This window comes from Xyrauchen texanus, chromosome 49, assembly GCF_025860055.1.
Source record: "Xyrauchen texanus isolate HMW12.3.18 chromosome 49, RBS_HiC_50CHRs, whole genome shotgun sequence".
NCBI classification, from domain to species: Eukaryota; Metazoa; Chordata; class Actinopteri; order Cypriniformes; family Catostomidae; genus Xyrauchen; species Xyrauchen texanus.
Window position 1 is genome coordinate 9,384,926 of NC_068324.1, and position 72,089 is coordinate 9,457,014.

General features: G+C 37.3%; 1 protein-coding gene across 11 annotated transcripts; it reads right to left on the bottom strand.

The window, feature by feature from the left end:
- Window positions 1-4,877: 4,877 nt before the first annotated feature.
- On the bottom strand, window positions 4,878-25,083 carry LOC127640417 (paired box protein Pax-6-like). Of its 11 annotated transcripts, XM_052122973.1 has the most exons (15): window positions 24,749-25,083; window positions 21,260-21,409; window positions 18,937-19,008; window positions 18,672-18,725; window positions 17,728-17,751; window positions 12,194-12,324; window positions 11,710-11,751; window positions 11,407-11,622; window positions 10,906-11,071; window positions 7,138-7,296; window positions 6,852-6,934; window positions 6,594-6,744; window positions 6,313-6,425; window positions 5,900-6,098; window positions 4,878-5,714 (listed from the first exon to the last, which is right to left on the bottom strand). In XM_052122973.1, exons 4-15 carry the CDS (start codon window positions 18,682-18,684, stop codon window positions 5,629-5,631), a joined length of 1,383 nt encoding a protein of 460 aa, XP_051978933.1. In that variant the 5' UTR covers window positions 18,685-18,725; window positions 18,937-19,008; window positions 21,260-21,409; window positions 24,749-25,083; the 3' UTR covers window positions 4,878-5,628. The 11 variants fall into 11 exon arrangements, with proteins under 11 accessions (XP_051978933.1, XP_051978929.1, XP_051978934.1 ...); XM_052122969.1 differs by lacking the exon at window positions 18,937-19,008 and having other exon boundaries at window positions 6,313-6,410; XM_052122974.1 differs by lacking the exon at window positions 18,937-19,008 and having other exon boundaries at window positions 5,900-6,041.
- Window positions 25,084-72,089: the final 47,006 nt, after the last annotated feature.

Below are 72,089 nucleotides of genomic sequence, written 5' to 3' on the forward strand. Positions count from 1 at the left end.
AAATATTAACATGAGTTTCTTAGTATTTAGTCTGTTTTTTTTTTTGTTTTTTTTGCTTTAAAGACAGCATGTACTCAAGCTGACATAAGCTCCACAAGTTTATACAAAACCAAAAGATCCATGTTATCTAGTATGATTTGGGATTGTTAACATCAAATATGCTTCAATGGAAGTAAGGAAATCTGACCTTTAGTTCAACAGATTAACATGGTCAATGTCACAAATATGTTTATTTGATTTGTGACCAACAAATAATGCAGAATCTTATTTTATTTTGTCTTTGTTTTAAAATGTCAAAATGCTACAACTTTCTGTTCACACACACACACACACACACACACACACACACACACACACACACACACACACACACACACACATGTTGGTCTACCTATCATTATGAGGACTTTCCATAGACATAATGACTTTTATACTGTACAAACTATAGATTCTATCCTCTAAACCTAACACAACCCCTAAACCTAACCCTCACAGAAAACCTTCTGCATTTTTACATTTTCAATAAAACATTGTTTAGTATGATTTTTAAGCGATCTGAATTATGGGGACACTAGAAATGTCCTCATAAATCACATTTATAGCATAATACCCTTGTAATTACTAATTTGTAACTTACAAAATTGTCCTCGTAAATCACAAAAACATGCACACACACACACACACACACACACACACACACACACACACACACACACACACACACGTTGGTGTGGCTATCCTTATGAGGATTCTCCATAGACATAATGGTTTTTATACTGTACGAACTATAGATTCTATCCCCCAACACTACCCCTACATCTAAACCTAACCCTCACAAAAAACTATCTGCATTTTTGCATTTTCAATAAAACATTGTTTAGTATATTTAAGGTATTTGAATTATGGGGACACACACATACACACACACACACACACATCCAAATAAATAATAACAATAATAATCCTTAACAGTTTACAATTTGTTCACTGAGTGGTTTTCTGCATTCTGGCTTTCAGTCTTTTCACCTCGTTTCCTTTGTTTTTCATTTCAAACACAGCTGCATTAACTCTATTGTAGGAGTCTACTGTGCAGAGACATAATTGTGTCCTGTCATATTAAATGCTCCTCGACTGCGGAAAAGGAACAACATATCTCCCTCTCTTCCTCCCTTCATTGGTCTTTTTTTGCCTCTTTATTTCTCGTCCTCTCTCTCTTTCTGCAGAGAGACAGCTTTAGTCTCTTGACTTGTCAGAAACAGCCTGGCACTTGCTTTGGCAGAATCCAGTAAGTGCTGGGGCTGAAGTGGGGGTAGCACTGCCATGGGCTTGAAGCACCTGGCTTTTCTCTGCTCCTCTTTAACCATTTCATGCAAACAAGGCCTTTGCTGTAAACTATCTGTCTGTCTGTCCATCCATATGTCTGTCTGTCCATCGTCCATCTGTCAGTCTCTCCGTCCATCTTTCATTGTATTATTGTATCGTGTCTATATGTATCTATCTGTATCTATTGATCTGTCTCTCTGTCTGTTGTTCAATCATTCATTAAATATGTTTTATCTATTTTGTGTTCTTTCTGTCATCCCATCTATCTTTTGTTTATCCATCTGGTTTTTGTGAAATTCATCTCAAAATGTTTTATTATTATTATTTTATTTTAGACACTTTTTGATACATCAGGAGAGAGAGGACAGGAAGAGATGGGGAGAAATGGGGAAATAGGATTGTGAAAAGGCACGAGCTAGATTTAAACTTGCATAGCACTCATAAGCACCACAGCTCAGTTTGTCAGAGTGTGTGTGCTAACCAACAGGCCACGTCCCTGACATGAATATGCTTTTGAACCAACTGTACTTTTAAGTCCTTTGCAGATGAACTGATATTAAAGGTCCAGTGTTGTTTGTTCCTCACTGAAAAATCTGTCTGGAAAGTATTCAAGTCTTGGCTCACTTTCGATCAGAGGTTTCTTTCACCTCTGAAGTCCTCTTGTGACTTCACTTACAACCAGATCAACTCAAATGGTCACAGGAATGTACACAGAACAGACATATCTGGAGTTTCCATTTCCAAATGATTTAAATGTGATTTCTGTAGGCTGAACGCAAGTCCCATCATGACTGTCCTTGGCATTGTGCTGCGTGGTGTGAAAATATACCCCGACAAGTCTGCTTCTGACCAGCTTTCATGCATGGGTTGGTTGTGTGTACTTTGGTTAACTTTTGGCTGTAAAAATGGATAAAGTAAAATTTGTCCTGTTTTTTGCACAACAAAAACAAGCTTTTTTGTTTTTCAAATACTATTTTAGGTTGTACAGCACCATTAGGTTTAGTATATTCTGACACTGGCATTCTCGGCTTTCAGAAATACAATCTGGACATATCAGAATCTCTAACTGGAAGTATTCAATTAAAATCCTCAATGGAAATGAAACAGACAACAATCTATGTTAAGGGAAGATGTACTGTTAGGCTTCTCTTGAGTCTGGTCTCTCTACATTCTATCACATAAAGAGTGTGACTGAAGAAAGAAACAGACCATTGGAGAATATGTTTGAACACTGAGTTTTTACCAAACTCAACTTATGATGTAACATGGCATAAAAGATAATGTTTTAGTGAATAAATGAAAAGTTTGAATATTATTTTTGATAAGTCTTTCAATTACCTTTACTTGAGGTTTAACGTTAAGATTATATTTCCAATTTAGTGTGAAACATTAGTGCAATTTCCTTTGTTTGATTTTTAGGCCACGTCCGCAATGCGTTTTTGTCAGAGACCGCATTGATTTTGCAATGCTTTGGCCTCTCATCCAGTGATTCCTTCACCAAAAATAGAGACCTTCGAAATAGCTCTCCATAACCCTATACTTTGAAACACAGAATTTAAAAATCTGAAAACAAACTAAAGGAAAACACATTAGACTGGTCGTGTCCTTAATTTTTTAATTCCAACTTAAGCTGTCCTGTTGTTAGTCCTGTTCCACATACTGTATTGGTAATCAAATAATTTAAAAACAGTCAAATCTCCTGATTTTTGTTCATATCAATATCTATCAAATCGACTGGTTGAATGTTACAGATGCTCACACTAGTAACAGATCTTCAGTATTGCACGACTGGATGGAGCCCACAGGGAAATACAAATCATAGATCCACTCCCCTTATTTTTTCATTCGTAATCCTCCTTCCAAATTACTTACAGTTTTATTTGATACATTTTATTCAAAGGTTAACACAGCTGACTCTGTCTATTCTAATCTAACAGTCATTTAAACCATCTGAAATTGAGCTATCTGTTCCTTTTTGTTGCTTTTAACATAAAAGAACATTATGCTCAAATCTCTCCAATTACATCAGTATTGTCATTCTTTAAACGACAATTGGCCTAGATGATTTTTATTTCAAGTTAGGCCAAGTGGGGGCAGTTATATGCTAATTATATAACTGTGTGAGTTTTCGAGGCTATGTATGTAATTTTTTCTTTCTGTGTACCTAATTTTCTTTTCTTTATGTGCAAAGATGAACCTGCTAGTTACATCCATACATACCCGACCTTCCTCTTGGAAGGAATTTCCCTTCCTGCTGGGTCTCCCAATGGGGCAAAATAACATATTTTACACTGCAATCATTCCTTGCACATACTGGTCGTCTAAAACCATTGTTTAGTGCATTGTACTTCAAATTTAAAATGTTGCTTATTTTGAGTTATTTTGGCTTACTTTGCTTTAGATTTCATGTGATGCTTAATAGATAGCCATGAGCCATTATCTGCCAAACATATTTTTTAAATGCACCCTGATAGCAGCTCCAGCAGAACTTTTCTTTTGAAAAATCCCTTTATGAAACAAATTCAATTTAAATAGCACAACATTATTAACATACAAATTATTTTAAGAAGAACAGGCTTGCTGACGTTTCCCATGAATCACATTAAGTACATTAGAGTTTAAAGTTTCAATTTGAATGGAAATGTAATACTTCACAAATGCAGACTTGGATAATCATGTTGTGTGTATTGAATATTGTTTCTATTTCAGTAAGTTTAGACTTCATATAATACATTCTGGTCTTCAGAATTCATTTAGACACTTCTATTTAGATAAATAGGTTCTGCCTATAAAATATTTTGTTAAATTCAGACTGAAACCTAAGTTACTAGTAATAATAATAATAATTATTCCTTACATTTATATAGTGCTTTTCTAGGCAATCAAAGCGCTTTACATAGCATATGGATGATGAGACGGCAGCCATAGTGCGCCAGAACGCCCACCACACACCAGCTATTGGTGGGGAGGAGAGAGTAGAGTGATGTAGCCAATTCAGGGATGGAGATTAATACAAGGCCATGATAGATAGGGGCCAATGGGGGGAATTTGGCCAGGACACCGGGGTTACACCCCTACTCTTTACGAGAAGTGTCCTGGGATTTTTAATGACCACAGAGTGTCAGGACCTCGGTTTAACATCTCATCCGAAGGATGGTGCCTTTTTTACAGTAGTGTCCCGGTCACTATACTGGGGCATTAGGACCCACACATACCGTAGGGTGAGCACCCCCTGCTGGCCTCCCTAATACCACTACAACTTCCACTAGTGATTAGTGCTGTTAGTCTGCCTCAAGTTAAATATCCAAAATAATTAAACTAATTGCTAAAAAGATTGGATAGGTCTATTATGATTGGTTGAAATTAGGCAGTAAGTTAATTGATCACTGAAATTGATTGTGAATTTTCTCATGAAAGATAAAAGTGGCTAAAATGTAATGACTGGTATGCAAAGGCTTTGGTCCATTAATGTCATTGAATTCAAATATTGTAATTTGTATGAAATATTCATAGAATTATAAAATGAAATTAATTTTATTAAAGAAATTGTTCTGCAAGACTTCTAGGGAAGACAAATACTTACATTTTGACATAGACAAAACTGAATTATATTGAAGACACAATCTACCATTTTTAGCTACCACACATTTTCTCCTCCGGTTCAGTAGTCACCTTGTTCAACATACCCCTCGTTTTGTCTGCAAGTTTTGGAAACAAAACAAACTGTAGATTGGCTTCTTTTGAACTCTGTTGCTATTTTTGCCTTGAAATGATACAGAGATATTTTGTTTCAACAGGTCCACACTGGAAACAGAAGTGGGCAGAAGTTCTTGATATCAGCTGATAATGGGAAAGGTTTGATGAATGGCAAACAAGTTTGCACAAATGTTCTTCTGCTCACTGATGCAGCTTGGTTTGACAGTCCATCCATAGTTGTTCAATATTTTTTTTTCCATCTTTGTCATAACATATGATTGGCCATTACATGTACAAATACATCAAAATGACTTAGGTTGGAAACTGAAAAACAGATTTTTTTTTTTTTTCCATTTTACGATATAATACCGGGCACTTTACAGAAGTCTGTACTTCTTTAAGTCTTTGTGTCCAAAGAATGATAGACAAGTGGCACTATCCCAGTTCACAAAAAGGTCATTTAGAGTTTCCTCTTTTCCTTTTGAAGTTAAATACTGCTGAACAGCCCTGCCTTGCAGCCGAGAGACATCAGGAGTTGAAGGAGCTCCTTTCTTTTTTTTCCTCTCCTCTGTTTTCTTTCTCTTTATTTCTTCTCATGTGCCTTTTTTCTCACTGTAGCCTGGGCCAGTATTGGGACATGTCTGCTTCACTGCCTGGCACTTGGACTGGTACAGACACTCCAGGCGAGATTAGACCTGTAACATGAGAAACAATCGTGGAAATTAAGGGAACTCATTATATTTAGAGCTTATCATATTTCACATATTATGTGATTGAAATGTCCTGTAAAAATTTTTTTTTGGGTATGACATAACATGCTTTATAGCTTTATTTTACTTTAATTATTTCAATTGATCATTTTGGTTGAGTAAACACTTACCTGTTGATGTTGTGCCTGAGGTGGCCATTGATTGGCTGTTCATATGTGCCTGCATGTGCTGTGATGTGTAGGTGTCATAGCTCCGCCCATTTACCGAAGGACTAGTTGGCAACATGCAGGAATAGGATGAGGTCTGGCTTGGCTGGGGTGGTAAGAAGGGGAGAAGGGCAAACCTGTCAGCAACACTCACATCTCTATCCTGTATATATAAACACAGTCATGCAGACCTGAATATGCTGTAGTTGTAATTGCATAAGATTTTAAAATGCTATCAAATATTGTATTACTAATCCTCTGAAACATTGAGGTAGGCACTGCATAGTGTTGGTAACAATACAGTACAGTGCAAATTCAATAACCTAATACTTAATACAGAATGAAGGGCTTATAAACTGACATTTATATGGACTTACTTGTAAAGGAAGGTTGTTGGCCATGGTGAAGTTTGGCATTGGTGGCAGGGTGCTGTATGTGTTTGTAAGGGCTGTGTCCGATCTTCCCAACATGGACCCTGATGTGAAGGATACTGTTTAAAAATAAATAAAATAATAATAAAAAAAACAATCAGAAATTTTAAAAAATTACAAACTTAAGGTTCTACATGTTCATTAATGATACTAAAGGCTTTCAGTAATGTTTTCTTATGGCCTATATATGCTGACAATATCCAACCACACTATTTTAGTGTCTTTACCTGGCGTTGTGGGCTGAGGGATTGGCTGATATACAGTAGTGCTAAAGCTGCTACTGATGGGTATATGACTCGAAGAGTTACTGGCTTGTCTTCTTTGATTTCTTAACTTTTCCTCCCTCCTCCATTTTGCTCTTCTGTTCGAGAACCACACCTAAGAGGACAAGTTTTGGTTAGTTATCACATAATTTAAAAAAATAAAATAAATAACAAGCAAAAAGAGAATGTTTTCATTGATTTTTTTATAGTGTCTTCGCTCACCTGTATTCTTGCTTCGGGTAAATCTATTTTGGCGGCAAGTCTCTCTCGTGCGAACACGTCAGGATAATGGGTTCTCTCGAACTCTGGTGAAAAAGGTCAACGAAATAAACAGTTATTCTCTTTGTTTTTTTCAAAATGCGAAATGTGCAAAAGTACCATGTGAAGTAGGCCTATAGCTTATGAACGGGCGTTTGACTCCAATTAACGCATATGGCTACCGTAATGCGCAGCCGTTAGCTTAAGTAGCCTATTAGCCATTACGCTGTAAAATTATATCAGTGTTTACCCTTTTCAAGTGCTTCTATTTGTTCTTGTGTGAAAGATGTGCGGTTTCTTTGCAGTTTTCTTTTTAGCTGAAGTCTCATTTGGGTCTCATCCGAATCCTCCCCATTCGAGCTTATTGAGTTCGTGTTCTCACCGCCTCCGTCTGATTGCTGACAGCCATCTGGAAAAGAAATATAAAATCTAGTCTTATTTTGTATAAACACGCGCTTTTCATTTTCTGTTTGGATTATATGCTTTAATTAGGGTATGATACTTTCGTTTGCTCGGCATGTAAGTGTGAAATTTGTGATATAAAATCACTGGTCCGTTATGTTGTATGCTGTATCACAATTTGCAATATTGTGGGAAAACATTTTGCGCACGCTCGCTTAGATCTTTCAGCGTCAAGTCACAATGGCTGACAAGCTTGAGGGCTTTACATAAATGCGATAAAAAAAAAATCCTAGAAACCTTTCAGGTCCTCTGAAATGTTTTTTAAAAACCAAACACCGGCCCTCTCCCCCTTTTCATCCCTGAGTCCTTCAATTAGTCTACGGCCACCATATGGGCATTTCCAGAGCTATTGAGGTGACCGCCAATACTTGAATAGGAGAGGGATGCTTTCACAGCCACACAAAGCGCGGGAGTAAGGGTAACTATTACATACTCGCTGTGAGGAGGGATGGCAAACTTTCGTGGGTTGAATTTTGAGGACACAATTGGACGAGGCGACAAAAGGATTCTCTCGAGCAGTCATTGTAGCAGGAGGATTCCAGTCAACAGACTTTTCAGCTCGACGTGTTAACCTTTATGCTCTACTGTCATTAATCACTGTCTCTGCTGGCCTGTTCAACCTCGGGTAGGATTTATACCTTCTTATAGGCAAAAAAGAAAAACAGCCAGGCCACCGTGAATTAAACATCTAAATACGAAGGCTCTTGTTTGTCTCAGACAAGGGGATAGGAGTGCCAACTGTGGGTTGTTGGACACCAGTGCCTGATTTAAACCATTGTGTTATGGAATTTAGTTAACGTTTCTTAAAGGGATAGTTCGCCCAAAAATCTCATCATTTTCTCACCCTCATGCCATGCCAGATATGTAGGCTACAACTTTCTTTCTATTGCTGAACACAAAGGTTTAAAAACAAAATCAGCTCTGTATGTCCTTACAATGCAAGTGAAAGGGTATTGAAATTATGAAGCTCCAAAAATCTCATAAAGGCAGCATAAAAGTAATCCATGAGACTCCTTTTTTACCTTAAATTCTTCTCCCTACTCAGTAGGTGGCGATATGCATGTATAATGCGAATCTCCAAAAACAAAAGAAGAAGCATGTTAAAGTGGAGATTTATATTAAAAAAATAAAAATACTTAAATATGAATCTATTTCTCACCTACACTTATATTGCTTCTGAAGATATGGATTTAAAGACTAGTGTTGTATGGATTACTTTTATGCTGCCTTTACATGCTTTTTGGAGTGTCACAATTTTGGTCACCATTCACTTGCATTGTGTGACCAACAGAGCTGAGATATTCTTCTAAAAATCTTTGTTTGTGTTCAGCAGAAGAAAGAAGGTCATACTCATCTGGGATGGCGAGGGTGAGTAAATGATGAGAGAATTCTAATTTTTGGGTGAACTATTACATTAAGGTGGTTGAGTTTGCCTGATGAGCAAATTATTTTAGATTTCACTGTTTCCAGAGGTGGCTTCTGAGTAAAAATCTCTATAATTGAATTGGGGCTTAATGTCAATGAAACTTAAAGCAAGGGCATAGGTCAGACAATGGAATAACTAACTATAACCTATAGAGAACAGTAAAAGGAAAAATAATACTTTTAACAATTTACTATACTTATTCTTAGTGGAATATAGTTATACTGACAGGCATTCAACAAGGAATATTAGCTACACTAAATATTTATTTTATTCTTCAAGTTATTCTTTATCATGTTCTATGCGTTTAAAACGTCTTTGTACACATCCTATACACTTTTCAAGAGCTAATCCGAATAAAAGAAGCGAATGTGTGGCTTGTTCTCAAAAGCCTGACCAACTGTCGCCAGATTTAGGATTTGTTTTCTCTAAGAAAGGCGGTGGGAAATAAAATAATTCCTTATTGGGGCGTTGACGTAACCAGTGAGGCGGAAGGCAAGCAAACGATGGTAAAACAACTGCGGCATCTTTCAGCTGTGGAGGCCTTGATAAAAACATGCGAGCACTCTTGGACAAGGGAAAGTGTCCAAATCCTTTGGACGGCTTTAGCACCCCAAGCCTATGGCGAGGGAGGGGTTCCTGAGTGCTCTGAATGCGACAGACTTGTCTCTTTTAGCGTCTGTCAGTCCAGATGAATTCGTTATTTTATTCAGTGTTGCGTGACATTCATCAGATTGCGATCATATTTGTCTCCCTCACAAAATGACTAATAGGCTTACCCTTGGAATGGACCAATGGGCAATCTCTAAATGATAGAGATAAAATAAATAGGTTTATATTAAAAGTGTTACTCTAAAAATACACTATGTTTGTACAACCAAAAAGTAACAGAAAATACGAAGTGATTTGTGATTTTAAGCAGAAAACATTTTGTAGCCTAGTTTACTTTTTCGTCACAAAACAGAAATTAGGTGCTTAAGAATGATGTCAAAGCAGTTGCCAGTTTTTTTTTTAATTAATTCAAAGTTAATTCTATTAACATCAAGATAAAGCACAAATAAAATCACTTTTGTGCTTTATTCTCGAATACGAGGCCACACTACAACAAACAATATTAAATATATACAGTATTTCTAAAGCATAACACATAAGCAATATAGAAAACATCAAGGATAGGCTAATTTTATGTAACGTGTTTTACACATATAAAAGACAAGAGCGATTTGTTACCTTTTGTTGTAAAGTAGATAAAGCCTTAACATGGCAATATGATATAGACATTATATAGGCAACATTCCCTCTATTATATCTTTATATATGTCGATCTGTCGTTCCATGGTGCCCTTAAAAGTGACAAGTCTAATTCATAAACGTTGTCAGCGTGTCCAATGTGTCTCCCGTGGAACATTTCCACAGCTGTCTCCTCAAACTAAACGCTTATTTATGTCTCCTTAATGAGAAACAAAATGTTCATTAATGAGCTATTATATAGCGACAAAGCAGTTGCCATTACAATTTTTTCCGTGTGATACAAGCATCCTTTGTACAGGGATACCACACCAATGTCTTTCTTTCTTTCTTTGTGACGTTTTCACTTTACAGGTGTAATTTCAGAATAAATTCAAAATAATAATATAATTTGACAAAGGTAAAGAGTAAGCATTGCATGTGTAACAATACCAATTTCATCTGACAAGATGCATTTTAGAAAGTTAAAGAAAAAAGAATACAACCACCACAACAACAGTAATAATAATAATAATAATAATAATAATAATAATAATAATAATAATGAAAATAATGATAGTTCTAAAAAAGTATGTTACCTGATTTTTTTTTAATCGTTGTTAAAAATAATAATAATATTTTTGTTTGTTAATTAAAAGTGTTACCTGATTTGTTTTATTGTTGTTAATAATAATAATAATAATAAGAAGAAGAAGAAGAAGAAGAAGAAGAAGAAGAAGAAGAAGAAGAAGAAGAAGAAGAAGAAGAAGAAATTGGACATATAACATGATTAATTAAACGAATATTATTTGAATAATTTTGTGCTTTTATAAACTCCTGAAAGCAAAACATCCTCAACACCACTTTAGACAAGCTCTTTCTAAATGGCAAGTAAAATTGCCATACCTTGATTGGGCTGTCCTGGTACCGAAGTTCCGGGGTACCAGCCCGGCCGGGTCCCCCACGTGCCGGTCTGACCGTTCAGCATCCTCAGCTTTTCATACATGCCATCTGCGCCCATCTGTTGCTTATCGCTAGCCAGGTTGCGCAGTACTCTGTTTATCGATGACACCTGAAAGACGAACCCCAATGATGCGGCACATTAATTAAAGAGCACATTGTTGATAAGGCATCTTGGCTTTTGGAACGATTGGCCCGATTTCTGCACGGGCCTACATGCCAGAGCATTACATCGCATTGCGTTGTCCTCTTTAGGTTAGATGAAATTACAGCAGTGACTGGGACACACCAATTTTGGAGTAAATTAAAGTCCAATGTCATAAGTTGGTGCATTTTAAAACATCAAATTATTATTAATCAACAACAGTTTTAGTTATACGATTATGCTTATAGATAGCTCATAACTTAAGTTATCAAGTTCATGGCAACTTCCCTAAATTAACTTACGCTGGGTATATTATCGTTTGTGCAGACCCCCTCGGATAGCAGTCTGTCTCGGATTTCCCAGGCGAAGATGGACGGACACTCCCTCTTGTAATGGGCAATTTTGTTGACCACCTCGGGAGTTGCTACTCGTGGTTTACTTCCTCCAATCGCCCTTGGTCTGATGGAGCCTGTTTCATAGTATCTTCCCAAGATTTTACTCACGCACCCGTTGGACACCTAGATGGAAAACAAAAGAAACAATTCACATACATTTAAGACTAGTGTTAAATTTTAAGTGTATGCTGCAAGCAATAATAAGCTTACGTTTTCATTGTCCAGCACTTGGACTTTTGCATCAGCATGGGTCTATAACACAAGAAATACCTTTAACACAAAAAAAAAATTCTTCAGTGGTACGAGATATTATGCACTTTTTAAAATGCATTAAACCGCTTTTGATTCAATGTACTATTTTTTGGTTGCCAAATTTAAAAATTGCCAAATGGAAAAAAGGATAGAAGTGCAACAGGAACTGTTGTTATTAATCGTCGAACCATTCCACAAGACCACTGTTTATAAATTCCAGTCTAAAATTTGAAATTAATCCCCGTTGCTCATAATGTCATAAATAATTGACGGATTATAAAAATCTAACATAGGCTACTGTTGATAAAACGCAATGCCCCAATGATGGGGATTTCGGAACAATAATCACAAATGTGAGACTTAGCTACTGTAAAATTGTTAAGATATCTGAATATGCATTAGACTTTTTAGGTGTACACTTGAAAACATGCATTCTCATCACCTGCAGAATCCTGGATATGTCGCACGGCCGCGCGCCACTGTGCGCGAGTTCAACTATTTTCTGCCTCGTGGAGTCGGGCAGCGGTCTACCGTTGACGAATACACCACCGAGCTGGTTCACTCCACTGTGACCTAAAAAGAAAGGGTAAGATCCCAGCATTTCAGCGAACCAGACTCAAAATACAGGCTCAATTGAAATAGATCACATCTGTTTGAATAGAAGCGTTCAGGTTGCAGTTGTCTAAAAAATTAGTCAAGCATTACAAGAGCATTGTCAACAAAACCCAAGATTGAGCAAAGAGCAAGATAAACCGCTTTTAAATCAGCAGCCGGTAATTGTTGTTGTTGTTGTTCAGCTGTCATATGTTTGCGACTGTTCTCCAGATGTGCTCATGATATCATAATCTCCTAATACACAATTGTAATATAATTACACATTATTTTGTCAGCGTCAGGGCTCTGGTATGATCTGGAGCAAAACATATCCAACCCACTGAGCCGAGATTTGCGCATCTTTGTAAAGACTTAAACGGATCAGATGGCGTAATGCTATTTGCGGCATTACATTAAAACTTCTTAAACGTTGCCTTGATTTAAACTGTAGCCTCACACATTGTCGAAGTATAGAAACTTCAAAACATCAACCAAAGCACAGCATTTTCTAAGTAACCAATTGGCTTATGCTACTTTTAACAATGTATGTTTACCTATGTCAGCGAAAAAGCCTCAAAAAGATGGCCAAAGGCACCAAACCTGAAGCCAAAGCGGAAAAGCAGCCTTCCTGTAGTGTATTTGCTTTAATTCTCAGCTCCCTTCCCTCCGAAGCTTCCCGTTAAATTGAGTCCAAGAGCACAAGCTCCTTGGCAATAAATAAGCTCCAAATATAGAAGAGGGGGAAAATATGATGAGCCTGCCTGACATTTGTCTTTAAAATAAAGCTAGCTGCACGTCAAGTTTGAGCTTAATTTCTGGAAATAGGCGGAAGTCGCCCTGGATCATGCATGGAAGGCTAATTGAAAAGATCAGTTGGAGCACTTGTGGCAGGCATGTCACTTTATGGCATCGCTCTGCTTTTGAAAATCGCATCGTCACGACAAATAGTAGCATGATAAAACGACCCTTTCTGTCTGCATTTGGATATCACTCAGACTTAATTGGACTCTACTCATTTTCCCTTTAAGGGAAGCTTAATTTTAAGGTAGCCAGGGGCTGTGCGCGCGTACGTTCACGGGGGCGCGCCTCGCCCTTAATGTATTAAAAGTGACATTTCTTCTTAACCCCTGTTTCGTCCTGTAGGTTTATGCATAATAATAATAAATGTGCAGAGCGAAATACAAATTCAGAATTAAACGTGCATAGAGTAGCCTACATTTTTAAATATTGCGCAAAATATCCATAACATTAATTTGCTGTGCACGATTTAGTTTATTTTACCTGAGACCATATTGCGCTTGAGATTCTAATTGTACACCTGCTGTAAAATTGTAACACGTTTATGGTGCTTTTTTCTTTCTTTCTTTTTTTTTTTTTTTAAAGGCACGGAATAAAATATATTGCCATGTCCATTTTGGGTGAGATCTTTAGAATTAGAGTGTAACCATTGTCTCATTCTGTTCGCTAATATGCGCATTGAAGATTTGTTGTCTTTGAAATCACATGCTATATGGTTTTAAAATGCAGCCACTTGATTTGAGCGGGCCAACACGCAGAAATCAAACGTTCGTTTAAAAGGTTTAGTCTTAATCGTTCTATAATTCCCCAAGGTGAATGGTGTCGGTCTAGCCCAGTGGCAATCATTGCGCTCGCGGTGCTCTGTTTCTAATCAATTAATAAGAAGACATATGGTGTCAATTTGAACGTTTCACTCTATATACATAAGAGTTATTAGCGCAAAGCTTGTATTGCCGCCTGTGACCTTTAAACAAAATGAAGGCATCACCCGAATGATATCGTCTCAGTATGCGCATGAGACATCACACGACAACATTTGGCTAATTGCAGTCAGTCGGAAAAGGTGAAGGAATGTCAGTGTAATAACACTGATTATCTTTTTTTCTTTCTTTTTTCGACGCGCTATACACATATACCCCACATCTTCAATTTTCCTGAGTTTGTCCCATGTATGGATTATTATAAAATGTTTAAAAACAAATGAATGAGGGAATATTGAATTTGTATTTATTGATAAATTGTTTCATATGCTCTACTTCAGCTGGATTAGATTCAAATATGGGTTAGCCTACACTTTTAACACTTACAGTCATTTTTTAGGGTATTTAACTGTAAAATGAAAAGCAGTAAATTACTATAAAATAATCACACAGTATTTAACTGTAATATGCATTGCATCATGGGTAATTTCTCTGACATTAAATTACTTTAAATTACTTTTCTATCTAATTAATACAGTAGCAAACTGTTTTTAAATACAGCAAATTACTGCAGATGTATATCGGTGCGAAACCCACAACGTGTTTTACTGAGGGTTTATGTCTTTCTGTGTTCATAATTTTTTTTTCAATTAATAAATCCCGGTAATTATTTGCATTAACACGCACATAAGCAGTGTTGGCAGACTCTATAAGAAAAATGCGCCGTCAGCGCCTCCGCCGTTATTGTTTATTATGGACGGCATTCAGAGACAAATGCAAGTACGTTTAACCATGAAACTTGCCTCTATACTATTCGAAATTCTAACGTTTTGTATTGGTAGTAAGATAAACTATATATACACTCACCTAAAGGATTATTAGGAACACCTGTTAAATTTCTCATTAATGCAATTATCTAATCAACCAATCACACGGCACTTGCTTCAATGCATTTAGGGGTGTGGTCCTGGTCAAGACAATCTCCTGAACTCCAAACTGAATGTCAGAATAGGAAAGAAAGGTGATTTAAGCAATTTTGAGCGTGGCATGGTTGTTGGTGCCAGACGGGCCGGTCTGAGTATTTCACAATCTGCTCAGTTACTGGGATTTTCACGCACAACCATTTCTAGGGTTTACAAAGAATGGTGTGAAAAGGGAAAAACATCCAGTATGCGGCAGTCCTGTGGGCGAAAATGCCTTGTTGATGCTAGAGGTCAGAGGAGAATGGGCCGACTGATTCAAGCTGATAGAAGAGCAACTTTGCCTGAAATAACCACTCGTTACAACCGAGGTATGCAGCAAAGCATTTGTGAAGCCACAACACGCACAACCTTGAGGCGGATGGGCTACAACAGCAGAAGACCCCACCGGGTACCACTCATCTCCACTACAAATAGGAAAAAGAGGCTACAATTTGCAAGAGCTCACCAAAATTGGACAGTTGAAGACTGGAAAAATGTTGCCTGGTCTGATGAGTCTCGATTTCTGTTGAGACATTCAGATGGTAGAGTCAGAATTTGGCATAAACAGAATGAGAACATGGATCCATCATGCCTTGTTACCACTGTGCAGGCTGGTGGTGGTGGTGGTGGTGTAATGGTGTGGGGGATGTTTTCTTGGCACACTTTAGGCCCCTTAGTGCCAATTGGGCATCGTTTAAATGCCACGGCCTTCCTGAGCATTGTTTCTGACCATGTCCATCCCTTTATGGCCACCATGTACCTATCCTCTGATGGCTACTTCCAGCAGGATAATGCACCATGTCACAAAGCTCGAATAATTTCAAATTGGTTTCTTGAACATGACAATGAGTTCACTGTACTAAAATGGCCCCCACAGTCACCAGATCTCAACCCAATAGAGCATCTTTGGGATGTGGTGGAACGGGAGCTTCGTGCCGTGGATGTGCATCCCACAAATCTCCATCAACTGCTAGATGCTATCCTATCAATATGGGCCAACATTTCTAAAGAATGCTTTCAGCACCTTGTTGAATCAATGCCACATAGAATTAAGGCAGATCTGAAGGCGAAAGGGGGTCAAACACAGTATTAGTATGGTGTTCCTAATAATCCTTTAGGTGAGTGTATTTGTGACGATAATGAACTGTAATCTTGGCTTTCTCTCTATCTCTCTCTCGGTGTCCCTCCAGCCCCGACGGGGGGAGGAGAAGGTACAACCCCATGACTCCTTGCACACCTGTTTGAAGGAAAGCTGCATTTGAGCAGAGAAGAATCCCACGCAATTCGAGTGGAAAACGTCACATTAAGTAAGTACAAGCAGTAATAAGACGATCATTCAAGATAAATGTTTATAGAGTAAGAAGAATAGGCTATTCTAATGTTATTGACAGGATAAAGTTTACTTTTGGGCTGTTCGCAGAGGACACGTTCTTGCTTTCCATCTGTCCTATTTTTAAGTGTTGGTACGTCTTCAGTCATTGCGTCTCGCTGTTTTTCTTTTTTTTTCTTAACACATTATTTTCATTCAGTGTTCCCTTGATCCTGGTGGCCTTGCACTGACTAACGACGACTTCTCCTTCAATCTGTATACAATTGTATCCTTGTTATCTTTTTAATGGCTGTTTATGTTGCGTAGTCTTTAACGTAAAGGGATAGTTCGCCCAAAACATTTACTCGCCCTCATGCCATCCCAGATGTGTATGACTTTCTTTCTTTAGCAGAACACAAACAAAGAGTTTTAGAAGAATATTTCAGCTCTGTAGGTCCATACAATGCTATACATGGTGACCAGAACATTAAAGCTCCAAAAAGCATATAAATGCAGCATAAAAGTAACCCGTAAGACTCCAGTGGTTAAATCTCCACTTTCACTTCCAGATTAATCTTCTTCTGTTTTTGGCGATTCACATTCTTTGTGCATATAACCACCTACTGGTTGGGGCTGGTCAAGATTTATAGAAAAAAAAGGACTTTAATATCCCACACCTATCATATCGCTTCTGAAGACATGGATTAAACCACTGGAGTTTTATGGATTACTTTTATGATGCCTTTATTTGATTTTTGGGCTACAAGGTTCTAGTTACCATTCACTTGCATTATATGGACCTACAGAGCTGTAATATTCTTCTAAAAATATGTGTTTGTGTTCTGCAGAAGAAAGTCTTACACATCTGGGATGGCATTTGGAGTTTGAGGAAATAATGAGATAACTATACCTTTAATGTTTTACATAGAATTAGTGCATGTCATGATCTAGTTCCCTATTCTTGTCATGCTCCAATAATAAAAATATTTGTAATATAAATAATGTGTTTTCTTTATTATTAATAAATTGTATATAATAATAGCAATAAAATATATTTAAAAAATATATATAAAGGGATATTTACAGCTAGTTACTGTACAATTTATATTTTTACAGTAATATACCTCAGCTACAAATTACAGTAATCAGTAAATTACTGTGCACAACAATTGCAGTTGCTTACCATTATCAGGTTACAGTAGAAAAAACATGGTAAGGTCTAACAGTGTATTATTAGCACAGAAACCTCCCAAGTGTTGCAACAAAATAATTTTCCTATAGACTTTTTTTTAAATAAGTGACTGAAAATGGGATACCAGGCATTAGTATAAGGACAAAGCAAACAACTGACACTTCGAATAATAAAAGTAGTAACAATGACATGACAACACACCTTCGTTACAGATGTCATACACCTCTTGTCCAGCATTAAGAGAGAAAATATGTCTCATTTATTGTAATCATAACTTCCTTACTTTCCACAGAGGAATTAAACAAATGACTCAGTATGATACTTTCACACATCTCAAAACACATACATATTACAACTAGCAAATGTAAATTATTCATGCTCTACAACATTCAATGTTTCATCAAAGCTCTGTCTATTATTTCACTCTCACTGTGTTTCATAAACATGGTAGATGTTTCATCAGAATCATGCAATGTCAATTTCTCCTCTGCTAATGGACTAGGTGGATTGGCTGCCAATGCTAACATTAATTCAGCAATTATTTAAAAGCAAGTCAAGCAGAAACATCCTCTCCCTCTCTAACACCCCCTAACACACACACACACACACACACACACACACACACACACACACACACACACACACACACACACACACACACACACACACACACACACACACACACACACAATTATGCTAAGAGCATATGGGTTAGACACTCTAAGCAGGTTGTGTGTGTGTTCAGGCTTCCATGTGAGTTTTGCAAATCAGGGAATCTCTTACTGGGAATTAAATTTTTGCTTTCACAAATGTAGCCTTAACAATTTAAATAATAGACTGCAATCCCATAAAACCATAAAATAGTTCAAGTCAGGCTGAGCAATTAGATAAATAGTTTACTATGCAGTGCTCAGCTACTTTGAGCTAAATGAATAACAGGCAGCATTATTTGGCAGGACGCACACGCCCAACACCCCTGATGTACACTGTGAACTGCCTTCACTAATATACCAAAACAAATGCCCTTCTGGCTAGACGCTTCTCACTTTTTTTTATCGTCACATACAACTTCATTTCTCATGTCAAAAACGCATTGAAGAAAAAGAAAAGAAAAAAAAAACAGAAAGAAAAATAACTCCACTTACTGTTTTGCATCATTGACGCTACGCCAGACTCCCACGTGGCCCGGTTATAGTATTCTATTTGTCATAAAGAAAAAATAACAATTATTAATTTTCCAATTTTTTTAGTCAGATGTATTGAAGTGCAGTGTTTATATTTGCAATCGTTTGTGCAAGAAAGTTACGGACAATTGTGGGCTGAAGCTTCAGCAATTTTGCATTCATGCTGCAAAAGTGAGAACAAAGTACTGTCTCCACAAAAACACTTATGTCCAGGGTTTAAACTTGCCTGGAAACAGAGTTGACTGTCCGCTTAAAACAATTTATAGACTCTCATCTGCTTCACTCTATTAAAATATCCCTAGGACAAAGCAAAACAATTTATTAGTACACCTTTTCTATCCTTAGTATTACGCTTGCATAACACCTCAGTGTTTTATGATCCATGTTTGTGTTTTGTTTGTCTAGCTAGTTTTCTTAATGTAGGTTGAATCCTCAGTCAGTGAGAAAAGCATGTTCCTTGTAATCTTATAATCATAAAAAATAATATCAACAAAATAGTAACAACATCGTTCGCCCACTTTTGTGCGACCTACTACATATCTGACACTCCCTAACATTCAGGATTATAAAACTTCAAATGTTGTGGGCAAGGCCTACTTTGTTCTTCCTCTTCAGATACGCTGCTCTGGTGACACACGCTGTCTACATCTCCTGGCTGCGCTAGGGGTCCCCGACAAAGCCCAGCTGAATTTTAACAATAGCTTTCTTTCTCTCTCTACACCAAAACCCAGAGAGTAAAACCGGGCTCGCTTACTAGCTACACCACTTCCAACTTAAAGTACCAACATATCTGTAAAAATACAAAGAGCTGAAGGGAGCGGGGCCCCCTCCTCCTACACCCGGTTCAGCACACCCCCTTCACCCGCAACAGCGGTGCAGCTCACCATGACCCGGTGCCCGTTCCCTCAATGCCTTTTTGTTTGTCTCCTTGCGCGAAATAGAAAAGTAATTTCTTGTTATAGGTATCTTGAGGTAATTGTGCCTACTGGTATGTGTCGTTAAGAGCTGTACAATATGTACAACAGCGCAGTGGGGCGCTCAGTTAGTAAAAGACAATTGCAATAAAGAACCCATTCAATTCATTTACCGAAAAGGAGGCCACTGAAGAAATTTTCCCTGCTTTGATTTTTTAATTTTTTTTAAGTAGAATAATTGTGCACGAGCTTTACAGTGGACAGCAACAAATAAATATAGGCTTTAGCCTACCCGAATCGCCAGCCAGCGAGGAGGTGCACGTGTTTCACAAAATCTAAACTTGTCTATGTTCTAGCAAGAGATAGCAGGACATTTATATGTTACGATATGCATACTATGGCTTTGGAATTTTTAAACTATTTAGATATATTAACTACATTACACATTTCCTCACATTTCTCCAGAATTTACAATAATACTATAAGAATCAGGAAATTATTTGTTTGCAATTGAATATTATTACAAATGCACTTTTTATGATAGTAAGGCATTCGATTTCATAAGAAGTAAGAAGGCTTAGCTATTAAGGTATTTGCCTGCACTCATCTTTTAGTTAATGGTCTGTATTAACAGTGCTGTCTGTAATTGACAGGGCCTAATCTGCATTTTGTTCGTACTAATGTGCAACATGAAGGCTCTTAATTAAGCACAGTTATTCAAGTATTTGATATTCAAAGTACATTTATGTGAGAAAATTAATAATAAAAAAATGCCGTTAAAAATCTACTTATTTAATGATATATTATTTTATTACATATATGGAGGATGTAGTGTATTATTTATTTGTCTTACCTTGTAAATAAAACATGGTAGCGTCGTTAATAATTATATTGGTTTGTAGGCTTTTTCTTTTTCTTTTGTTTACAAACTACACAATCAAATAAAATAAGAATAACTTTATATATATATATATATATATATATATATATATATATATATATATATATATATATATATATATATATATATATATATATATATATATATTTAAAGAATGAATTTTTAGACATTCATGTAATTTAATTCATTTTTAAAAAGTCTTAGACAAAGACAGCAGCATTTCCTTAACTAAAACGCAGAACACCACCAAGTTCACGGAACGATTTGGTATTGGCACCCGGCTGAACGTGACGGTGTGTGTGATTCAACCTGACAGTCCAACTCATCGGGTCATTGCGCTCCCATTTTCAGGACTGATCGCGGTCTTGGCCTACTGTGGCTTTTTTGCTTTCCTCATAAATAAAAACTTTGCTTGGCCCACAACTCGAGATTGCTTCAGCATAAAATAGCAACGACCATCAAATCCATATGATATAGTATGACACCATATGAGGCTATGCAGCTTTAAGTTTACACTGTTTTTAACGTGCTTGTCACTGAAAGTTTTGGTTTTGGTTAATTTTAAAGAACATAATTTAAATGTGTAATTATTTAAAAATCACAAGATTTCCCAATTTTTTTAAGGCTGGCGTATGCATTAAGATTAATTTGACTCGAAAGCGGTGCATGTAAAAAATAAATTACAAAAAAGTGGTTGCTTATGTGTGTAAGTAGCTCGAAGGAGAAGGTCTAACCTTTTTGAGGCATAGTTCCAACAGCTTTCGAATCCTCCTTGATATACTTCTTTTACAATATAGAGAAGGTCCTGAAGTTCTTCAAATCGTCCTCAAGCAGGTTGTCTTTTATAGTGTCCAACTGATCTCGTGTGGAAAAAATGTAATTCCCTGCGAAGAAAACAGAGATTGACAATAAAATGGGACATCAAGACTGCGCGAGACTGAAAAATGTGCGCTCGTGGGAGTGAGAAAGAGAGAGAGAGCGGGAGGGCGGGCGCGCACCTATGCTGATTGGTGATAGCACTCGTGTATTAATGTATGTGTTTCTGGTCTGTGCCTCGCCTCCTCTCCTCTTCAGTGGCCCATTAGCTGAGCCTGACCTCTGTCATCATCTCCCGGCAAAACACTTCCTCCTGTCCCGGTGACAGAGCGGGAAACAGGGCCGAGCAAAAGCTAGTTTTTCAACCCCACTTCACTCCTCATAAGCATACGATTTTCTCCCCACGTGAAGTTTTTCTAATGAAATGCTTTTGGGCTATTGAACGCCAGAAGAATATTTTACTATAGGATTGTGAACATGCTTTAACCAACGCAATCTGAAGTTACACGTGGCCAGGCTGCGCAGATGGACAATTACCATTAGTTTAAATATAACTTGCCGCTTCTTAAATGATTGCCTGCTAGCGTGGTACTTGAATGTTTATTTACTACGTTAATATTGTGTCAATTTCTTGTGCTAACCCTGGGTATCTTTCCCTTCCATCTTATTATGTCCATTGAAACGGGCGCAAACTTTCTCCACGTGTCAATGTTGACTTTGTGTCTGAGAATGTCGTCAGCCTTAACGGCAACATTTACATTAATAGCGTGATTTGTTTTCGTTTTTCAGAGGGAGAAAAAGAAACTCCGTCTCGTGGGTTGCCAAGGGGGAAATGAAAATATCATTACGTCCATGGCCGGACACTTAAACTACATTTGTTGATTGCTTGGACATTAGCGCACACCTCGGTACACCCCAAAGCAACCCCCCCGAGCCTGTGTTCGAGGTGCATTGCACTCTCTGCTCGCCACTCTCAGCTTGGGGTGTTCCACCCGTTCACTGGAGTGGAATTGATTCCGGGTTGGAGTACAAGAAATTGAGAGGGGAGGGGGACGTATAGCATGGTGGGACAGCTTTAAAGATAGACCAAATGTGTTGGGACGCACGGAGCATACAGTTAAGCTGCGGTTGCATACACTTGACTTCGCCTTGACGTGTGAAAAGTGCTAAAAGTCGGAGCTTATCATCGCCAAAGTGAATAAGGCCGCTGACAACCATTGCATTCCTCACTATAGCACAATGAGGAAACAAACGACACTGCCAAAGAGTCTGCATCGCAATGAAAGGCCGCTTGAATGGGAGTCGGATAATGAGCTGGCGCGACCGTCATGCACCGTCATCTCGGGTCCTGCGGTGCGACCCCGCCATGCTGTTTGATATGTTCAAATATCTTCTCCCTGCAAAGTTTTTGCTGGTTCCTCAGATGGTGGAGATTAACAGCTCGGAGTGCAACACGTTGTGCAACTGCAATGAGATTCGCAGGCCTCGATCTTAGTTCTTTATTATTTTTTTTAACTAATCTATTTTGTCTTCCTGAAATTATTAGTATTAAACTGGTTATACTTATTTAAAAAAATAGGAGCTGTTTTACCGTTGTTAACGTTATCCAAATATTCAGTTGTAGCCTATCCAAACTTATTGATAAACTTGATAAAGAAAACAGTCGATGAACATGAAATGGGCTTGTTATAAGAGTGGTCGACATCAAATATGTGTATAGTTTGAAACTTTTCACACGGATGGACTTTTGTAGTCCTCCCATCAATTAGCACAGTTCGGATTAGCAGCCAGTGGTGTTTGGTCATGAAAAAGACCCTAATCTTGCCGCTATTTCCCTCAAGCAAAATAGACTGACGGTGCCTCACCTCTCTAACAAGTTTTAATAAGGGGAGGGAACATGACTGAATGCAGCTGACGTCAGAGAGATAGAGAGAGATAGAGAGAGAGACTGCCTCTTATAACGGCAATGTGGGAAAGGTTTATCGTTATGACCATGCAGTCACCATGTTCTGGGGGAGGGGTCTTACCAAAGTTTTTTTCTTCTTTTTTTTAATATCCGCATTGGCGAAAGGCCCTTGCGTGTAACTTTAGGCGCCATGATCCGAAAGAAGCAAATTGCATATTATTCCATTTCATTAGACTATAATAGATAAGGTGTCGCGGGATGACAATTATAATTGTTATTTCCGTCCTTGCTTAAGCAGGTTATTTGAGTGGAGAGAAATGTTATTTTAGTTTAGAAGTGACTGAGTGTGTTCTGGCTGTGTGAAGATGTAAATAATTCCGATCACCTGACGTGTTTGAGTTGTGACAAGAGTTTATGGACCGTGTAAACTGCATTCAGGGCCAAGTTTATGCATTGCAGGTCAAATATAAACCTTAATTGTAAAATTAATCTTAGTCTTCTATATCAGCAAACTACTAAATAGTGCAGTTTACATTGATGCCATTTTACAAATAGGTCTACTTCGTCTCCGGCAAAACATTATTATAGGCAAAAAATTCTAACAATATTGCTTTATGGGAAATTATTAATGAAATTAATGTATAAAATACTAATTTACAGCAAACCCCAGTTTATTTGTTTTTAGGATATATGGTCATCCATTTATTTATTTTTAACATTATTATTATTATTATTAGTCTTTTTTTATAGCATTTATTGCTAACTTTAATATTGTAATTTATAATTGCATTAAGATATTCACTGTTTTTATTTTTTATTTTAATTACTACACAAGTTTAATTAGTAGGCTACTAGTAGCAAAGATGAAGCGCTCACTTATTTGTTTGAAAATTAATCAATTGTGTGTAAACAGATAAGTGTCCTACATTCTTAATCAATTCTCATGAGTAAGGGTCTCCTATTTAAAAATGTCATTCAAGTTTAGTGCCGGTGTCCTAAAAATATATGCTACATATCTTATGCGTTACCAACGCTATATTCGCATAGATAGGGTTGAGGTAGGGTTTGGGTTAGGGTTAGGGCTTAGTACAACCTCACACCATATCACACTATCTGATATTTATGCCAGTGGCACATCCTGATAGGTATTACCAATAGGTTTTGAACACATTTCATGCTATTGTAGTGAATACCGACAGGTTCTCCCGTGCCTCCCGACATGTAGGAACACCGGCACAAGACTTTATAGGATTGCGTTGCATATAAAGCATAATTTAACGATTCAACAATAAAACGAATGTTGAGTATTGGAGGAGAATAAATTAATTCTACAGTATAGTTTTGAAAAATGTGCTAAATGCCAGTCATATTTAAGGTGCTGCCTGAGATTAACAGAGCCCGGCTGTCAAAATAATACCAGCGCACTAACCTGATGGCATTACATTTGTAAATGTACTTTTGCAGTAGGCTAAAGCAGACGCTTAGAACCTTGTAAACTTACCTCAAATTACCAAGTTCCTCTGGCAGTTTATTTGTGCGTGATTCGTTATGAGAGGCACTTTTCCAAATGAGTCTGGAGACACGAGTAAGTGGATCTAGAGAAAGCCCCTCCGGATCCGTTTGAAAGAACTATAGTCCCAAATAAATATCCAGTCCAACAAGCCGAAAATGGAACCACGGTTCAAGTTTTAGAGGTTTTAAACCCCTCTTTGTGGTGATGAAAACACTAGCCTATTTTACAGATGAAAGCAGGTCCAACTTTGGACCCTCCTTCGTATTTTCTTCTCACGGTAAACGCCAACGTCGCACGTTAAGAGTGTTTTCCAGTTGGGTACAAAATACCTCTTACTTTAAACGTGGTTGAGAATAAAAAGACGTCCCCTACTCACCATCAACTTTCTCTTAATATTAACCTCAACTTGGCAGTGATTGGCTAGAGTGACGGCACACGTCACAATGGACGCCATTTGTCATTCCACAAACAGGGAAGTTGGAGGAATGGCTAGACATAAGAACGCATAAACCATTCATTTAAAGTTCCTTTCCGATTTATTTATTATTTATTATTTATTTCAAACTTTAATTATTAAAAGGCATCACGAGAATCCGCAGATTGTTGTTATTAGTGAGTTAAAATGAAGCTGAAAATCAGAAAACATTAAATGATTATTGCATAGCATTTCTACTATTTGCACTCTGTCCGTAAATATATACGGGGGATATATATATACATAGATATATATATATATATATCTATATATATACTACTATACAACTTTTGCTATTTATGCCAAATGACAACACAAAACACCTACCACTGCATGGTCTTACATGGGATCCGTGTAAAATGTAATTTGTGTCATATGTGCATATATAAAATATTTACATGACAACATTTCGAGGTTGTTGTGTATTGTTGTGTCAAGAAGCAATGTCATCAACAATGTTAATAATAGCCTAATTAAAAATGTCACATTGAACAAAATAAGTCTAAAAATGAGAACACATAGAAATGAAAATCAGTGAGAGACACTGAGAATGAGGAGGTGGACTTTGTTGAGCGTTGCCTCCATTTAGACCCCGTGAAACCGTGCAACCCAGCAGAGTTCTTGAGATCTCCACTGGAAACCGCACGGCGTGGCCCCGCTTATCAGGCTGTCAATAAAGCGAGATGGCGATGCTAAAGCCGGGCCAGGTGCTGTCTCTCCCTCTCTCCGCTGGCCTGCACTCCAGAGCGCGATCAGGCGTAAACTTAAATCTGTCCAGCCAGCTTTCCCTTACGCCTACCCTCTGCTTCCAAGCATGTGTGTGTGTGTGTGTTTGGGAGAGAGGGAGAGAAAGAGAGAGAGAGCGACGAAAACGAAGGGGAGCCCCCTGGCACACATATATTGCTTATCAAGAAATACCAACTCATCAGTTGCACCTGCTTTATATGGGCGAACACCAGCAAATATTACATTTAGCAGTGAAATATTAAAATAAAACCTTTATTAGTAGTAGTAGTACTATTATTATTATTATTATTATTAAAGATTGTGCCACTGCACTAAACATACACTATATGTTTGCCTACACCTATACCGAAATATTTACCATCGCAACTTTTTATGATCATTGAATCTAAAGGAAACACATGCTCTAAAGGAACACATATATAATTTTGCTGGCTGACAATTATTGTGAGTTATATTAATTATTAATCAAAGCAAAAGCTACTTCGATTTTACAAAATACATAAATCAATTAACAATCAATCACTTATAAATCAATTAACTTATTCGTCTTTCTATTGACATTACAATTATGCTTATCAAAAAAGGCTAATATTATGTGTCTTGTAAATTTAGACCAATCAAGACGCATGCGCAGACTGCGGAGGCTGCCTATTGTTTTGATAGCTATTTTTCCTCTGAAATAGAATACAATGGTTTGTCAATGATCAAAATATATTATTACAATTTATTAAATGTCCCATTGTCTTTGATAAACTGTAAAGATGCCAGAAAGATATGTTTAAATTGCACTTAATGGATTAACAATGCTTTTGGGAAACGCGCCTGAGAGATTAAGTAGTCTACTACTTAAGTGCTGCAAACATTATAAGTGTTTCAGAGAAACCCAGCCAAGAGCATTTTCTACGAGCGATTTTACGAACGTTCGTAATGTTTTTACGTGCGTATCCCAAAACTGCCCTTTACATGAACGTGGAGGACGCGCTTTTAGTTCTACTTAATAGAGACGCTGTCCATAAACGTGAAGTGCTGAAATGTGACCGTACAGTGCCACTCGTAATTGCAACTTCATTATATTTGTGTGTAACTTTAAAAAAGTTTTTAATTTAGCTCGCTGGAAATGTAAAAATAATTTCTTAAATGTACATCTTAATCCACCACCGTATAAGTTACGATGCTTTTGGCAAACGGGCCGCAAAACTAAGATGGATTCTACGATCTACTTGTAGGCTTACGATGCTTTTGGGAAACTGTGTGTTTTGAAAAGGAAAGACATTTCATTATTTACGAACTGTTTGCCAAAAATGCTCTGTTTGCGTCGAAAAACTTACATTTCGCAATTTTTTATGAAAAGTCACAAAAACATGCAAAGTCACTGAAAAGATATATCAGGATAAAAGCAAGACGGCTGGTAATCCTTTAATCTCTAAGGCAAGAGAAAGCGAAGAATGACAAATGCCAACGAGTCGACGCATCCTGAATGAATCGAGAATATTTGTCATTTTCTTGTCAAGAAAAAAGCTCTGATCAAGAACAGGACTAACATGTAATAATAAAGATGACTATTTTAGGTATTGCATTATGCATTGCACATGACTGATATTGGCTTTAAAAAGAGTAATTTATTATTTATTTATATTTATTTATCTATTTACCTATCTATGTATTTATTTTTTTGTGCACAGAAAATTATTTGTCTGCAAGGTGACAAATAACAAAACGGTTTTTAGATTTAGTAAGCATGAAGGTGAAACTATACTGTGAAATGACATATTGCAAGAACATGCGGGCAATATTGAGAGATCACAAATGCTTTCAGACCCTGTTCTTGAGCTTAACTCTATTACCTGAAATGACTAACTGATGAAGGCAAACTATTAATTCCAGAAGTCCACTCCATAAATGGACATATCCAGAGTTCTTTGTGATCAGTTGGGTCAGACATATGCCACATGCCTTGGAAAAACTGCTTTTCTCCTGAGATCATCTTCCTCATCATCAGGAGAGCTGCCAAAAATATTAATGACTCTTCACCGGTGATTTTAAACCCAAGTATGTGCATTTATTTCTTAGCTTTTGCTAAAATATTCTTGATTGACTCAACCCAAAACACATATTCTGTAAAGCTTTTCATTAGCGGCTTCCAAATAATTGAGTATGACCACCCAAACTTACTAAACAATGGGGATCTGCCAAATAAAGAAACACCTAACAGCAAAGGATCCATATGTCATGAAAAAAGGGCTTGCAGATGTGTTTTTCTCATCAAAACATTGTAAATGTTTGCTGTGTGATGATGTGTCTAGATTCCTAAATGTGTTATCATGTAATTACTTCTGATGGGCAGCTGTGCATTGCATCTAATAAGAGTTATGTTAGTCAGACATTATGAAAGACATGATTGAGAACGTGAGCATGAAGGCCTCTGTCCCTGGACTTGGAAGTTGCCCAAGTTCCCAAGCCACGGAGAGTGGAGAAATAAAGTAATTTAATTTTATTGTTTTTATCTTACTTGCAAGTATAATTAAAAGGAAATGTATGTCTGGCTCATGGAAACGTCTCACAGTTGTGCACAGTTTCAAATTTAACAGTGTGCCAAGAAGAAATAGTCCACATGATGTTATGGCAGAGTACTCTTGCTCTGGTTTTGTTAACAGTGTTAGTGTCAGTGTTGAAAGTTCAATTAATTTTAACAAGTTCCTGGATTTTCTTTTTCTACAAGCAGTCCTAAGGTTACTGAAACTTAAGCATCCCCTGTCCTATTGAAGTTTGTCTAGTGAGTTGTTAAACTTACCTTACCTGCTACCATTCAGTGTCATGACTGCAACAGTATCACCTAATTTAGTAAAGCAAGAGAAATGTAAAGCAAGACACCAATTGGTGAATTAGGTTTCTCTTTTGCTTTCTCTCCCTGGTGACTCTGTCCATTTGCATGATAATTTCAAATGCCACATTGCTGTGTGTCTTACTATTGTTGGGGCTTCCGCGTGTGCAGGGTCCACAGAGAACATGACCCATGGCAAATAATGGAAAGGATTCCATTACATCCCAATCTTAATCCATGCTAATTTGGCTCTGCAACACCAGGTGTTGTTTCCCAGCTTAAGCATTGGAATAAAGCTGCATGCTGGCTGGGTTCCTCAGTGAGTGGTAGTACGATCAATATGAAATGAAATTTTAGCCAGTTCGCTTGCTGGGAAATCAAGTTTATACACATCCTCATTAATTAAAGAGGCCATAGATCAGATTTAAATAAAAATGATTTTCTCTGTCCTTTTTCTCTTTGTCTCTCTCTGACCAACCATCAACTTCCCAGTGACTGCAAGCCTGCAAACTGGTCATCTTAGAAGACATGGAGTATCAAAGAGGCTTACTCCAATACATATTGGAGAAGGTAGTGCAGTTTCCTTGCAAATTGATCTGAGATCATTAGAGTGTTTTGGCATGTATACTTTAAAAAAAGAAATTCATTTTGCATTTACATGCTGTGTTGTGTGTGTGTGTTTGTTCATTAACCTTCACATTCAAAGACACATTTATGTCCATTTATCCACATTGTCTGAGTTAAAATCTCCTTAAACATGAGATATGAGGAAAGACAGAGGAATGTGTATTTTTTGTTGTATTTTTTTGTCCAGGAAACCTGCATAACAGGAAGGAGGAGATAATGAATAAAACTAAGGTTATTAAATATTGCTGCATAGCTCCCAGCCAAGCGAAAACGAAATGTAAAAACACCTCAAGTGACAAACTCAACACAAATCCGGCTGATACATTTAAATAGATGCAGTCGCAGCAGCGCCGCTGTGTTTGAATAACAAGGATACTAACGCTAAATCAGGCAAGAACAACGACAAACCGCTTGGAAAATAGATTCATGGAGTAATGAGATTTCTCTGTTTTATCTAACTGACAAATTGTGTCCTAAAGTAAATATTTTGAAGATAATTGAACTGATTAGCCTACTGCTTTGAATACGTAAAAACCATTGTAAAACAGAATGCGCTTCTACAATGTATTATTTAAATCGTGATTCATTCCATTATTACAGTGTTGTGATATAAATACGTCAAGAGCTATTAATGCAAATTCTTACACCATCCATTTCATTTACATTCAAGTAAAAATAATTTTTAAAAATGAGCTTCGGTTATAAATATTGAAAACAATGCAAATCGTATGTTCTTTATCTTTTTATTATTGACTCAAACAGTAGCCTATCTAATGACAAATACTGGCCTGAAAGAATCTTAAAGATGTCACCTTTTACCGAAAAAGCATAAAGGTTTTTATCGTCTGAACATTAGTTTAACAGAAGAAATTAAAATAATCAAATCCAAACATAATTATAATCTGTCCCATTACAAGCAGATTTATAGGCTGGTCTCAGTATAAGTACATTTCTGAGATGACATCAATGTTGATCAGCCTCCATCGAATGATTTTCTCAGAGCTCATACTGCTGAGAGAAAACCATCTGTTTACATTCCTGCTTCTGACAGAACCTTAAATATGTTTTTAATTAAAGCTGTAGACCTCATGATGGGTAATAATTGCAAATTATACTACAAATCCGACAGATGTGACAAGGGTCTGTGGGGAGAAAATAAAAGACAACGAAGAGTAATTTGATAGAAGTTGAGCTGAATTCATCTGGTGTTTTGAGAAGGGCCACCGTCTTTGATTATCAATACAAGTTTTTTTTTTTTTTTCCTGTCTGCGTCATGATTGTTTTCATATTTCTTTAATTGATTTGGATGCAGCTGTAAGACTTTGTCACAAGAGAGAGGAGCAGTCACAACGCATTAGTCTGATGGCATAACTCGAACGTTGGGGCACTACAGAGCGCATGTCGAGAGATCATGTGATGGCTTGGCTCCTAAACTGATAAAAGGTTTAATTAGTGCATTTTAGTCCGTTACAAGACTTAAAATATTATAAATTCAATTAAAAACTGAGACACTTTACCATATCTGATTAAAACAGCTCTCATGCTTGATGTTTACAAAAACACATATGGGTGATTTATTTTAGTGTTCTGGTTTCACTAAGATCATATAAAACGTTTTGAATTTAGCTTTACATTTTGGCCGTTTTTTTTTTTGTTGTTGTTTTTTTTTTCGTGCACAGGCATGTGTTTGTTTTTGCAAGTTGAGTTTGCATAAAATGCACCCCCATCTCTTACTAATATTGTGCGGTGGCAGAGAAAGACGATCTTTCGTAAGCATGTTATTCAGACGTTCCACGAAAATAGTTTAGATATATTTTCAATTTCACTCGAGGAAAATCGAATAGAGAATGCACAGGCAGTCTTATAATTTTACTCAACAGCTGTTTTGGGCTAAAATGTATTTTCATTATCATTTTGGACAGTGTACCTAATGCTGAAACCAACTCAAGTTATAAATCATTTAATGTCTAGAAATTAACGCCAAATATGGTTAGAATAATTTCATGTAAAATATTTTAATTTTGTATAAATGCAAACACATGGACCGAGTCCTTTCTGCAACGTTCTGGGGAGGTTAGTTTATAGTTATAAAAATTAAAACCTTAACAGAACGTTCATAGAACCGTACATTAACGTTAAGGGAACGTTTCTTGTTTGCTGGTGAGTGGGGACAAAGAAATTTCCACGTATGGTTCCAACTTAAGTGTACCGTAATTAGCCTATACCTGCCATGCCAGTTATCTCTGCTAAATACTTCTCACGCTTTCATATATACATTTATCTCCCAGTTTGGTTAAGTCTTTACTTGCAGACGTAGGCCTGTAAAGTTTACAATATCTCACGTACTGTAAATCTGCATTTAACTGTTTACATTAGATTGGCCTTTTAAAGATCCAGCTTTTCATTTCCCACGTCCTTAGTGAATAACGAGAAAGAGATGATGCATATTCGTGGATCTATGCCTGTAGCTTGTGGCTGCAGACGTTCGATGCTTCAGCTTTGGGTTTATCGCCTTCAACAATGCTCGATCGCCCTCTAGCGGGACATCTTCAATAGAAGACCAGAAAAAAGAGCTTGCTAACAGTTCATTGTATTCTTTATTAATGAGAACGTAATTCACACAAAGTAACGTGTCGGCCTCACAAAGAAACATAAGTTACCGTGCACGGCAGTCAAAGGTATGTTCCAGCTGCCTATAACAAATGTTCTCAAGAAATGCAATGCGGTAGGTACTTTTTGAGTTTTAAGATATTCCTATATTTTATAGCATGCACAATCGAATCAATCAATGACGTAAAAAAAAAAAAAATCATTATGATTCTTCCACCAATGCTGACCTCATACTCAAGTCAAAGATATCTAGTACCACCTCGTATTTCAAGACGGGGGAAAGTACACAGAGTATAGCCTATAAATTTACAGCCGTCAGTTTTATATCTCTGTGACATAATGCACGATCAGTTTTAGAAATATCAGAAATCTACAGTTAATTGGTGACAGGATGACTACACTCGTATGATTTCTCTGATAGTAGAAGCGCTTGTGGTGCTGAATGGACAGCGCCTAAATCAACACCACCAGCGCTGCAGAATTGAAAAATGTACCAAATCGGCCTCCAGTGGTCACTGAGTCTGTTTTTAAACCTGTTAACACTTTTGTGTCCCAGAGTTTCACAACTATTCCATGAAGTTTGCAGGCTTATTTTGTGAACATGGAGAGTTTCGGGACCTTTTTGGAAGGTACTGCCCAGCCAATTACATTTCTTTTTAGAGCAACAGAAATCTGCCTTGTTTTTTTACAAGACAGTCCCGTGTAAGGGGTAAGGGTAAGGGAATAAGTTGGTTTAAATGGATGAGTTTTTTCTTCTTTTCTCCCCTTTAGCATCACTGGAAAGCTTGACCGTATTTTATGCGTCTAAATTTGTTTATAATGGCTACGTTATACATATGCTTTCTTCATTAATGCCGGGTTTCCCATTGGGCTATAGGTAGAACGATAGGTGAACGTAAGTACCACTCGTAAGTCCATTACGCAACTAAACATATCTTTCTCCTTGCTTTCACAGTTAGAGACAAAGAGGCACAAATCTGACATTCACATAGATATAGATACAATTTGATTATTACATAGCCTACTTCACTATATTCGAGAAATTAAAAAGTGTTTGTTAAGAATTGCCTTTAAAAACATTGGCTTCATAGACTTTATGTAGGCCAGCTTTGATAAGTATATGCAATTGAGAGTTACTTAATAATTATATTAATTTCATAGGAAATATCTGCTAAATAAATAATTATATTATTAGATTTTGTTTTTAAATAATATGTGAGTATGTGCTCAATGAGCTTCTTTCACTCTCTTTTCCTTCACACCCTCCTCATTCCTTTCCTTCTCCAATGGCAGGTCAACTCCAGAAGTCTGTAGCATGGCAGTCACATATTGCATGTTGCATAATGACATAGTGACAAGCCATTGCACAGTGCTTAGAATTCAAACTAGTTGATCTACAAATGCACCAAGTGTCTCACTAAACTATAAAGAAAATCCTGTTCAAATTATGGTAAAAAAAAAAATTATGGCAGCTGTGGTTGCCAGAAATTCACCAACACACTCTAATGGCAATATCGTCTGGATTCGTACGACTGTTCTAAATTTGGCTAATTCGAAAGATATTCTGCGACTTCACTTTCAGTACAGCCAATGACGTTGTTGGATATCGTTTCCATCTAATGCGCGACAATTACTTGCTTCTGTCACACACAACAGCTTCCAATCATGTTTACACACTCTACTGATTGGTTAAATGTAGATAAGGTGTTTGGGTAAGGGCATAATATTAATAAGTATGTCCTTAATGCCTCATGTGCAGAACTCATGCTTAGTTCTGCATTAGACATCCGGAAATGTTCACGTACGATGAAGTCGTATCGTCACATTGTTTGAGACCATATGAAATAGCCAACAAATTTCATGAGATTGTATTAAATTCACTATTAAAAAAAAAAAATACGATAACCACGCTTCAAGTTTTACGGGATGTAATTTTGATGCCTGTATATTTTACGGTGCATTACTGTTTATATTATTAAATTATATAAACTTAATATTTTAACCTTCTGAAACTGTAAAAATCTGCTTTTCACTTTATAGTGTATTGTTACTCACCGTCAGGGGGCGAACTGGCCATCGGGAGAACCGGGACATTTCCCGGTGGGCCGGGCATGAAACGGAGCCGGATGGGCCGCGATAAGCTGAAATGGGCCGCCGTTATGCAGAACGGCCACAAAACAGCGCCGAAGGGGCCAGCGATATGCAGAAAAGGACAGCGACACCCTCCGCTCAACAAATTTGGGCAGATTGGGCCAGCACCTTTGGATCTGACTGATCTCGTGAAGCTGCACTTAAATTGTACTTCATAAAGAATGATCTACGTGCTAGTTTGAAAAACAGGTTTTAGGGGCCATACACACAGGACACACAGAGTTTTAACATTTGTCCGTGCTGTTTTTTTATTTGTTTTCCTATATTGAATATAAATTGAACATGAACGGGAAGTCGGCATGTTTTTACCGAGAGATCCGGTACCCTAGGATAGGCCACATTATGCAGACTCATCAAAAAGGGCCATGTGCTATCAGGCATTTTTGCATCAACTCCAGTTTGTTTGCCTTTCCCTGTGGTGCAACCAGAAGTGCATTGTGTCAGCAGTGTGGGAGACCACTTGCATTTTAACCAGGAAGTAATCACATTGACTAGCACGATTTGAGGTTGCATTTTCCCTTCTAAAATTACATGTTTACTACACTGATGCTTAGACTTAGGTTTGTGATGGGTGGGTGGGGGGACACAGTTTCTAAAATATGCATTCCTTCACTGCATATACAGCTGAAAACAACTCGCTTTTGGCGCCCCTTCTTGGGCATTACACCTGGAAAATGAAGTTCACACTCTCATGCCCAACAACACTTACCTCTTTGGTGGTCTGGGGGCAGTTTTTCAAATTTCCATAAGCACAGACTGATTTTACCTAAAGCATCCTAATATTTCCAATTTTACTGAGATCAGACTTTTTGTGGCATAATGTTGATTACCAGAAAACATAAATTGAATTATATCTCCTTTTATTTAAAAAGTTAGTAAATACCTTAATTGTAACCTACATTTTTGCTTATTTTATTTTATTTTTTTAAGGAGGTACAGGTCAACAAATTATTATTATTATTATTATATATTTTGTATTCAACAATATGAAACATATGCAATCGATTGAACTCCACTTGTATTGAGCCTGGAATATTTCTTGTGTTGATTTTAATGAGTGTGATCTGCAAATTAGCTACAGTATCAGGAATCCCTGCCGCAAAATCATGATATAGCCTACACGTATAGACGCAGACAAACATTGCACAATAGACACTTAATACACAAAATACACAGAGGTAAGTTTTGCAACCGTGTGGTATCATCTTTTTTTATCCACTTCACATTTGAAATTTTCATATTGAACTTGTGGGTGAAATACCATTCTGTCAAGGATGATCAATAGTCATTGACTGTCATGTAAGAGGATTGTCTTCTCCATTCCAACATGGGAACCATTTACTACACTGAGCAAAATAATTGCATCGTTTAAGTCATGTTTCAGTGTTTAAGTCCCAGTAAATGACAAAGAAAGGAGCAATTAATTTCTTGATTCATTTCATGATTCATTGTGTTACATTAATTCAGTTGGATGACATGCATGAAACATGTTGTTGTCGCAACACACATGAGGAACAGCGCTCAAAATGTTACCAGATCTGATGACTTTAAGATGAACTTTTAAGAGTAATTAGTCAGATAAAAGGTTCAAGATGAAATCATTTGACACATTTGTCTTGTTGAATTTGACTTCTTACTGTACATGCATGGCAAAATACATATCTTTATCTGTCATTTACTGCAAAGGTATAGCCTACAATTTCCTCTGTTCTTTGTTTCCATTTAAACCATGGTAGCTGTTGTCCATTTAATTGAGTCCATTCCACAGTATTGAAGCTGGTGGTTTGATCATAGATTAAACATTTTCAGCACTGATATAAAAAGAAAAAGAAAAAAACTTGGTGTGTTAAGCTAGCACAAGTCAGAGATCTTTTCTGCTTCTAAATGAGTGCTCCACGCTTGGCTAATGATGCTTAATGAAGTATTCCGAAAAGCGAAATTATCATTCAAAGACGTGGCAGCAAGAGGCAAACAATTTGAAGGGTTGTAACACTCAGCCACTCAACAGCCCAAAGAACAAAAGTATCATGCTGAAAATTAAACTAATGATGAAACAATGTGCATTAATTTTGCATTTGAGAGGACAAGGAAAATGCCAGACATATTTAAAAGGTTAATCTTTAATTCAACCACTAATAAACAAAGTGGGGGAAAAGGAGAAATTAATCAAGTGTTCTTTCACTGGACATATTAAAAAGGCTTATAAATTAATAACTGTCCATCCTGCAATATTTTTTTCCCCTCTAAATTAAGTAATTATCATTAATGTCAGTTGTGGTATATGTATTGCGGGCAGTACAGAGAGAGTCCCCAGAACAAATGTAAAAGTAACTTAGACATCTTCTCACACTGTTCCATATATGCTTTGTTTGGGACATGAGGGTGAGTAAATTATGACAGAATATTATTGTTTATTTTTTTTTAGGTGAACTATCACTTTAAGAGGTGGCATGATTGGTGGCATATTTCTTTAAAGAGATTGTTCACCCAAAAATGAAATTCCTCTCATCATTTACTCACCCTCATGCCATTTCTTCTGCAGAACACAAACAAAGATTTTTAGAAGAAAATCTCAGCTCTGTTTGTCACAATGCAAGTGAATGGTGACCAGAACTCAGAAGGTCTATAAAGGACAAATAATCCATACAACTCCAGTGGTTAAATCCATAACTTCTGAAGCGATATGATAGGTGTGGGTAAAAAAACAGACAAATGTTTAATACTTTTTTACTGTAAATACACTTTCACTTCCAGATTCTGGTGTAAAAGTGGCTTTCACGTGTTATGTTCATCATACCACTATCTCCAGTGTCCATCAGCCAGTTCCTCTCTTGGACATTGATTATTGGTTAAAAACACACTTTGCTATTTCTGATTATAAGGAGTCTTTCTGGGAACAACAACCTTACGAATGTCCTCCACTGTCTAAGGAATCAGAATTTTTCCACTCGGGCTGAGTCTCGTTTGATGTATGATTGGGAAAGTTTGCTCTAGGTTATGGGATAAGGTCATGCTTATGTTATTGAACTCAGTGCCAAGCATGTATGCAGGGAGCAAAAGAAGGACTTGGAACAAAAGCGAATTCACCCGCTAGGCAGCATATGCCTCCAAACTGCCATTCCCTACAGGCCTACAACAGACATCCATTCAGATCTGCCGCTTTGTGCCCAATAATTAGCTCAATGCTCTTTTTATCAGATACTGTAGACATCTCAGTATAAAGAGAAGACACTTCAATGTTTGGGATAAGGACAGAAAGTTATCTAGCTATCATCTGCCGCTTTCTAAGATTGGGGTATGAAATTTGTTTGTAGGTTTGCAAGTTATTACATCATAACTTGCATTATAGGGAATACAGAAAGAATGAACTGTGTACTATATATGGTATATTCTGTACATAGTTTACATATAAGTCACTCTTGCCAGTCAGAGTTTCCATGAAAGATATTCTGTCCACGGCTCTCTGAGGAGTGACCTAGAGGACAATGGGGGTCCCATGCTGCCGCTAGCACCTATTAATAACACAGCAATGTGATTATTCATGGTAGATGTCTTATCTTGTGTAATCACTGATGCATTGTATTGAGTTTGATGAAGATATCTGTCAGATAGAATAGCTCTCAAATGAACTGATATTTTAAGGGGAGTCCTAACCTTTTTGTTTCAGTTGCTCATCCACCAGGGGATTTTCAGCTGCACCTGAAATCCATAAATCCATCCATTGGGAACCTCAAAAGAAAGTCAGGGCTATACTATTAACTTTTTTAAAGAATCTCAAACAGTATATTACTGGGAATCCAGACATAATTTCACAAATTATTAATACAATAGTTCATACATACATGCTCATGCTTGTACAAATCAGGTTATCTTGTATTTTGTTAAAGCACTGGCACTGAAAAAGCATCATTATGACCCTTCACCCATTGCAAAAATAAACTAGAGTTGGAGGTGTGTAAAGCCAGAGTGTACTCATGCTGAAAGCTTATGAGCTGTAGAAGGCCTTCTGGTTAGAGCATTATCAGCATATGGGACTTCTGATCCTATCACTCACATTTACCTCCAACACCAACTGTGCATCTGTTCCCGCCATAATGCATATCCAGCACGCTGCTCAGCCCTGCAAAGCCAGATGTGCCGGGGCTTAGTGGCACACACATCTTACGAGAGTGGGTATAGATTGTAGGCTGATTGAACTATGGTAGAACGTGCATGATGTTGTGCTCAGAGAGTGGTGGCATGAAACCAATTGGGTCCGCAAAAAAATATGTTGATTGTGTGTGAGGGAATCGTTCTTTTGAATAAGTTCCTTTCAATGAATTGGCCCAATTGGTCTGATTTGTCTGTCGTTTATCTGAGCTTGAATGACTTTTAAAAATCCTTACCTAGAAATCACAAACGGCTGGAAAGCTCATGGAAATGAATTGGTTGAAATGTGTGAGCACCCTTTCAACACAGTAAAAAATGGCAACCTGTTACCTCAGGGAGCTGTTTCTATTTGATCTAACCCTCAAAATGGACTATTTTCACATTTCCAGCTTTGGAACATCCGAGTAAAGTATTGCAGGGTAAACTGGGAGGTGACAGCAAAAAAAAAATGTTCTCACACGTTTGCTCAAAAAGCAAATGAAAAGAAAATCCACTATTACATTTCCATAACTATCCACAATAAGTAAATAATAGAGTGCGATGGTTTACGGCAGTCAGAAGAGAGAAAGATTTCCAAATTTGCTGTAACTCACTCAGCAGCTGTGTTAGAAACCCCATCGCAGCAGTTGTTATGAGTTTATTTATTTTTATTCCAGGGTAATATCACACAAAGAATATAAATGTACAATTAATAATTTGCAAACTGAAAATGTAAAAACGTTTTCTAGATTTATGCTGCTTACATTACTCCGGTTTTAATTAAATTACATTGGTTACCCATACGATACAGAATCCAATACAAAGCTTTGTTGTATGTTTTTAAGTCTCTGCATGGCCTAGCACCTGAGTATGTTAGTGATTTAATCAGCCGTTGTCAATCAAGTAGATCTCTGCGCTCTAACGATCAATTGCTTCTCATGGTTCCGAGATCATGTTTAAGATGTAAAGGTGATCGGGCATTCTCTGTTGCAGCTCCTAGGCTCTGGAATGACCTTCCTCTGTCTGTAAAAACTTGTCCTTCATTGGGTGCTTTTCAGAGTGCGCTTAAAACTTACTTGTTCACTTTAGCTTTTGACAATGCTTTGTAAGTTTTTATGTAATATGTTTGCATTGTTTTTATGTCTTTGTTTTTACTTTTATACCTTCTGTACAGCACTTTGGTTCCACTTGTGGTTTTGAAAGTGCTCTATAAATAAAGTTGAGTTGAGTTGAGTTGAGTAAATAAAGCAGAAACGTTTCAACACAATCTATAAAAAGGTCTATAATTTTGTTGGTGTAAATTAATATATCCAGGTTGATTCAGTGATGTTAAATAATATTTATGACTTGAATCTAATTTATATGTTTACAGTTAAAGGACATTTTGTAGGTTAACATTTTTAAAGTGTGGGGTGGAATTTTTGTAAATTTGAAATGATCTGTTTGACCAAAAAGAAACAAAAATAAAAAAATTTGAACAGCGGTACACTGAAAAAAATCAATTGTTAACCTAAAAAACATGCTCCATGTGGTTACATAAATTCACAGTTTTTATTCAATTAAAAAAAAAATATTTAGCAGGAAGGCCGTAGGTTTCACCAACAAAACAAGGTGAGATCAGGTAACAGCTTGTTAAGTATCAGTTGCAGGTTACCATTTTTTTTTATAGTGCATGGCTGTTTTTCTTTTAACAGTTTTCACATATTTGTATACACACATCCATTAACAAAATTTCTATCCATATCTTTGTGAGGACTTTCTCATCATTGTTTAATTAACACACACAGTATACATGTGCCTGTTCTCTTAGCACTGTAACGCTCCATTGATCAGTGATCATGGGAGGTGAACAGCTGAGAGAGGACATGATGGGTTTGGGGTAGCGCATATGTTGCCTGCACCCTGTCTGCCAGCTGTAGCCCTTTGTTTCACTGCAAGCCAGACAACTCTGCGCAGGTTCCTCTGTCAGGTAATAACCGCCAGCTTCTGACTCTGCCTACAACCGGCTGTGCAGCAAGATAGATTACCCTTTGATTTCCCCAACAAGGAGATGAATTCGTTTGTTGATATAGATGCTTTTAAGCACACTAAGTCTAATGTTTTCTCTTTTTCAATGGAATTCATGAGATTTGTTCCTGAAAGACTTTATTGCAGAGCCAGATTCATTATGGGTGGTAAACAGACAGGAGAGCATGCACACCTACACACACATGTTCTCATCAGCACAAGATTCTGCTGAGTGTATTGTAAGCCTTTGATGTCGTTGCAAGCAGGTGTTCAAGGTTGCATGCAAATGTTCATACATAGCTATGCTTTGAATCTCTAGAATACAAGTCTGTGCAGTCTGAATTAATAATTCATTTTATTTGTTCACCTTGAATTCACTGTATTAATACTTTTTATCCCAAACACCCCATATGTGTATATAAATGTTCACATTTGGGCTGTCGGTGAAACGCTTTAATTTAATGAGATTAATTATATAAAAATAATGTGTTAAAAAATATATATTAATCATGCTCCCTGACCGTTCCTAATTCTGTAATAATAGTACATATTTTCCTGCCATTGGACTCATTCAAGCTGGAATTACATGTAACTTCATGTTTTTATGAGTCGTGTCAGCAGGGGGTAGTCAACGCCTCAACAAACCTCGCAAGCGGTCAAACAGGAGACTTTCATGACAGCTGGATGAAGCACAACAGAATGCAGAGATAGCGAGTTAACATTTTACTTGTTAAAGCATCCTAAAAACATGTCATTGTGATGCTGAATACTAGTGAGGCTGTCTATTAGTATCCATCTGACACGTAAGTACAAAGGCCAACAATTAAAAATATTGCAGACAGAATACAAGAATGCATCTTGTGAGAAAAGGTCAGATCTACTAACTCGTTTGCAAAAATGGATTGCTGTCGACTGTAGGCTTGTTCAATGTATGGGAGTAAAACTAACAAGACATTGACCTCTTAAGCCACTTTTTAAATTGTCCAATCAAAGCTTTACTTGTCTGCAACAATAAGGCAATATTTTTCCTTTTGAATTCTATTAATTATTATTTATATATTAAGTTGAATTATGATGTAATATTTGTATTGAATTGTCTTGATTTGTAGCCGAAAATATTGGTATCTGTGATTAAATGGTCTGCACTTATATAGCACCTTTTTAAGCCTTAATGGTATTTAAAGTGCTTTACACTGCGTCTCATTCACCCATACACACACATCATCATACATACATGTAAGGTGCTAGCCTGCCATTGGGAGCCATTGGCAGTGTCTTGTCCTCAGACACTTCAGCATGTGGAGTCGTGTGGGCCAGGATTCGAACCACCAACCCTGCGATTAGTGGCCACAGCCACCCCTGTAAAAAATATAAACTGTTTTATTGATTGACAGCCTTAATTCACATACTACATACAGTATGGTATAGGTCGGAGATGCCATAAATAAAACTGACATTGTAAGAATAAAGTAAGAGAAGGAATAGAAAAAAAAATCAAACAGAAATAAAAGAATAAAGAAATAGAAGTAAAAGAATATGATGCAAAACTAAGTAGAGAAAGGAAAAGCCACAGTAAACAAGTTTGCGTTGAGATACTTTTGAAAATGCTAATTGAATCAAGTGCTCATAAGTTCTCTGCATTATATTGTCCAGTAACTACCTATGTTTGTTACAACTATCATTGTTGATGAGCCTTATTTTTGTGTCCATATGAGTGAATGTAATCTTAATGAAGTCATACCCTTAACAAGTTCTATAATACTTATTTTTCTGTCATTTTCTCTGCACTTAAGTGTATTAGAATAAGGCACCTTGATTTTATTGCCCCTTAAATGTAATTTAACCATCTTGACATGTCACAAGGAGCGATATACGTGGATTACACAGTCTATCGTCACACATGACAGCTACAGTATGAACTGCATCTAACACTTCCTTAATCTTGCATCAATCCATCAAACGATGTATCTGACTTCTACCAGTCTGTATTAAACCAATTTGTGTTTTATTTTATGTCACCTTAAGAGTCTCATATTCCCAGAGGGTATCACAATATTGAATTAACACACCTAAATAATGAAGCTACAACTGGATAATCAATGTTTTGTAGGAGTTGAGAGAGGTTAGTCAAATAAATCAGAAGGGCAGTACAAATGAAGCACCTGACACTGCACACAACTGTTTAATCTCTTTTTCATGAGCTACATAACTCACTGAAATGGAAAGAATTATAGATGAATCGCTATCATATGTTTATAAATACTCCAGCATTAGGATTTTACTTTCCCATTAATCTGCAGCCAACCACAGAATAAAGCCCTAGTAGTACAATGATATATTCTCCTGATACACGCACACGCAGATGCACACGCACGCGCACACACACACTCTCACTTTCTCAAACATTATTCCCTCCATTGATGCCCCTTATTTCAAATCTATTTCAGTTTAAAGATGCTTGACATGCCAACAGCGGAAGAGTGACTAATCTTGGTTATACATCAAAGCATAGAGTGCTCAATCTCACCCCTGTCCTTAATTTCTCAGTCAGTCTCTCTCTCTCTCTCTCTCTCAAAGTTAAATGAGTGAGTGAGCGGGGGCTCATTTCAGCATGGTCACTGCTGAAAACGGAGTAATTACAGATCAGCTCGACTAAAAATGCAGGCAGGGTGTTCGGTGACCTATCATCCACTAATCTGCATAGTGAAGTATAGCTTCATAACTGTAAATTGCTGACTTAATTAAAAGCTGGGACCTTTCTGTCATTTAATTACAGGGAGAAAAGGTTATTGCTTAAATGCAATTTTCCAAATGTGATTTCTTAACAGTTATTAATGGCGTCGCTATCATTTATTGTTTCAGATTTTTCAATTTGGAAATGGGCGCTACTGACAGAAGTAATGAGTCGGAGCGTGGAAAAACTCAATCACGATAGCACACGCACGGCAGCCATTTGTTTCCCACAAGTGTAGCCAATAGGTGGGGGCGAAAATGTCACAAGGACGATAGGCTAGATTACAGCAGTTTTTACTATAGCGATTAAAACAAGTTTTTTGAAAAGAAGTTCATTAACATTTCTCAAATGAGCAGGACGGGGCATTGGTTAGAGACATGAATGATATGGAGGAAATAGAGAGTAAAAGAGGATCATGATAAGTGAACAGATATAGAGAGTCCGAGTCAGTCATTTTAGATGTTTGAGATGGACAAATGTTTAAAGTATAGGGCTGTTGATTTAATTATTTAAAAATAGCACAATTAATTATGTTCTCTGGCCATAATAAAGAATATCCCTTCCATCAAAGCAATTCAAGCTTGAAATACCACACGTTTTAGCAAGGGGCAGTAAGTGCAACTCCAGCAGTATAGGCTACGCTCAGCTGTACAAACAACGAACCACGCTATGGCTTGCTTGGCTAGTGACAGCACAGCATGAGGATGCGTGCTCGTGTTCCAATTGCAGGGATCTCGAGATGTGTTTTTAAAGTTTCAAACTACGTTTAACTTGACAGTGACAAAAAACGCTGTGTTTATGACGTGATGCAATGTGAGATGCTCCAAAAGCGTCCGTCTGACACATATGTACATTGACGCTTCCTTAGAAAAGCCTCTATAATACATCTGTCTCGAACAGATTGACTAATTTAAGCAAAATAGATTGCTATTATACAATGCCTTACTTATGTGCCACAATAATGTATTTCTTTTAAATGTTTCTGCATTTTAAGCTGGAAGAAAAGAAAAGGTATTTTAACATTGACAAAATAGTGCATATAACAATCTGGCCACTCTTCTGCTCTATAAAAACTTTCGACATGCGGCTTGGAGTCTTTCCCTGAAGAATCAGATCAGGTGAAGTGGCCCACTGACTACAGCTCATGGTTCATGTTTGCCTCAGGCAGGTAAAACGCACTTGACTGGACCTAATTTATTCCATCCAATAAATACATCAACTCAGCATGTCTTTTTGACCTCCCAACCATTCCTTTTACACGTTATGGCACAGATTATATTGTGTTCAGTCCATTTAATCAACATGTGACTGCTGAAATGTAATTCAAAAGGAACTGGTCTGTTTATTATTTGAAGATCTGGTTAGGGCAACTCAAGTACCAATAACATTTACTGTACATATATAAACTTTTACGAGCAATAAATTATGAAATATGAATCCAAGACATCCTAATGCAGCTGTAGGTATAATAATTCCTCTTAAGGCTATTATTAGGTGACGTTGAAAGTGTGTGAGCACATGCTTATGTAATTAACTACATTAGCTGTGAGAGCAGTCATGGAAGTCAAGCACAGTTCTTATAACAAAGTTGTAACAGCGTAGAAACTGCTTTTGGTGCTTTTAAAAAAAAAAAACGTTGTTCTTTGAGCTTTGAGTTTATGAGCACATTTGATTGCAGTAAAGGTCTGTTCAAATACCATTTCCTCCCTTCTAATATTTCAAAAACACAGATAAAACTAATCAAGAAAAAATAAACACCCCTAATTATATATGCAGGCATGGGTAACATTAATGTTTGTATCATTAGATTAACAGGTCCTGAGTTCATATAAAGACCATCATGATTATTAGTCACTAAAATATTACTGCAAAAGAAAGTTTTAAAAATATTGTCAAATAAATTAGATTAATTTAATTGTTCTTAACTTTGCTAATAATACAAATTGTCCAACTAATGCCAAAGCAAATGTAGTTGCTTTACAATTTCCCAAATGTCATTGTTGAAAACGTGTTATTAAGTTATATAAGTTTATTCATAATCAATTTAAATAAATAGGTTACTAAATGTATAAGTACACCATTTATATATACCTCAAAAGCAGTTTGATGGAAATTTGTCATCAAATTTAAATGTGTAAATAGACAATTTACGAATATGACTAATTGTGGACTGATTAACTGTCCACAATAATGTTAAGTTGTTTCTGCTAGGTCAAAGCGAACACTTAAATGAAGGAAGTAAAACTCTTGTGTCCCCTATAGCAACTGCTGTACATCTGCACATTCCCCAAAAAACACTGAACACATGTTGTGTCCAAACGATTGCCAGCATGAACCTGATTCTAAAATACATGGAAACACCACGCTGCTCCAAATAGAACACACTCTGCCCTCAAACAAAACTTTTCTCTTAATTAAATAACTGATTTACAGTGTTCTCAAGCGGAATCACACACTCATTCCACCCAACCCCCTCCCTGCTCTCATCCTCAAATATTCATGTTGAAAAGAATACATTTATCCAGGCTGCTAACATCATGTCATTTCTGTTATTGTCTGATGTCAACCTCTTAATTATAGCTTCTGATAGTGATACAGTATTTCCTCCCATTCTGTTCATCGCTCAACCTCTGCTGTCCGCGCGCTAAAGGTGATTAGCGACATTTTATGTCATATCGTTCGTCTGTTTGACAGCCAGCGCAAGTGAACTGAATTAAAGAGGATGGCCAAATGAGATAGGCCTGAATCAAATTAAAATAGCAAAGATTACACAATTATTTTTACGCAGGCTGCGGTCAGACAAGGAATAGTACTTCTGTGTCTTCCGCTTCTTACACAGGGACCTGATGTTAATTGACCATTTCAAAGACTTTGTTCATTTGCAAAATAACATTTCTGTGGCTTGAGGAATATCCTGTCACACAGTGTCAGAAGTGAACATATACACTGAGCAGCCATAACATTAAAACCACCTGCGTAATGTTGGGTAGGTCCCCCTCGTGAACTCAGCGCTCTCGTGAAGCTTACTGAAAGTCAGAGGCGGCGGCAGCCAATTTTGCCGGGGCTGAAGCCCCGAATGTTTTGAGTGCAGCCCCGAATGAATTTTGAAAAGTTGACAGACAAGTATGAAACCGGCAATAGCCTATGTAAACCCCCGAAATCATAAGTTGCCTTATTTCATTGTGTTTTGGCTTTGCACATACTACATACAGCCTGTAAAAATAGACATAGGCATAATCTAGCCTATAGCATAATTTCCTTTGCTGTTGGTAGCCTATGGGCGACTCTGTTTCTTCCTCTCTGTTGAATATGCAGCAGGTGGGGAGGAGCTGGCATAAAATTAGTGGCGAGTTAACAGCAGTTAGCAGGAAAGACAGCAGAAATGAAGCAAATGAGGCTTCTAAAATTTCCGAAAGAAGTCAGTGGGTAAGAATTCACATTTGTTTTTGTCCTTAAAGTCTAAAGATCATCATCTGGCTGGATTTCACCCACAGTAGGCTATCACATGTTGTAGCCTCTAGCCTCTCACGCCGGAGACCGTGGTTTGAGTCCCGTTCGGAGCATAATTTTCTTGTTTATCAGGTGTTGTTTTCTCTAAGGATAACCAATAAGCATTAGCATAAAATGTATGTGTGACTTGTTTTGTGATATTAGTTTGTAGTAAATATACACTTCGAGGGTAGCAAAGATGTGCCAGAATCAGGCATGGAAACTGGTAACAATTAATAAGTCACTTTACTTTAGAGAAAGTTAAAAGTGAAACATTGTTTATCCCAATGATCCTAATGAAAGGATTTTGACAGATGAACATGGTGCCATGGTGTGTCAATGAACTTAGACTAAAGTCATTCATGTATTGCTTTAAATTAGGATCTTATACATCATTTTGACTATTTATGTCAAAAAATAGAAATTATTGATATAAAAAAAAAATAGTTTACTTCACTTTACTCACTATAATATAACTCTTTTGTGATGACTTTATATTAATGTACATGAAAATTCAAGAATCATGATAGATATTAGGGCAATCCCACTGATCTGCTCTTCTTCAATGGTATTGGTCTACAATTTGAAATATGTAGCACTTGACGAATTAGTTGTTTGAAGCTGATTTGCAATAAGTTATGTGCTGTATCTGTTCTTTTGCATCACAGATGATTCAGGGAGGATAAGTTAGTCGAGGATAGTACTAGAGTGGAAGATTTAGGAACTGTAGAAACAGACCCAGCCAGAGCGAAACTCAAAGAATACCCTCTCACCAGCTTTGGTCTACAGGGAAGTGGTTGCTAGTGTGAAAATAAAATGGTCTAATGGCTAAGCCCCGGATGTCCTTCAATGCTGGAAACGCCTCTGCTGAAAGTGATTATTCATAGTTAGAAAGTACATAAATATAGATTTCTTTTTCACACCAAAAGCAATCATACAGCTGTAGAAGACATTCATTTAACCGCTGGAGTCATATGGATGATGTTTATGCTGACTGACTGTTGTAAGCTTTCTGGCAGAGGCAGCCAGGTTACATTTTTTTTATCTGTTGATAGAGTTGATAGAGTCTGTGATGCCATGTATTCTAACAAGATGTCTAGTACTTCTTGCAGAAAAAAGCCCAACAACATTAAAGATCTAGCACCACATTTAACTGTCGGCATTGGGTACTTCTTCATCTCTGTGTGTGCCAAACCCAATTCTGGTGTTTGCTGACAAAAGCTCATTTTTTGTTTCATCTGACCATAGAACCCGGTCTCATTTGAAGTTCCAGTAGTGTCTGGCAAACTGAAGATGCTTGAGTTTGTTGTTGGATGAGAGCAGAAGCTTTTTTCTTTAAACCCTCCCAAACAATTTGTGGTGATATAGGTGATGTCTGATAGATTTTTTTTAGACTTTCTGACTCCAAGACCGAACACATTTCTGCAATTCTCCAGCTATGATCCTTTAGATTCTTTGGCCACTTGAACCATCCTCCTCACACGTGTCCTTTTCCAGGACGATTCTTAAGATCTCCAGTTGATTGGGAATGGTTAATTATTGCCCTGATGGTGGAAATGGGCATTTTCAATGCTTTGGGCTATTTTCTTATAGCCACTTCCCATTTTGTGTAGCTCAACAACCTTTTGCTGCACATAAAAACGATATTCTTTAGTCTAACCCACTATGATTGATGATTAAGAGAATTTGGCCTTTGTGTTACCTCATATTTATACCCCTGAGAAACAGGAATTCATGGCTGAACAATATCAAGATCCTAGTCACCCGGGTGCACTAAACAATATAAAATATGAATGAATGTACTTCAGATATTTTACTCCTAAGAATTTCTAGGGGTGCCAATAATTGTGGTCAACATGTTTTATAAGGAGATATTTCCCCTCTTTCAATTGTCTTATTTAGCAAAAATGTAGGATTCTATGAGAGCAGGTTGCATTTGGTGTGTACATGTCTTTGGAGCAACTGTGTAAAGACTAGACAAATGGTCTACTTTCATATCAACCAGATGAGCATGCGCTTCAATTAAAGGATATATTCTTTGTGAATATTTTGAATGAAATATCAAAAGGATTAACAGTAAAGATACAATTTTCATAGCCTTCATTGCTCTTATTTACCAAGGATGCCAATATTTTTGCCATCACTGTATTGACATTCTGTGTGAAGTAGCGACAGTCTCTTAAGATAACCTCCATGACCTTCCAGCGGTACAACCTGGCAAACCTAAACATTGAGTGTAAAGGGGATATCTTGGCAATAATGTGACCTTGATGATACTGTGGCAGTCATCCATGAAGAACACTGTTGCACCCAGAGGAGATGAGACATAGTGAAGATATTTAGGTCCATGTACCTAACCCATTTAGACAACGTTACTGATGGCTGAAGCCATAATAGAGGACTGTTTTTAGAGGGCATGCATGAGACAAGAACTCCAAGAGCAGAGGAGGTGACCCAAAGTATGTAGGTTTAGTTCAAATGTACTGTATGTCTCAAATTACTTTTCTTGCATTTATATAAAGCCCAGAAGTGAAACATATAGCAGTCTTTACTTAAACATGTAGGGTTAGCTAAAGCTAAATGCCCATTAGGGCTTTTTTCTGTATAAATGTTGGTTTTACATTCATTTTACGTGGTTAGTGGTTAGTTTTAGATGTTTTAAAGTCCCGCCCCAATTATTGTTCATCTATTTGGAACATTGAGAAGGTGCTCAGAGTGCAATAATGTTTGCTGTTTTTCTATTTTCTTTATAACTGCATGCAATGCGGTTACATTTTGTGGGCCCTCATATGTCAAACTTAACCTGGTCAGCGTTCGAGGTTGTGTGTCATCACTGGACTAATGCACTATGGCTTGAGAGTTCATAAAAATTGCAAAACCCTCTTTAGCATCTTAATTATTCATGTGGGTGAAATCATGTTACATGGGAAACCAAGATTAGAGCATTTATTCCATGATAAAACAGCTCACCTCAATTGTTCAGATGTAAGTCCTGAACTTAACCACGGGTATTTTATACATTTACACACAGTTCAATTAGTCTCCAATATTTAATTGTAAGTGAGCTTAGTACTGAGTCCTGGGCAGTGGTGGCTCAGTGGTTGAGGCTCAGGGTAACTGACCAGAAGGTCAGGGGTTCAAGACCCAGCACCACCAAGATGTCACTGTCGGGCCATTGAGCAAGGCCCTTAACTCCAGGTTGCTCTGGGGGGATTGTCCCTGTAATAAGTGCACTGTAAGTTGCTTTGGATAAAGGTACCTGCCAAATGCATACCTGTAAATACAGGTGCTCTAGTCTATACAGTCATTAATGTTAAATTAATCTCCACTGTTTTGTTGCACATACTTACAATGTACATTAGTTTCACAACTGAAACACAACTCACCTCTTTGTTAAATTACAGTAGGAAAAAAATACCAACCACTTATGCTTTTAACAAGCACTAACGTGACTAAAATGCAAAAAGTCTTGTTTAAACCCCCTGTCTATACTATTAAAGACTGCCGCCGTTTCGGTCTGTTTTGAATCTCCAGAAGATAGACTGAGGACAGCGTGTCAAAGCGCCTTTATGCATCCATCCACCATCATATGTCTCCCTGAGTTATGTCCTCCCTGCCACCTAATTTGGATTATCTTTAATTTGCAGAATTACAATTAATAGCTTACTGCAGGTAAATGATTACGAGTTACCTGGTAATGACCCCAGGAGGCTAACTACAGAAGGGTGGAGAAATGTTGACAGCTCCTCACGCTCAGCGTACCAGGCCGCAATTTAAGATGGCCGATTTGCAACGCTCCCTGTGAGCCGACAACACAATGGAGGAGTGCACTTTCCCGCTCTGTAATTAAGGTCCATTGAGTGAAATTACCTTCCGATAATTATTGGGTAGTTGTCAGCATTTGTTATAACTTGGTGAGGCTCTGTCTTCCTCGTCTGGAGGCTGGGCGGGTTGGGCCTGGTAGCCTTCACCTCACGTTGGTGCCTTATTGAGGGGAGGGACTGTACGTGTCAAAAACTTGCTCTTTTTGGGATGATGAGGAGAATGGTGACATATACAGGTATATCATGGCAGCGTTTATGAGGGAATTAACAGTCTTAGTCTGGAATGATGGTACTCTGACCTTAACATGAAGTGCATGCTCATGTGGTTGATATGAAAGTAGACCATTTGTCTAATCTTTACACAGTTACTCCAGAGACATGTACACGCCAAAAGCAACCTGCTCTCATAGAATCCTACATTTTGCTAAATAATTTTTACATCACTCGTTGTATGTATAGCATCAGTTTTCTGTTGAAATAAACACTAGAGGTGCTACAACAACAAATGTATTCAAATCAAGAATAAAATGTCGGATGATCCATTCATATACAATTTCCACACTTTAATTCACATAATGCTAACTTATGACATCAAAACACTGTTACTATAGCGTACGACTTGGAAGGCAATACCATTTAACTACAATGGCTAATTATGACTTTATAGTTTATTTTTCGCACTATCACTCACACACTTCCTTGTTATGATTTCAAAACACTTTTACGTATAATACTATGTCACCACAGTCACTTCATTTTCATGAGATCAGGCTGGCCAATGAGTAGATGGCCAAATGAACCCTGACATTAAATAAACCATAAAATCTATGTTTTCCATCATGTTAGGAATCCTGTTCATACACACAATAGTTGACCTAAAATTCGCCCATATGACATGAGTGCCACCAATCCAAATGACCAATATTATGTTTTCATGAAGCTTAGTACATGTATACACAGCAAAAATTTCTATCCTTTGAATAATGTATAGACAAAGTGCTTTTTAGATGTGCTTGTTGTAGCCCAATGAGAACCAACCTTTTAGGCAGGAAAAGGTTCAGAGGAGGAAAGGTTAAAAACTTACGCTTAATTAAACCAGGCCACAGTGGCACTAAATTTGGTCGCCAGCAGTACAGAACGCTTGTGCACGAGAGACCGAACTGCAAGAAGCCCTCTGATCACACGCCTAATGTTCATACACATAGAGGCACTAAGATGGCAATTGCATATGTTAAACTATATTATTATTGTATGTCGGAGAATAACACATTGGAAAACATTGTTATTGGGACCATTGTTGATGAGTACAGTAATGTGCCAACAATCTAACTTCAGCCAATAATTAAACCCAATTATTCTTATTATTTGACATTGAACACATTACAGATGTAGACTACTTTCATTTGATCTGCATCATCCCCATAACAATTATTTGCAGCAATTATTAAACCTGTCAAACCTGTCATATTCTGGGAAGGAAGTTATTTCAAATATAAAGTATTTTCTATTCAACAGAAAATAGAAATAGTTGATTAAAAATAGTTTTTTAATAGAAAAAAATGTATGATAACATTACTTAATACATGGCTCTTTGAAATATTAGATTCTGATTATTCGATCACAACATTCAGTGGCAGAATGTTTCGGAATAATGATCGTTGTCCTTGGCAACACTGTAAAACTGACTGCGCATGTAGGAAACTTAGTACTTAATTTAAACAAAAAAATATATTTATTTATTTTCTATATAACTGTATAATAAGTGGGATATCATATATATATTTTGCGATAATGACCTGCTGACTGTACGTTATCCATTTCTTATAGACAGGGTTGGGATTGTTACTTTTGAAATGTATTCCACTACAGATTACAGAATACATGCTGTAAAATGTCACTTGTAATGTATTCCGTTAGATTACTCAAGGTCAGTAACATATTCAAAGTACTTTGGATTACTTCTTCAGCACTGGTATATATTTCACTTGTTTTGACTATAAAAGCTCTGCCAGTACAGTAAGACAAAATACACATGTTATAAACACATTCTCTGAGCAGTGTTGTTTCTAATACAAGATATATCAAATTTATTTTGTTTAAAGGATTTTTAGATATTTTTACAGGAAAACAATATTATCAAGAATACGATTTGTGCCCTAATATCAAAGGTCTTACTAGAAAAAAGAAATTATGATCCAACGTGAATTTTCTTGATAAAGAAATATGATCGTGGCTGGTAATTTGTGCATGTAAAATGGATTGAAATAGCATTTTAGCTTAGCGTAAAGCTGACAATTTACACAAGGTTTATTTTTATTTTTTCTGCTCCAAACTTACTTCAAACTTACTTCTCTGTCTGCTCGTATAAATGTAACACATCATAAGAAAGTGTTTCCCCGCTGTTCAAATGCACTTTGGATCACATAATTTATATGTATAAATGTTTTCCATCTGAAAGGACTAAATATTAAATGAAACAAATGACAATAAAATGCAAAGTAATCTATTCAGTAATCAAAATACTTTTTGAATGTATTGTAACTGTAGTGGAATACAGTTACTACTATTTTGTATTTTAAATACGTAATCCCGTTACATGTACTCTGTTACTCCCCAACCCTGCTTATAGACACATATATTGCAACTGTTAAAATACAAATTCACAGTGTGAAATGTATTAAAAGGCAAAAACAGTTCCACTGATATTCATACTGTAAGGGTAATTTAAACAATATCATGTTATTTAGGTCACAAGTACTGATTTGAACACAGAATGTTTTAGTTACTTCACTTGCTTTTGTTTGCACTTATATTAAAGCACAGACCATTGGCACTGTAGGCCTAGATAGATAGCATATGAGTGAATCAATTTAATGATTCCCAAGGCCTGTGTTTTTCTCTGTAAGCCATTTGTATTAGTTAAGAGGCCAGCTCTGTTAATTAGGTTTAAAGGACTTCCTCCCACATCTTTATTGCAAGCATATGCACTTTGTCATATGTCATTAGGAATGTATATATTTCTGTGAGCTTATTTGTGTATGTGTGAATCTCAGAGGTCTTCTGCAGTTCACCATACGGTTATCTTTTACACAGGCCCTCTCAGTTTAAGATGAGTATCTAATTATTCAGGCGAAGCTAATTTAATGGCTGCGGACAGGTCTTAAGCGAACGTCTATGTAAATTACGTGCCTCCAATAAAAATTACTGAGTCGGTCTGAGAAGCAAGATAATGTAATAAATTATATTTTAATTTGAATATTAATATTTGAATGTGGCAGCTTCCATATCGGGCTGTTTCTGTTATAATCAGGATATGGGGATAATTTTGTTGATGGGACTTTAAAGCTCAGAGAGAGAGGATGAGCAGAGAACAACTGATAGAAAATGAGAGGTAGAGGGGTGGAGGGTATAATATTGCCAGGAATGTGTTGGCACAGTCAAGGTCAATTGATTAAATTAGGAGAAATAAAAGTGTCTGATGTGCCTAAAATGAATGCAATGAAGTAATGATGCACCCTTTTCTGAAGTGGTTATTTTGAATAAGTGTTATCTTAATTTGATACTCAAAAAACAAAATTTAAAATCTTGCTTAAAAGTATTTGCATAAGTTTTAAGTTTAATATTATTTCTAATATTTCTTGAATCTTGATATATTTTCCCAAAAAACTACTTAATTTCCTTTAGGTGTACCTTTAGCCCGTAGACTTCTTTAGAGGTATATGTGAAACCATAGCAAATATTATTTTTGCATTCCCACTTTCTCCAAAATCAAAAATGTTGTTTCCTTTGCTTTCCAAAAGAGGTAAAAATAGAGAACGGTGGATTACAGCAGTCATAAGAGACAAAGATACTCAGAAACTGTATTTAAATCCCCATCGCAGCAGTAGTGTCTAGTTTAAGTATGCCAGGGTAATATAAGAAGAGATAAGTTGGCTGAAGAGATGAGTCTTTAGTCTAAAGTTAAACTTGGAGAGTGTGTCTGAGTCCTGATAAGTGCTAGGAAGGTTATTCCATGGTTTAGGAGCTAGATAGGAAAAGGATCTACCTCCTTTTGTGGATTTTGATACTCTGGACACTATCAACAGCCCAGAATTTTGTGATCATAGTGAACATGATGGATTATAGCATGATAGAAGGTTGCTTAAGTACAGAGGTATGGCTTCATTTTTATATCACTAGAACTTGAATTTGAAAAAGCCTCCGAATTCATGATCTTGAAAAAAGACTGAGTGTAATTTGATGTTATCGAAACATTTTGCTCTTTTTCTTACAAACTTTTATTAGTGCTGGATAAAAATATAGTGAACTTTGCATGTACAACATGCATTCTGTACCTAATTGTTTAAATTATCAGTTTGGATTGCTTGAGTTAGCATACCATCTCGCTTTTTAATATTTTTTAAAAAACTATGGACAGTCTAACCTCATATGTATTACATATGTAGACTACTGATGATTTGTCAGTGTCTTATTTATTATGTTTATTTTCAGGCAGAACAAGTTACATTCATGATAATACAAATCTGGGCTCCATCTATATACTTTATAGAAGTGTTCTGTAATGTGTGCATTTGCATTGTACCCCTAACTAAAATCAGACAGCAGTATTCCGTTATAGTTTCTTTTGGCGTGAAAGTTCAAAATAGAAAAGTGATCATTACACGAGTCATTTAACCTTAAATGTCAGTCTTTTTGTTCCTCACATCCCACACACAAATAATACTAATACAGAGGCCTATAAAGTATTTTTTGCCATTTCCTGTAGCTATTATTAATCAGGTATTATTATATTAATTTCCTTTATTAGACACTCAATTCGTACATATACCAAAAAAATGAAAAATAATTCAAAGTAATGTACAGTATGAACATATTGACCTGTTTCATGTGACATCAATGTACGACCATGCTGGGGATCTGGGGATCGTGTTATCTGGTCATGGTATGCATGCACGTGAATAATTGTACTTGCCTTTTCAGCAGATTTGTTCAATGTAAATTGACATTATTACAAATGTAGGATATACATATATATCGTCACTGTCCGACGAAAAACACAAATCTCCACTTTTGCCCATTTTGACTTTTTACCATAGACAGAATGCACTGAATGACCTCTTCTAAACAGGGGTGTAGATTCTGAGGGGATGGGGGAGGAGGTAACTCCCCAAAATCAAAACAAGCAAGTATCAATGGAAACATGTAAATTCTGCATGCTGCAACCCCCCTCCCCCTCCCCCCAAGGTTCAAGCCAAATCTATGCCCTTGCTTCCTACTGTTTGAATTGTGCATTGAAATGACCAATGAAAATATGTTTAATCATCTGTTTTACAAGTATATTCTAAGATTGTTTTTGAGAAAAATTGTTTTTCCATGCTCTTGAAAATTCAGTTTTTTGGAGATATGTGTTTTTCATCAGACAGCGACGATATATACATTATGCTCGTTTGCTCTTCCTTACATTCCCGGATGTCATCCTCAAATTTTGCCACCGGAATTTCTCAACCCGAATTCAACAACATGAATACTGAGATCTGAATTTCACAACCTGAAATCCACCACTTGAATGATAAAAACTTGAATTTCACAACCTGGTTTATTTTTAGGAGAATTCACACAAAATATTTTAAAATATTTAAAATTAACAGCAAAATGTTTTCGATAACATCATATTACACTCAGAAAGATTGCCTCACTAGCTTGGATTGTACACATGGTGTTAGCTATTCCATATCTTTACTGCCCAGGGATTTCCAATAAGTGATTCCTGAGATATGTCATCATTTTAGACTGTATGTTAGGAATCCATAATATTAATTGAGGCACTGAGGTTATTAAGACAGAAATTTCATGTATTAGAGCTGATCATATATTAACCTTACTCTTAATTGATTTGCATTTCTCCGCCCCTGAGTGAATGACGGACAGCAGTGAGGCAGAATGGTTCTCACCCCTCGTGGCCTTGCTGAGTAAAATATTAATGCATCCACACCACTGAATTATATTAATGCCTTTTTTCAGACAACGTTTGCATATCACATCAGCCACCTTATTTTCACCTTAAACTCACTTTTGGTGAAACCTATCTAAGAAACATATTTTTATTAGCATTTTTATGCATTGCTTATATTACCAATGTATTATTTAAAAATGCAGTCAGAAATGTTACCCTTATTAAAAAGTTTTAAACATAAGAAATGAAGTAAATGTAATTATGAGTAAAATGTAATAATTTTGAAAATATAAAAAAATAATGTCAATTCGTGTGAGATGAAGTCATATTAGTAGTCTTATAAAAAAGAAATTATTTCACATAAATGGTTGCCTCATGGGGGCCAACATGTTGAGATCACATGACCAACCAAATACTACTTTCTTTATCTTGCTAACTCCTGTTATTGGAGATTTTTGCACTTGCAATACATTAATCATAGCGGTCTATAAAAAGTGCATTTCTACAACCAAAATTATAATAATAATAATAAAAATAAATATACGCTTTTGTGGCTTTTGCTAATGTGATGCTATATCAACACCACTAGATGTCAGTAGGATTGATGGTGGTGTAGTGGGCTAATGCACAAAACTGCTAATCAGAAGGTCGCTGGTTCGCTCCCCACAGCCAACACCATTGTGTCCTTGAGCAAGACACTTAACTCCAGGTTGCTCCGGGGGGATTGTCCCTGTAATAAGTGCACTGTAAGTTGCTTTGGATAAAAGCATCTGCCAAATGCATAAATGTAAATAAAAATAAAGTCAGTAGAAAAGACGACTGTCATATCAAGCAGCACAACATAAACAAAAAAAGAGTGCACATTTAAGGAGCAAAATGACGCGGATAAATTTAGTAATGACACGGTTTTCACTTACATCATACTCAGTTATTTTGCTCTATCTTTAGAAAAGCTTTATCAGATCTAGAGCCATGCTTTCTCGTCTGTAATCAGGGCTCTGCTGGCTCTTTTTCTACAGGTTTAGCGCTCAAATTAAAAGATGCCAGGAGAGACATTGGAGAGATTTTAAAAGACCTTTTTTTGTTTGTGTTCTGTTTCTGATCACCTGGGAATCATCTGGCTCCCAATTGTCCTGTTTATGGAAAGCTTTTACGTAAGAGCTTGTTTCCATCACGTTTGCTGTCCAAGTTCTCTGGACTTGTTTAGTTCTGGGGAAGGTTAAAAGTAAACTTTGCAAAGGCAAATAATTATTCAGTTTAGACTCTAAACTACAACCATTGTACAGTATATGGGTAGTTGATGCATAATTTTTCCATTGACCTTATTATTCAAATGTATATGGAAATCTTAGGCCCTGTAACTGGTCACCATTTCCTTTGATTTTATAAACACTTTTTACCTACACTAGTTAATTTTCAATGATCCTGCGCTGAAATATTTCATGAAATATAGCATGTCACATCACCGGAAATTTCCATTTTCTTAATGTACTTCTTGTCAACTACCATATGCTGATAAATATTGCCTTTTATAGTCTGTGTGCATCTACTCTTTCTCCATGCGTGCATATCTAACAGGAGAAGCCTGCAGTCTTGCATTAATCTTTCATTTCTCCCCAATCATCTATATAAAGGTCAAAACAGTGCTGATACTGAACAACTCAACACTCATTGGCTCTGCACTCTTCCTATAGGCCAGAAATAGTTATGGCAGGTGCTTGTTTGAGTGACATGAACTCACCAGCACGCGAGCAAACCTTTCAGTCGCTTTTTGTCTTACATTATGCATTTTCATCTCGCCATTATCCGGCCAGGCTTTGATAGCTTCACAATGAGAGCGATATATTTTAATTTAAACACCATAAACCCATTGAGTGCTTAATTAACTTTTACCATCTTTAGGAGAAGAAAGCCAATTTAGAGTCGCTAGTGAGGGTTTGATTTCATATCAAATGGTTTTACATCAACCGTCCATTTGCCAGGCCTTTTCAGAAGCTGATTAAGCTATTACTGTGTTGGTAAAATTCATACCCATTCCCCTTGGGAAATCTCGTCTCTCATGCAGTGAGCATGATTAGCTCGGCTATTGTTTTGCTTTAACAATATTATTTAATGAGCTTTGAACAGACAAAAACGAGACTATTCAGCATATCAGCTTTGTGATGTCACAAAGACGTTTTTGAAAGATCTGCACAAACGTTTAAAAATGTTTGCTAAAATAATAATAATAATAATAAAAAAAGCATTCTAAACTTAAGACTCCTCCCCCAAATAAGTATTCTGTCATCATTTCCAACTTCAGGACTTTCTTTCTTCTGTGGAACACAAAAGGAGATGTCAGGCAGAATCTTAGCCTGTGTCCCCATTCAATATCATTACATCTTTTTTCCATTGACCGAGACTGTCATTCTGCCGAACATCTCGTTTTGTGGTACACAAAGGAAAGACAATTATATGGGTTGGAAATAACATGAGGGTAAAAAAAATTATGACAAAAATGTCATCTTGGGGTAAACTATTTCTTTTAATTACACACCAGTTAAAAATCAACAAAAATACTTAGAAAAAAAGGCTTACTGTAACCATTTGTTTGTACACTACCTATACTGAAAAGGCTGCAATGAATAACTACACAGCACATTAAGTGATAAAATATTAATGCCATGAAAGGATGATTTCTGAGAGCTCTTTGCATGTACAGTATGGATCACATGTTTCCTAATGGAAACGGAAACGATCTTTAATCAAGAGAGCAAGCCAAACATTTTCATTAAGTCCACATGACAATGAGCCCTGGGATCTCATGACTAGTCTCAGGAGACTAGCTCTCTCTCTCTCTCTCTCTCTCTCTCTCTCTCTCTCTCTCTCTCACTCTCTGTTCCAAGACAGACTTTCTGTCACAGCAAGGCACACAGGATACAGCAGCAATGCCTCAAGGCTTTGTCCCTTTCTCCCTCACCCTGCCCCTCTCTCTGTGTGTCTGGCTCCCATCGGCAAGGATGGAGGAAGCAGCCAGGAGAGATGAGACTGGGAGAGGGGGTCCCCTTAAGCTGAGCCCCTCCCGCTCTATTATGCGCGATGTTAACAGATGTAATCCTATTACAGTCTTTTATTCTCTCTCTCTTTCTTGCTCTCTCTCTGATCAAGGCTGAAATTCTCCCGGCTAGGCCAAGCGGGTGGCAGATGCCCAGCAACGGCTGGCCTAAAGCACATGTGTGCCCTCTGTGCGATATGTTGCACTACCAGAGCAAAAGTCATTGTTACCAGCATCCTCTTAGCTCCTGCATGACCTGCAGTTTCTGTCTCTGGCTGCTTAAGGCTTCCTTAAATGCATGCAATGTAGTTATGAAATGTTGTGCAGTTTATGCTGAACTTTGTTGCTACCAATGTCCAGGGACTCTGACATCAACCCCATTCTGCCAAGATACTTACAAAAGCCATCTCCCATCTGACATCTTTACATCAATTCAAATGTATTTACCTTTTCCTGTGGTGGTGCTACTGAAATCATGCTGTGCAAACAGTCTTAGAGACACTGGGACACTGGTTCTGATCCCATGGGAAATAGTATGTGACCACGTTCACATAATCAATGATGAGCGATTTTGAGGTTGCATTTTCCCTTTTAGATTAGATTTTTTGGTCCACTAACAGTTAGGTTTAGGGTTTAGGTTAGGGCATATGGTTAATAAAATATGCATTCCTAAAATATGCATTCATGCAATGCATGTTCTTTTAATTAAAACAACTCACTTTTGGTGCCACACTTTTGACTTATCATGCAGAAACGAGCTCACACAAGCCCATACGTTCAGCAACACTTCCATCCTCGGCCACTGGGGGCAGTGGTTTGAATTTCAGTGAGCACAGACCAATTTCAGCAGAAGAACATTCGACTTACTGTCACTGAAATCACAGTGAGATGAGTCTGTTTTTTTTTAATTATTTATTATTATTGTTTTGTCTGGGGAAATGAAAAGACCCTTTAGAATCCTGTAATTGTTGACTCCCTCAAATCCTTTCTGCTCACTCCAGACATCCAGCCAATTTAACAATGCAGCACTTTTGATTTGTGTAAACAAAAGAGTAGTGTGATGAAACAGTCTGGTGAATTATAATGCTGAATAGCATTTTACGGGGGAGAGACACATTTGTGCCTACAGTTTGCTTGACTGCATCGTTCATGTGTTTGCCTATAGGCTAAAACCCAGTTCTGCTCATGTTGTATGGAACTGGATATGTTATATGATCATTGTAATAAGAAAAACTAAGTTAAAGTAATTGTCAATCTTTGTAAATTGCTGAGGTAGCTAAACTTAAGTTAATAGCCGAAGCGTGAGGTTCCAGGTAGTAAACATGACAAGAACTCTTATTACACCTTCAATTTGCTAATTTATAATTATGTCTGCATATTAATCTGGGATTTGAGGAAGTATTTTACATAGAAATAAATGCACTGCTTAAATTTCAATAAAAAATCTGCAGCCCTGAATTGGCAAGAATATAGGCTATTCTTAAATAATCCAAAGACATGTGATCAGATTATACTTGTAATACCATGTGTTAGCCAGTGTTACCAATATATGTATAGAAATGGATAATAACAGAGTTCAGTGGTCTTTGAAACGATGTGGACAGTCATATTTCAATTACAATACTTATATAGATTTGCCTGACGGCAAACAAGAGGGAGCTAACATTGTTTTACACGAACACAAAAATCTGCATACCCCAGCAGAAGCAGATTACTGTGACCTTTTAGAAACACCACAGCTGCTGTTATTTTTAACTCCAATCCCACATTAATAACACCCAAGACACATTGTCTACTGCAGACAGGATGATGTTTACTTGACGTCATATCAGGAGATTAAATGGGATTTCTGTCAGACAACAATTTACACTGAGTCCAGAAAGATCAGCACCTGTGAGAGTCGCTCGAGATTACTGTACAGTCATACTGTTAAAGGGATAGTTAAAACATGTATAATTAAATTATTCACTCACCCTCATGTAGTTCCAAATGTTTATAACTTTGTTCCATGGATCACCAAAGAAGAATTAACAAATCTTGAACCTGCTTTCATCCATATAATGAAAGTAGACGGGGACCAGGGGCTTGTCAAGCTCCATAAAGAACAGGAAATCATCACACAAGCATTATAAAAGTAGTCCATTTGACTCATACACTATACTTCAAGTTTTCTGAAGCCATTTGATGTTTGCGAGGCAGCTTTATGTAGAGAACAGAATGAAATTGAAAGGAATGGTTCACCCAAAAATGAAAATGCTCTCATTATTTATTCACTCTCATGTTGTTAAAATCCTTTATGCTGTTCTTCTGTGGATCACAAAAGGAGATGTTAGGCAGAATGTTACCTACAGTCACCATTCACTTTCATGGTATCTTTTACCCCATACTCTCAAAGTGAATGGTAATTACAGGCTTTGTTTTTCGTTTCGCATATAGGATCGCACTGCCTTTCAAAGTATACTCTTCTGACTCAAATACGAACGCGTTCCATACATGCCCACTTCAACTGCTTTGTGAAACTCTTTAAGAACCGTCAGCGGCAAGTTTGTGCGATGAAGATGCACAGAGATTAGGACTGTGTTGAGAATATCCGGGCCACATGCGGACGTACTCACGGACTGCGCTAATGACGAAATTTGCTTCCAGTATACTGCGCACGTTCCAATTAGAAACACAGGCAACCGAAATATTGGCCTTAAAGCTGCCGGTCCAAAATATTCTGCCTAACATCTCACTAAATTAGCACCTTACAAGTATTTGCCAGTTAGTCTTCTTTGTTTCATATCAACGGTAATGTTAGTAATGGCAATGGTTCAAATGTAATCAGTTTTATAAAAATCATCTAAAATCAGACAGTTCTGAACTCCTGGTAACACTGTTCATACTTTACCCTGGATTAATAATTTATCTGGGTATTCATGTTCCAATGTTTCACACTGTACATTCGTAATGTTAATGTTGACATTTGCAATTACGAATACAGCTTGCGACAGACACTCAACATGTCAACGTAGCTGCTCTGCTCTTCTGTGAAATGTCGGCAAGCAGTTCAGCTCTGCTTGTCTTTCATCTACTTAAAATGCTACAAAAACAGGGAATACTGTCTCTTCATCATGGTAGTTATCACGTTTGCCATCACTTTTCGATGTTTTACTGGTTTCACACAGAAGGAGAATGTAAACAGCGACGGTAAAAAGTGTCATCCTTGTATGATTGGTTTTCTGTTATGCAATATTCTAACATCACATCTTCCACACTGTATATACCTTTGGCACCGCAACATAGGGTTAACCCCTAACCTAACCTAACCCTGGTCCGGATCAAAAACCAGGTAAAAAGCGGTGCTAATCCCCTTTTATAATTACAAGTGTGTTACCAGGGTTAAAAGCAGGGGTTAAAATAATCAAGCTCATTTAAATCTTAAAATGGCAATATAAAAAGAAAATCAAGATAAAAAATTAAAATTTACTCCAAAACATCTCTTTTCAAATTTTTGGAACACTTGTCATTTTGTCTAGCATATTAACTCCTGGAATGCTGGTAAACATAATCACAATCAGTTGCTTTAAAAATCTTCTTTTTTTCTCCAACCAAATTTATGCTTGAATTGGGTTGTTTTTGTGTATGATCACCCCAAATTAATGTACAGGCATTAATGTATACCATATTCATCAGCATCACTTCTATTTATAAAATAAAATGTTTTCTTTGATCAGAATCACATCCTATTGGTAGTGCAAAGTAAAGAAACTCAAAAGACATTCACAAGCGTGAGCAGATTAGAAATCTGTGTATCAGAAGAATTTTGGTGGAAGATTATGTTCAGTGGTCAACTGTCATCTACAGCCCCCACAAAAACAAACAGGGATAGCAGACATGGAACTACATTTATTTCCCTCCTTTACAATGAGTGATGAATGTAATTAGGGGAAGCTCCATAAACTAGCAGGGCCACTTAAGGCATACCAACATATACCCATGCAAACTGATTTAGACGTGAGTGTCAGTAAGAGAGCAACCCCTCTGTCTCAGTCACACACACACACACACACATAACACTCTCATGGCACCTACAGAGGACAGAAATGGAGATGAATGGAGCCCCAGCCACCAAAGTAATCAAAAATGCATTTTCCATATCTCGGTAATTGAATTGTGTACAAGCTGCAAGTTAATGAGGTCATCTCCCCTCCAGCTCTGACAGGAAAGCACAAATAATTATCTCCCCATTTTTCCTTATGTAGCAATTAATTTGAACCATTGGCAAGCGACCACCACCCCTCCCTGCGCCTCTCTGCCATTTCTCCTTCATGCCAGTGTGGCCCCTACATTCTCTTCTGTTCCACCCCACCCCCTGTCTTTTCCCTTGTGTACCCCTTCCCTTGTCTCTTTCTGCCTCTTCCTCGCTCTCTCTCTCCATCCTGCTTGAGTGCCTTCTGGTTAAGGCTGAGAAGAATTGACAGCCGATTGATGTGAGAGAACCAGTGGGCCGCCTCAAGGGCCGACATGGGCAAGGCATGCAATCAAGGCCCTACATCTGGTGCGAGGCTGAGAGGCTTCTAGGTGACTGTCACCTGAGATTTCACACACAGGCACTCGACGGGCACCGGGGGCATAAGAGAACTGCCAAAGGGGCATCTGGTTCCAGGTGGAGAATAAGGAGGACAGGCTGGGGTTGATGTTATTTGTCTTGTGCGGAGCTGATGAAAGGACAATAACACAGCATGACCGGTATATTTGGGTATGGATAATTTGTCCATGGACTTTTTTTTTCTTCAAGATTTTAGGTTAAAAATGTACATAAATGTTAAATGTAAAGTTGTATCTTAGGGTTTTCACCATTTTTAATCACCTTGAGTAATTAGTAATTAATTATTAACTAAACACTTATCCATACTTTTAAGATTTCAAACTGGGCATTTGTGAAACCTAGGTTATCTTCCTTATTTGAATATTTATGTCATCAGTAACATATATTGGACAAAACAGCTCATGCAACCATATATAATAACTGCTTCTTCATCTGTAAAGTGTGACCAGATAAGTGTACTTTGGCTGTTTTTAGTAATCTGAAATGTACAGAAGCAAAACCAAATAATTGCCATCACTTTTTAAAATGTCAATTCTTCTCTCAGATGGTCAAACTAAACAAAACTCTTTCAAATATAATGAGCTTTAATAAAGCTAAATGTCTTATAAAATTACAAGTTTAAAAAATTGCTTTACCTTGGGTTAAAAGTGGCTTGCATTAGCCTGCAGTTTAACCATTTCATACGTATCGTCACACATATGTGACGGTACTAACTGGGCCCTGCAGAGTAGAATCACACATATGTGACGGTACTAACTGGGCCCTGCAGAGTAGAATCACACATATGTGACGGTACTAACTGGGCCCTGCAGAGTAGAATCACACATATGTATTTCAGCAATAGCCAGTTATATTACAAGCTGCCAGATTCAAATCGGCTTTCGTGGTAAAGCGTCTGTTATTTATATTCACTCAAACAGTTACTCATACAGTGTTTTAAACCACAGAATAAGTGTATTTTATATACATGCATCCACCTCCTCACCAAAGTACCACGATAAAAAGTTTAAAGCTCTTATACGCACAGTCAATACATCAAACGCAATCTTCCTCCGATTTGTTTACATTAGTAGCGGTTGTCATTCATCAAACAAACAGCTACTCAAAGAGTCTTTTCAAGCTCATAATATGTTTGTTTTAATAAACAAAAAGCCACATTGTCACCGAAGTACCACGATAACAGTTCACATCTTGTATATACACAGTCATCACATCTAAGCCCTATCTTCCCATGCACGCAGCTTCATCTGCTGATTAGATGCAGATGCAGTTCATTCACACAAACAGCAACTCAAACAGACTTTTAATTTGTTTGTAATTTGTTATGAAATTGAAATTCATGTATCTTTATTTCTTTGTGTGTGTAACCAGTATAAGGTTCCCAAAAATGTATTCATGCAATTCAAATGACTATTTACTTCCCTAAAATTGTAATCAGATTACTGACCTTATGTCATTGAAAAGTAATGACATTACTAATAAGGTGTTTATTTATCACAGATAAAAGAGGGACTGATGTTTTCTACACCTTTAGTATTTATTTCCTTCTATCTAATTTTTTCTATTCACAACAACCTTAGGTGCCATTCAGACTGAACGAGTACTTGCACTAAAAAATGGTTGGAGTGCAATGAATATAACAGTAAAAACTTGACACACCTTTTAAAAAAATGCTGCGCTCCTGTGTAATAAACTGCAAGATCAGGCACTATGGTCAAAATTGTCCATCTAGTACGTTTACATAGAAAAGTCAAGGAAAAACAGAGCAGACGAATGCTATTCATTTGGGAAGAATAACTCCTCATGCCACGTAAAATCCATCTATAAACCCTGAGCTTTAGTATCTGCCGTCACTCAGTTCTCAAATATCTCTGTGGCACACCAATTATACGATCATCTGTAGTCAACTCAATGGGCCTGTCAGTGCTTTGTCTTTTACCTTCAAGGGGTTCTCTCTGAAGCCAAGAGGACATCCACTCAAATGACTGGCAGCTACTTTATCTAATCTCTGACAAATAGTGGCTTAATAAGCATCCCCAACCAAGAGTGGCCACAGAGGATGTGTCAGTAATTGGGGTAATGAAGGAGGTTGGCAGATTTCATTGACCTCTGCCCTTCATTAAACCATTTTCCTTATCCAGCTAATATCATGTCTCAAGTGGCCCTCTCCCATGCAAACAGACAGCTCCCCATTTAACCTGAGATCTCACCTCTCCAGAGTGACACCCTGCAGTGTTATCTGTACGTCCTTGCAAATTAGGCCTAATAAGCACTTTGCTCCTATTTGGAGAGAGAAATGGCCCTCATTTCACTTTTCCTCTGTGGTGTTGATTTACACTGTGCAGTGGGGAGCTGATAGGCCTGACCGCTTACCATCATGTCCCCTGTAAGTCTGACATTGTTACGGCAGCCAACAAATAGCCAATAAGAATTATGAATTATTCAGATGGAAAGAAGTGTTTGTTATCCATGAGCATAATGAAAAGCAATCATGCATTCGTCTTGAATTATTGTAAATTACTGACTGTATGGGATTACCTTTCTGCCTCAGTAGTTTGTAAAACCAATTCACCTGCTTGAGAAAAACAGATGGAGGGGGTTGTGGCATTATAGTAAAAGAGAATTCAACAATATGTTTTGGATGTTTACTGATGCGATCATTGAATTCATTCATCTGACCATGTAAATTGGGACATTTTCATATGAGTAACTGCTTAATCTGTTCATCTCACTGAGGCAACAAAGATTTTTTCATGTGTTTTAACATGTAATTATGTAAAAATAAATATTGTAAATCCCTGTTAAAGGGACAGTGCACCCAAAATGAAAATTCCATCATCATTTAGGCAAGGCAAGGCAAGGCAAGTTTATTTATATAGCACATTTCATACACAATGGTAATTCAAAGTGCTTTACATAGAAGAGATTAAAATAAGAATTAAAAAAAATAAGAATAATTGAAACAGTTTAGAATAAAATAAAATAAAATAAAATAAAATAAAATAAAATAAAATACGGTACACACAGTCGGACACACAGTGACACAGTGCTCATTCAGTAAATGCACAGCTAAACAGATGTGTTTTGAGTCTGGATTTGAATGTGACTAATGTAGGAGCACATCTGATCTCTTCTGGAAGCTGGTTCCAGCTGCGGCTGGCATAATAGCTAAAAGCAGACTCTCCTTGCTTAGAGTGAACCCTTGGTATTTCTAGCTGATGTGATCCTAATGATCTGAGTGATCTGTTGGGTTTATATTCAGTGAGCATATCTGCAATATATTGAGGTCCTAGCCCATTGAGTGATTTATATACCAGTAATAATACTTTAAAATCAATCCTAAATGTAACTGGGAGCCAGTGTAAAGACCTGAGGACTGGTGTGATATGTTCATATTTTCTGGTTCTGCTCAGAATCCTGGCAGCAGCGTTCTGTATGAGCTGCAACTGTCTTATGGTCTTTTGGGAAGGCCAGTGGGGAGTCCATTACAATAATCCACCCTGCTGGTGATGAAAGCATGCACAAGTTTCTCTAGGTCTTGACTGGAAACAAAGCATCTAATTCTTGCAATATTTTTCAGATGATAGTATGCTGATTTAGTTATTGCTTTGACATGACTACTGAAACTAAGGTCTGACTCTAGAGACACACCAAGATTCCTGACTTGATTTTTAGTTGTATGACCCCTAGCATCAAGGTATGCATTCACCTTGAGAACGTCATCTTTGTTTCCAAACACAATGACTTCAGTTTTGTCTTTGTTTAACTGAAGAAAGTTTTGGCACATCCAACTGTTTAATTCATCAATGCATTGGCACAGGGAGTCAATGGGGCTGTAATCGTTAGGTGATAGGGCTAAGTAGATCAGTGTGTCGTCTGCATAGCTGTGGTAAGCAATTTGGTTCTTTCTCATTATTTGGCTCATTGGGAGCATATACAGGTTGAATAGGAGTGGCGCAAGAATTGAGCCTTGAGGGACTCCGCATGTCATGGACGTCCACTCAGACTTATGGTCTCCTATACTCACATAATAACCTCTCCCTTCTAAGTATGACCTGAACCATTTTAGGACCATCCCAGAAAGCCCCACCCAGTTTTCGAGCCTGTCAAGAAGTATGTTGTGATCAACAGTGTCAAATGCAGCACTGAGGTCGAGTAGTACCAGTACTGATAATTTGCCTGTATCAGTACTCATCATTTACTCACCCTTCATTTTATTTATTCAAACCTGTCAACTGCTTACGGAGATGTTTGGTAGTGTATTAGTCTCAGTCACAATTCACTTTCATTGTATCTTTTTCTGTATAATGAAAGCAAATGATTTGGCAGTCATTCAGTTTAGCATCTCCTGTTTGTTTTTTGTTTGTTTGTTTTTTTACAGCAGAAATAAAGTCATGTGGGTTTGAAACAACATGGTAGTGAGTAACAGATAGTAGCATGACACCCTCAGTCACCATTTACTTTCGTTGAATGGAAGGGAAAAAAAAGATGCAATGAAAGTGAAATGTGACTGAGACCAACATTCTGGCTAACACGTCCATTTGTGTTCATGGAAAAAAGAAAGTCATATGGGATTGGGTCAACATGATGAGTGAACTACATGGCAAATCAACCAAAAAGTTTGCTCTCTTCATACATTTTTGCAATGGAGAGCGGTGCACATTTAAAGGCAGAAATAGTGAGTGAAAAATGTACAATTGTTAGCTCAGAAGTCCAATACCTCGTTTACATGCATTTACATGCTCCATTGCAAGATGCAATCATGGACTTGTGATAATGTGGAGGCATAGAAATTGGTGCAGATCCTCTGCAGCTGGGAATCCTGTGCTTTTGTTTTTAGTTTTTAGGTCAAAGCATTCAATAAGCCGAGACATTTAATGTTTTCTCACATCTGCCAATTTGTTCTCCAGGCTCCAACTCTTTGGTTGTGAGATGGCCTATGATAATCAGGGAACAAAAATCATGTTGACTATAACAAGGGGGACTTCATTTTCCACTCCATTCCATGTCCTGTCTATCAAGATGTTGTCTCCATCTCATCTATGTGTCATTACATGCTGCTGCGTGTCATGCTTATTTTCCTCGCTTGCCATTAGTGCCAGGATGTGGATTGCAATAATAGGAGACAGTGCTAACCCTAGCTGTTGGCTTGGTCTTGTGTACATTTGTTTGAAAATGTGTGTATGGCTACACAATGATAACCCTAGCTGTGCTGTGCCGTGTGCGCGCATATGAATGAGTGAGCAGGAATGGCTGTGATTTAAATGACGCCTGGAATTATATGAAGTGACACGGGAAGGTGATAACCCAGCTAAGTGCTCGCTTTGTTTGGTGTAATTTTAAATGAAACTAACAACATCTCAGTGTCATTTTGATACGGTTTTGGCTCCCACTGCTCTCAGTGACATGAAAAGCAACAAGACAGTACATCATAACACATAAGAAAGGTTAGCTGAGGGAGTTAGCGTGAAAATTGAGTTTGTCTAATTCCTATGACTGATATGTAATTACATGCCAATTGTTAAAGTCTTTACAATTCAGTTTTCTCTTACATACTTTTATTTTGATGTACTCCCTTCTGCCAGTTGCAACTTTTCAGTATAGATCTTGTTATTAGTTCTAAGGTTTAAGGCATACTTATGTATGCTAGGCTTTTAACCATTGTCATTTTTGGTTAAAAATATAGGGAGCATTTTAACTGCAATGAAACCTCATAAGGGGCCGTTCACATCAAACACATTTTACTTCCGTCCGCTCTGTTTTTCAATTTCAGAGATTAACTTTTTCATTAAGAGGTAATATTTGTCACCTAGATTTGATTTTCAGGGGCATTTTTAAACTTTATGGGGGCTTTTTGGGGTGCCCAATTCCCAATGCACTCTAGGTCCTCGTGGTGGTGTAGTGACTCGCCTCAATCCAGGAGGCGGAGTACGAATCTCAGTTGCCTCCGCGTGTGAGTCCGTCAATCCACGCATCTTATCATGTGGCTTGTTGAGCACGTTAGCATGGAGAATTAGCACATGTGGAGGCTCACGCTATTCTCAGTGGCATCCACGCACAACTCACCACGTGCCCCACCAAGAGCGAGAACCACATTATAGTGACCACGAGGAGGTTACCACAATGTGACTCTACCCACCCTAGCAACCAATTAGTTGCTTAGGAAGTCTAACTGGAGTCACTCAGCACACCCTGGATTCGAACTTGCAACTCCATGTGTAGTAGTCAGAGTCTTTACGTGCCGAGCTACCCAGGCCCCCCAAAATTAAGGCGTCTTAAGACAAATTGGTGTTGAAATGGAAAATGTACATCTTTGAATGTACACAAATTTACTATTTAAAGCAACATTCGCATCGGGAACACGTTCAGTATGATGTCTGATAATGCTGCTGTGCTTATTACGCTATGTAGACAGCTCTCCATATTTTTTAACAGAGCAATTGAAACTCATCTTTGCTGTGTTATGAGAACTCTCTAGGGAGTTGAAGTTAATGGGTTTAACACACATTACTCTTTCCACACCTGGATGAGGTATACGTGTTGCATAAATAGAATAAGTCTTTGCAGTCTCTGCAGCCCATGTGCACATCTTTCCTCGTGTCTTTCGGCACAGAGATGGAAAAGAGCTTGAGGCGAAGGGGGTCTGTAGGCCTTTCCCTGGAGACACGTGAGCCCATCTGTCTGTGAATGACACTGAAGCTAAACTACCGCTGGGCACAACTCCTCCTCGGAGGACCCCCCCCCCCCACCCCCAAGTTCTATCACAGACAGCAGATGGCTCGCAGCCTCCTCGTTCCTTTGCCATGTTTGTTTAATACATTTAATTAATTTTCTACCTCAATAGTGTCATGTCTTCCGTTGCTATCTCTTCTCTCTACCTCCTTCTCAACTCTCCACCACTCTTTTGTGATTGACTGAGTTGCATTGGACGACTATACACACAAGATGCTAACAATGCCCTAGACTTGGCTCTAAATGAATAGCTCTATGTATTTTCTTGTAATATCAGATGTATTAATCACACGTTGCCCTAAGAACACATACTAGATCACCTGAGAGCCTGTTTCATCAATGCTAAAGCTTTTAAATGCATTGGTTAATCAACATAGTACATGTCATTTTAAAACTCTGACAAGTGTCTCTCCATATGACACAGAGACTGATCTCATGTAAATTACATGACTTTGGTAAAAAAATTCAAAATGATATTACGTGGTTCATTGCATGTATCGCAGCAGTTCCTAGGCGAAATGCCCACCATGTGGCGCTAAAATGTGACATTATTAAATCTGCAGAACACAAACAAAGATTTTTTGTAAAACAGATAAATATTTAAGTCATTTTTACTATAAATCTCCACTTCTTCTTTTGTTTTTGCCGATTTGCATTATTCCTGCATTTAGCCACCTACTGGACAGGGAGGAGAATTTATAGTAAAAAAGGACTTAAATATTATTCTGTTTCTCCACAAACCTTTCATATCGTTTCAAAAGAGATGGATTTAACCATTGGAGTATTCAAAGTTCTGGCCACCATTCACTTGCATTGAATGGATGAGCTGAGATATTCTTCTAAAAATCTTTGTTTTGTGTTCTGCAGAAGAAAGAAAGTCCTACACATCTGGGATGGCATGAGACTCACCCTTTAATGCTTGACCGACCTTCTAACCTTAAACTTGAACCTAACCGATAGTGTCAAAAAAGCAAATGTGAGATGAATAACGCAGTTGGAAAAGCAACCAAGCTTTACAACAAGTTTGTAAATGTAGTTAACCGTTAAAATGTGTCATCTCTCAAGCCATGTATAGCAAAAGTTTTTAGATGTAATAAGATAGCATTGTGACAAGGTGAAACACAATTGTTTATGATCTGATAATCTGCCATTTTGTAATTGGTGTCAGAGTTTATAAAAGTCATTATTATTGTAGCACTTCTATTTATTTAGCTTGGAAACTACTGTAGAAAACAAATGTAGGAATTGTAATGTGATTCAATGCGAACAAGTTGACATTTTAAGTAACCAAAGTGGTAGTCATTATAAGTAATTGATAAAAAGTCAAGAATGTGAGACATAATATGTTTCTAATTGCTTTCAGTGCTTAAGAGTTAGTGAATAGTTAATGTCTTTCATTAATAAAC

Bases quoted from the DNA above. Each gene is read 5' to 3' on its own strand.
- LOC127640417 (XM_052122967.1), bottom strand. The intron at 11,623-11,709 runs GTAAGCTTATTA...TTTTCCATCTAG, and splicing joins AAGTGCTGGACAATGAAAAC to GTGTCCAACGGGTGCGTGAG. The intron at 7,297-10,905 runs GTATGGCAATTT...TTTCTTTTCCAG, and splicing joins ACCAGGACAGCCCAATCAAG to ATGGCTGTCAGCAATCAGAC.